Source organism: Larimichthys crocea, chromosome X, assembly GCF_000972845.2.
Source record: "Larimichthys crocea isolate SSNF chromosome X, L_crocea_2.0, whole genome shotgun sequence".
Taxonomy (NCBI): Eukaryota; Metazoa; Chordata; class Actinopteri; family Sciaenidae; genus Larimichthys; species Larimichthys crocea.
The window spans coordinates 33228578-33299965 of NC_040020.1; the positions used below are offsets into that span (position 1 = coordinate 33228578).

The following is a 71388-nucleotide window of genomic DNA, read 5'->3' on the forward strand; positions in this document are numbered from 1 at the left end:
TTTGCTCCTTTTCTGCTGCATGTGCAAGAAACTGTTTGCTAACACACATCTGCGTAATCTCAATGTTGGGAATGCATTATGGTTTCAGTGTTTTTAAAATCCTGGCTACTGCCCTGTTTGCTATAAAGTTCAGCACAATATGTCTTACAGTTAAACTTTCAGCATGAGTCATCTTAAAACATCTGTGCCTTTGTTTTTAAACGATAACCCGATAAGTTACAGATGGTTGAAATGTGCGTAGAGATATCTTGTCTTCACCACACAATGTAGAATGAATGAAACCACACGCACACACATAAACATACATTTGTAGCCCTCTTCATGCAAAGGCGAGAAGACACGAACGCAACACTTTAATTAATATGTCAGAGAGAAAATATTTTAATGGCTTACAAATGGGGGTGACTGCACACTGCCCTGTGCCATTTATTTACAGTGAGGCTGAGACTTACTGGCATGAGGCAGCACATACAGCAAATTCTTAGACATCTAAATTAGAGGGGGCCCGGAGTGTCGTGGCTTCAGATACATGTGTGTAACCCCTGTGGTCTCCAAGCCCCCTCCTTCAAATTTGCGTCTTCCCTAATCAGTGCCAAATGGAGATTTTTTTCCCCCTTATTTCCCAGCTTGGGCGATACAAGCAGTGAGAGAGAGAGAGGAAGGAAGTCATTGTATTCAATGAGAGCCTTCCATTTTTATTTTTTACAGCCGCTTCACATTCGCCCCCCCCCCCTTCCCGCACACACACACATACACACACACACATAAACGCAGCAACTCTTACAATTACCAACACTTTCATGTGCACCAGTCAGTGGTCGGTGGGGAAGGAGGGCCAATTGCTTATAATTAAGAGGTATTTGTTTTGGAGCTGTGGGGTGCTAAATTCTTCATACACATGGCACTTTTTTTTGCCATATTAGCAACACTGTAGGGCAAAATCTCCAACGGCTGAACCATAGCTAAACCAAAGTCATCTCTACGTTTGCTCAGAGAATGTGATCATGAGCTCTAAATGTAAATTTCAATAAAGATACATCGACATTTTCAGGATAAGCAGTCAGAGGCGCTGTTTAAAGTAAACATGTCTGAACAGCCATTACTGCACTTTTAATCTCATTTGCACCTAATGCCACAGTAAAAGATTTCCACGCTTCACCCAGCATATGCTAGTGATTATTAATTAGTGTTTTGCCTGCATTTTAGGTAATAAGAGAGAAAACTAGTAAAATTGTGAGTCCTCATACCCAAGGCAAATGCCTACAATTAAAGTTTACTATGTGTTTGTTTTTCAATAGCTTTTTAACATTTGGCTGATGCAAGAACTTGGCACACATAGACTCGGAGCAGCTATAGTTACTCCTGCAAGATAAACAAAAGTGCAGTGAGTCTGAATGAGGGAGAGTTGAAAGTTGAAGGACGATGTCACCGCAGATGTCCTCTTCACTGCGTCCCTGACCTTGTCAAGGTGGGCAGGAGGAGGGAACAACGGTGACAGAAATGTCAGTTTATTGGGGAAAATATCTCTTTCACTTCACTAAACTAAAAACAAATGTGTGCTCAATATGTGAAAAAACAAAATCTTGATTCAAATTACCACTCAAACAAACCAAAAATGAGTTGTCTGGAATTTTAAAAGGTTTCTGGTATTTTGTGTGTATGATGTTTTAATTATTGGACGTTTTTATCAATGTGTTGCACTATGTGAGATCACCAATTCCAGCTCTCTTTTTTCTATCGTTTTGTGATGCTGATAAAGTTACTGGAACTCAAATAAACTTGAATTTCAATCAAATATTGTATTGAATAAATTATCCTCAAGGTTCACTGAGGATGATTTCAGCGTATCTATATTTTGGATCATGTTTATATAATCTATATAATCAATAACTTTTGAGTATAAGCTTTAAAGTGGAAAATCTTTATATATTATATATTGTAAGGTTGTGTTATATAAGTTTGGTAATATTTTACCAAAAGCTAATAACATATTGTTGAACTTGAAAAACCCAAAACATTATAGTGAGCCATGCTGCTACACTGGCTGACATGTTTCATCATATCCATGAACACACACAGTTAGAGTTCATTTTGACTCCACAAGCACCATCCCACTGCTGTAAATACAGTGCTAGAGCACCCAATATTCATCAGCAGCTGCAATTGGTTCCCAACAAACCAACGCTTACTGAAAACTACAGTGAGTCTTACTACAGTAATTTTAACAAATAAACAAATAAAGTATATATTTATATCCCATTTTTAAAATTTTACATATTCAGTAGGGACAGACTGGGGCTGAGAGCTACAGACAGATTGGGGAAAGTTGATGGCAATAAGAAGAGAATAATGTCAGGTGTATCCTTTTACGATAAAACAATGAGACTTGATTGATTCTGCTTCAGTTTCTCATCAATCAAAACTTTCGCATTATCATCTCAGACATCTAAATCTGCATGTACTGCATGAACACTTCATCCTGGGACAAACACTGAAGTTATTGCTGCTGCTATCTTAGTCAGGTCGACGGCACAAACAGGGGGTCACTTTTTCTCTGGCCGTCTGGGGGCAACACAGTCATTCAGTTGATCGACAGAGAAGATGTCGGATTCTCCACAGCGGTACTCTGCTCTGTACTATTGTGTGTCTGTCTGTGTGTGTTCGTGTGTGTGTGGGTGTGTGTGTGTGGTGCTATTACTACCATAGCACTGTCATTTGGTCCTGCTGACATGGCAGAAAACCGTCTGGGTCACAGAGTCAGCTGGCACCAGAGCTAATGGGCCTGGCCCCTGTGTGTGTGGGTGTGTGTCCGTGTGTGAAATGGACACACTAATGTTTTTGTTGCATGCATGTCTATTCAAATTAATCGGTGTGTGTGTATGTACATAGACATTAAAGGTTGTGTGTGTGTGTGTGTGTGTGTGTGTGTGTGTGTGTGTAAGAGAGAGAGAGAGAGAGTCCCTACCCGCCCCCCTGCCCCCCACCCAGCTCTGCTCTCTGTCCACAATGAGCCGCACTCTGAAACATGGAGCCGCGTGATGACAGGCCGATCGGCAGGGGACAATGCGCTGTAATTTGTGAGGGGCCTTGCCGCGAGAGGAATGATGGGTAATTAAGAGGAAGACACTGAGAGACACCGCGGGGGCTCGGTGACAGGCGACAGGCCATTGGCTGTGTGTACCGACAAGCCAACAAACCCTTCTCTGGTTCTCCCATAACAGGCTGATCCCCTGCTCTGTTTCACACACACACACACACACACACACACACACACACACACACATGCATGCCAACACACAAACACTACACAGACTTTTGCCCTGCTGTCCCAACTACATACCACATACTGATACTAGCTTTGAGTAAGTCGTGTTTTCAGTAGTCTTTTTTTAAATACTTTTGGCCATCATCTCTATCATTTATGATTGGATCGGCACAAAACAACATGGTGATATTGCTTTATTTAGAGGGAAAAAAAATAATTACAGCAAGTGCACCCAAAGTACTGTTGTGTTTGTTGTGCCTGCTCAACTATGCCAAGTAGCTCCAAATGACCCTAACCCGACTGTAGAGCACTGTAAATAGTGTATATGACTGCATTAATATGTAATATTAAACTAGGACCTAGAGGCTGTCTCTCTGTCTCTCTGCCTGCGGTTGGGACAAACCCAAACCAAGGTCATTGTAGGGACCTGAATGAAGTACAGAGGAGCCACTGATGCATAACATATCAAATGATGAGGACACATGCTGCCTGTGCTGTTATACTAACATGAAATACACATCAGCTTTTTAACAGATCTCCTATCTTCAGGTACGACATCAACATGTGTGTACAAGCTCGCCCATCAGTGTTTAGGTAACACCCGCAAATGTGAAGAAATCTCAAACAAACAGACACTTTCTTCCAATTGTTTATTTACTGTCAGGTGGACATGAGCTTGTTGCTTCCAGCTTCCACCTTCAAGCATATTACCTTAAGCAAATTATTTATGACAGTAGAATAAAGCAGGGGGTCTGGGTTGTCCTGGGAAAAACACAACAGCTTTCTGATGACGTAATATCGTTTCTCCCTCTTCATAATAGTCATATAAAAGGAGGATAATTTAATATTAAAATACAATTAAATCATGGACTATTGCAGCTAAGTAAATAAGTTAATGTCTCCTCATCTTCAATTATGGATTGCTGCCTCTATAAAAAGAGTTCATCAAAAAGAGGAATGTTTTTGTTCTAGTCAAACAACATAAAAAAACATTATATCTCCATGTAACATCACTTCATCTAAATTTGGTCAGTTTGGGGAAAAGTCAGACAAGCGTAACCAAAAAATGCAAGGATATGTCATTCTTAACAGATTTGAACAGTGCCGTGGTGATTTAAGCTGCATTTTTCCTTTGAAAGTAAAATCCAAGATCAATACACAGTATTTATACCTTCTGTTTTTTATCTTAAAGCATTTCCATAGCATATCACAAGAATGTGGCTCTTGCACAAAACAGGCTGTGGTTGAAATATAATACATATGAAAAGAGGCATTTAGCCTTCCAGAAAATCTCCAACATTTTCTCTTAACTTTGCATTTCTTCTCTTCCTCTGCAAACCTTTTCATCTTATTGAGGTTTCACCGCATTACTACAGGGACCTTAAACCGCAGGACCAAATCCTCAAGGTACACGGTACATAGGCTCCGTTCCCACAGACTTGAAAAACCCATATCAGCCCATGTCTGCACATCTCTCCCTTACATCTCCCTCGCAGCCTGTAAATCACCAAAGCTCACTCCCGGCCCCATTGAATAAACGTGCTGGAGTCGCTGACTAATTGATAGCGTTACAATCTGAACTGGTTCATAGTGGTGCTAAATTGAAAACACCAGGAGAGGAAGACTGGGGGATGTTGGTAGTAAAAAGAGGGAGGAAAGCCTCGTGAAGAGAGAGACAGAGCTCAGGGGGATGTTGGGAGGAGACAGAGGGAGGGGGAGGTTTTGATGATATAGAAAGAGGAGTATGAAAGAGAGAGAGAGAGAGAGAGAGAGAGAGAGAGAGAGAGAGAAAATTAGTTAAATAGGTAGGAGATAGGAGAAAGGGAGGAACGGCTGAGGAAGAAGTTCAAGGAGAGACACAGAGATAGAGTAAAAGAGTGGAAGATGGCCAGACAGAGAGGAGAAGAGGGAGGACAGGATGAGCGGTATCAGCAAGATAGAACAGGAAAGGCATCTGAGTCATTTCCATAGATACATGTATCTCTATCCACGCTAAAATGCCAAAACAACAGGAAAAATAGAGAAATCTCCTCATTTTAAGTCAGCAAACAACATAATTGTTAATAATCTCAGCTGGTTAAACCTTCTTTGTGTTTCCTCCTGCTAATATTACCTGTATTGTGTTTTCATACAGCAGAACTAATGACTTAGTTCTTCTCGTTTAAATATTTTTAGTTTTTTTGTTACAGACAACTGAACAAGCAGTAAATAATGAATAATTTTGTGATTTTCTTCTACAAAAAAAGTGTTTAGATCCTAGCAGGCCACATCGTTTGTTTGTGACTTCTAAAACTGTCAAAAGTGAAACTGTTTTCTGATCTTCTACAGCAATGGTTTGGTAATGTTTATGCCCAAAAACAACAAAGGTTAAGATTAGGTAAAGATGGTGGTCATGGTTAAAAGAAACATCAACTTGACATCGACTGTTGGTAAGGAACAGGAAACAAACAGTGGTTTCCAGTGTCATTGTCCAATGTTTTGTTTACCCGTCAAAGCACCGCGATCTCGTACTCTGTGTTGACTTTTTTGCTCTTGAACGTCACACTACTTCCTTCTTTTGCCCCAGTGGACAAGAGTCATAATTATGACGCCCCTACATGTGTCACTTGAATGTAAACATGTCGTTTCTGGGCAACTGTTGCAGAGATTGATGCTGTTGTTTTTCTTAGAAGGACTCTTGTTTTTTGTCACGGTCTTCCAATCTGAGACATATGAGCATTTTCTGATCTGACACGCTTAATGACCAAACACTGTTATTTTTCAAAGCCTTCCAAAACCGTAACATATGACCATTCCGAAAATTATTGATTTAATGGTCTTCCACTGGTATAGTTAAGGTTTGGTGAGTTTGGCATTGGACCTACTTTGTTAAGGTTACAGAAGTTCAGGTTTAGAAGTTAAGGAATCGTTGTCATGGTTAAAAGAACAATGTTGAGTATGAGAAATGTTGAAATCATATGATCTTACCATCTTCTCTGAACTCTACAACAATGTCTCACTAGTTTTGCTTTTGTTTGTAACAGACAGGAATCATGATTTGTATGTTTTTAGCCATGTTAGTGCTGGTGGTGGTTTTATAAATGACAACGCCGGCCTGTCAGTCATACTATCACTTTGTTTGGGACTGAAATATCTCAATAATTACAGGATGGATTGTCATGACATTATAGTTGTACATGTCCCCAGAGAAGGAATAATAACTTTGGTGATCCATTAACTTCATCTAGGATCATCATCAGGTCAAGTCAGCCTCAGGTGTACTTTGTTTTTAGTGCACGTTAGCAAATGTTAGTGTGCTTACATGCTAAACTAACATTGTGATCATGGTAAAAATGACATCAGCATGTTACTATTCATGCTAATATTGCTTTTCTATCGAGAACAGACTTGACAAACAGTAATTCCTATCATAAAATGATGATCAAATCACTGTGTTTAATGATTGCAAAGTCATGTGACAAAATTAGCATAAAAACAGGTTAATGACACACACACGTTTGCAGAGACGACAACAATTTGTCCTGCTAACTTTACTATTGCACTATTGCTCTGTTCATGTCAGAAAGCTTTTCCCTTATGCATAGTAAAATGTAACATTTTAGCACTGATCCACTCTTGGGTGCACTAGTGACCTTTTTTGTCATTTCTCCTCATTTCCTGTTACCTCGCTACTGTCCACTGTCTCTCACAGACACATAATAACAAGATGGACGCACTCGAGAGGCTATTTCTAAAAGGATCAATTGTCTTGTGCAGAAAAAAAAGTAGTTGGCTTAGTGTGGACAGAGGGCAAAAACAGAGAGGAAAAGATGCACTTGCAAATTTAAAGTGTAGGCGGACTCCTAGAGGATACGGAGGGAGAGAAAGAGAGATAGAGAGACAGAGAGCTGGACGGGGAGGAGGGGAGGGAGGGAAGTTTGTCTTTGATCTCAGTGCATGTCTGCTATGCTGTTTTCCTTCAAGGCTTCCTGGTAAGTTTCAGTAGACACCAGCGGGTCCACTCTCAGAGATCGGACGCTAATGGATCAGTTAAAGGGGCCTATGCTTTATGGCCGGGCTAAGTGTTATCATCTGGGGTTAAAGACACTGACCATGGAGCAAACTTCTGCCAGATAGCTGCTCCTCTGGGGGATTACAGTAGGCCCTTTGCCAAAGTAAGGAGGCAATTGAGGGAAAGTGGTGCTCATTCTTTGTTTTGTTTTGGTTCATTTATCTCACTTAGATCTCTCTCTTCTATCTAATTTTTTTTTCTCTTTTGCCCTTCTTTCTCTCGCTGTGTCTTTCCACTTTTCTCTACAGGCACACATCAGGGAATACCTCTCTAAGGCTTCCTGATCGCTGTTTGAGACCATTTGTCAGTTGCGCAAGACAGAAAGCTGACGATGAATTCCAGAGATTGAGGTGACCCCTTTCATACAGCAGTTTATCCGTGGGACCTGTCAGGGCCGACTGCTTCAAATACGACACAGGGCCCGTCAGATAAGGATCACAAAGACAGAGACATGCCTCCTAAAGTGATCACTCTCCGTCTGTGTTTTTGTTAAACGAGCACGCAGAGGGCTGGATTGACGGCTCATAGACTCCCTCTAATTGAATGTGATAGATTCAGTCATTAAGTTAATTGGCACCTGGTTTTGATCAGGACCTGTCACAGTCACTCAGAGATTTTATGGCATAATTTTTGTAGTCAATTGGGAAAGTTGGTTTCAGTGAATACCAGGTCTGTGAGAACGCACCGGGGCTTTCACTTGTGACTTTTCATCACGTCATGTTGACAGCATGTGCCGTGCAAATGTGTTGCTACTGACACAAAGGTAACATGGATCAGTGGGCCAGGTGCTGCTATTTACAGTTGTCATGTAGATAATGTGAACTTAACTCAGTTCTAGTCCGTATCCGTGAAATGTCCTTAAACTTTTAGTCTTGTTTTAATTTTTCATACAAAACCCACCAAATTTCATGCAGGTCATTTGTTAACATTTCTCTAATTGTCAACAAAACCCACGAAAACAACAAAACTAGTAGTGAACTGATTTTACTCCATGGCACCTGTAGACAAACCCTGATGTACTGTATGTTATTCCTCAGTGCCATGAGCTATTAAAAACACATCAATGAGACACATTCATTTTGATTATGTTGCACATGGACACTGTAGTTTATTTTGACCCAATCACATTTTTCCGGCTGCTGGAAATACTCACTAAAGCACCAAATGTGTATCAATCCACAGCTGAAAATAGTCCCCAACAAATACGCTATTTACTCATTAACACATTGTTGATATTGATCTTTAATGAATGAATATTGTTGTTAAAAATGTGACAAGTTAAAAAAAAAAACGTGCTGCAACAACCAACAACCCTGCGTAGCTGCCGAAGCTATAATGCTGCAATATAAAAAACGGTACACAAACAAACGAAGGACATGCTTTAAAAAATAATAAGAGGTTACAATTCATGGGTTGGTTGAACCAAATTACAAAAAAAACATTTTCTGACTTACCAACACAGACATCATTATAATTAAAGCTGCGTATTACACACAAAAATGTAAATAAAAGCTGTTGACAGTGAATCCTATGAAAAGATATGTTGAATCTTTTCCTCTTTTCCTCTCCAGGCTCCAAAATTTCATCCGATCCCACTCTAATAGAGATTTTAAAAAAACTTGCAAAATGATTGCAAAAGGAAAAACTCTCAATTTGTGGGTTCAAAACTATTTAAGTACTTTAAAAAAAGTTTTTAAAAAAATACTTTTTAAGGAATCTTTCTCCAGCATTAGTCTCAGTTAAAATAGACTGTTAACTCAACGTCCTTTCATTGACTTCACTCTTACCACCATTTTTGTCAAACTGTCAATCAGAAAATGTTGATGTCTAAACCTGAAAATGTCCGTGTTTCACATCAAAACATCTCAGTCAAGTAGAAGAGGGGACTCGTCGTAAAATAGCCAATAACACGTGTTTCAAATTGGCCATTGGTTATAGATTGGTTTACAAGGCTGGCTGGTTATCGGCCCAGTGGCGTTTCCCTGTGTTGATAAAGCACCAGGGAGTTGTGGGTCAATTAGTTTGCCACAGCAGAAATTCCTGCAGACAGCCAATTAAAGCTCTTGCCCTGTAGTCATGAAGCACGCTCTTCCTGTTGACGGCTCACGCAGTTATTCTGAGCCCCCGGCTCTTCTCACCGGCTCTGCCAGTGTAAACTCTTATTGTACGTCCAGCGCTATTATAAGAGCACTTTAGGAGATCTCCATAGTTAGCTGAAATTACTTTGAAAAAAGCTAAACCATGTGTGTTTGTGAGTGGCTGATGGACGGGTTATTTGTTGCAATGCAGTGATTGAGTTAATCATTTTGTGCTTTTAAGTCACTGGAAAGCGTATGCAGAGAGATAAACACGACATATAAAGAAATAAACAAAATCAAAAAGGGTTAAAATGAGTTCATCTGTTCAAAGGAGCAGTTAGTGCGGGGTTGATTGGAGTGTGGGCCAAAGTGGTGCCGAGTGTAGACAAAAGACGACAGGAGATGATTGCAGGGAATCAATTTTCCATTCTGCTCGGTCTGTCTCTGTCACAATGGCCTCAGAGAGCAAACCTATTTTATGCAACAAGGAGGATAAACTTTTATCTTTTTCCCTTTTCTTCTGAGTCAACCCGTCCCCGCTTAACAAAAAAAGAAAAACCCTTGTTGTCACAAGCTTTTATTATGAAGTCTTTTGTTCATGTACGGACTGCAAATTGTTGTTTTTGTGACGTGACGCAAACGGAGCATAACAGTAAACACTGGTCCATTGTGGGATGTCGGCGGAGGTTTGGAGATCACCAGGTTCTTTGTGAAGGGCAGAAGCAGCTGAGTCATAAGCTGACGTGTGTGTGTGTGCGTGCGTGATGGAGAGAGTATTAAAATGTCCACTAAGTTCTTGTTCTATAATGATCATCATCGTAATAAAAAGCCTGCAGATAAAGACAGTGTGTGGGGGGTCAACAGTTTGATCAAAATGCAAACATCAGCATCAAAATCATTCATTTTTCAGAGAGTGTAAAACTTCAAAGATGAATCGTCTAATTTGATCAGATTCAGTTACACACCTGAGAGCAGCCTGATCTATCTGTCTGTCTGTCTGTCTGTCTGCATGCTAGGGGCCTCAAATCAAGAGAGTGGGTTCCTGGGATCGCTATCATCCTCGCGGCTACAACTACATGCATAACCACTTACGATCACTTATAACAAGTCTATAGACACAGTGGGTGTCAGCTGATCTACGCCGACAGGCACAAGGAGCGGCACCCTGGGAGAATCTCCCTTTAAAGCCCAATTATCCCGTGGAGCCGGTGTCGTTTCAAAGGCCAACAGTAGAAGATGTTGGCCCCTGATAAGGGACACATGTGTTCCATCACACTTAATTGAAGCAGGGTTTCCTGAAAAAGAAACAACCCTGGAGCAATATGACAAAACAAACAGATTTAAGGACATAACAACTGTATTTGTAATAGGAACATTTTTCATGGTGCATGGAAATTGCTTTTTGTGAGGCATATTTCTTTTTGCAAAAGTCATAGTTCAGCGCAGCGTGGTGAATGTGTGTGTGAGCATTTCTTCTTCTTTTTTATTTTTTTACTGGACATCATTCTGTCTTGGAGAGCACACCATGACGATAGGTTTCCAAACCTTCCCAAATTTGATTACAGGTCTGCAAAAACCTCAAACAATGCCGTGGCAAGCATGTCACATACGGTCACAAGCCAAAGTCTCTCTCTTTCTTTTTTTTCCCCCTTCTCTTCTCTTCCTTTTCATCCTTATGATCTGAAGTTAAGAATAAAGACATAAGTCATGTGTTTTAACAGGAAACACGCAGAACAAATTTACAGTAAAAAAAAAACAAAAAGAGCTGAGCTGAATGCAGGAACAAGATAAATCTTGATTTGTGTGTAACATAAACAAAAAAGCAGCTTATCGTGGCTTTAATTTTGGCAAGTGTTCAGCAATTACATTGTTCTTTGTGTTTGGAGGGAACGTTTAAAAGTTCACCTTATAAATAAATTTAAAGAAAGCGCAGAGAAGGCTGAGGGGCAAAGTTGAGGCAGTTTTTCTGTTTTATTTGTAGGAGCCTTCTGTATCTCTGCATAGCATTGCTTCCAGTCTTTTCCCATGATCTGTAGGATGTATTTAGCATTTACAATTTCTCATTTACGGGGATATTATTACCTCTCTGGCATCAAGCCCTGGAATCCCTCCCTTTAATGTTAAATCATGTGGACATTAAAGTCTTTCCTTGACTTACAAGACATGACATCTCTGGAAACATACAACCCAGGTCAAAGATGGAGCTCGTTAAAGGATTGCACACGACCACAAATTCACAGAGAGAAAAGGGGATAAAGAGAAAAAAATGTTTAGTTAACTGAGACTTCAGTCGTCGGGGGAAGCTCGGCTTTGTAACTGGCCCGCTGGAGATGAGAGACAAAGACAGTTTTGTGCAGACTTCTCAATAAGGCTCCCCTGTCGTACTCAGTTTATCACAGGAAAATTGTGTTTGTTATCGACAATGGCTTTTAACCAGCACCACAAGCAACGAGGGGATATGACTGCAAGGAGATAAAACCTCAAAATAATGCACACTGTACTTTTCTCCCTCTGATGTTAAATTAAGAACACGTTTTTAAAAAGGTCAGATATGATTAAAAGCTGGTGTGTGTTTTTATCGCTGTTTTCAGTGGCACCTGACTGATGCAATATTGGCTCTTTTCTCATTTCATATCAAGCCAATCATCTGTTCTTACTCATAAGTTAGGTATTCATACTGCACCTTTAATTATCGCTAAACAAACAAATCTAAAACACACTTAATACACATCACTGAGCCAATGACTCTCACCTACAGAGTACAAAGAAATCTCAAATTGACTTGTTTCGTCTCAACAGCGTCCACAGCCAAGAATCAGCCAGGCATAACTACAGCTAACTGTTTGTCTCATTAACTGCAGTTTGTATCCCATTAAACCAAGCCAGGGGGACACTTAATGACCCCACAGACGAGCAAATTACAGAGTTAATATTGTGATCTTTAATTAGACTTTACTAGCAGCTTAAGATTTGGAAAAGTTATTTCGAGATCTTATTTTTCCAGAGAAATCCAATAGACCAGGCTACAGTTCCACGAGACAAGTTTACACATCCCATATCTAGTCAATAATCCAATTCTCTTCATTGGGAGGCCCCCCTCCCTCCTTTTCGCTCTGCTAAAATGCCCCAGCATCATGATGCAATTTGGGGTTTTTAATCACCGTTTTAGCAGTTACAGCGCGGCTGTCCGATTTCCTGCAACAAAAGTGTGTAGTGCCATTAGCGCGAGTAATTCCACACAGCAGGCCTCCAGTTGTGCATGTGATCGGAGGAGAGGAAAACAACAGGCTTCACAATGGAAAACCTGAGCTAATGTCCTCGATTGTCCCACCTTGTTGTGGTTGTTTTCTGGGGCAATTACATTCTGTAGACATTATGGGCCAGAAATACCCACAGATGGGACATAATGCCCCGGCTCTGTTCTTCTGTGGTGTGTGTGTGTTTACGTGAGCTCACGCTGGATTTCAGGTGTGTTTAACGTTATACTGTCTCACATGGAGCACTGCAACGTGTGACAGTCCCACAAGATTTCCTAAATGGGTCTGGAGGAGTGCTGGAAAGTTATCACAAGGTCAGCAGTGAGTCATGTAGCTGATGGCAGACCACTGGGAAGTGTGGTGCAGTGCCGGGATAGTTTGCTACTGTGTCATCGTTACATTAAGAGATGTCAAGGTCGGGCTTTTTAAATGCTTCCACAAAGAATCCCCTCTTCTCCCAGCGTTGGCCTGCACAAGTCATTTTATGGACAACCACGCACGTATAGTAAAGTGTATTTTTTACACAAACCCTGTGCCATATGCCTGACAACACGGAGGCTAACCTCACCGTTTTGGCTCGCTCTGCATTTTTAGTCCAACGCAGAAGTCAAACAAGCAAAGCCACGCAGCGGGTCAGATATTGAAAATCGTGCACTTATAGAGTGAAAAGCAAAACAGAGAGAATTCTTGTCCTGTTTTAAACTTTGTCTTATATAAACGTAGCCAGGGCTGGGGTGATATCTGATAAAATAGATCAAAATTACATTATTGGCTTTTATAGCCCACTGAAAACATAGCCCAAAGGTATGCTATTTGGCAGAGAGCAGCTCGTAATATGTCTAAGAATTGTTACCATCTGGCTTGACTGCGGGGAATGCTTCTCTCTTAAAAACCTCAAAGTCAAAATGATACAAGTAAAACCCAGCATTCATAACCAGGTTGGCTTTTTATGGACGCCTGTCCACATTGATTTGGCTCCACAGTGTCTTGAAGATAACTTATGCTATTTAGAAGTAATCTTTTTTTTTTTCTTCTAAAAGTGGGGTTTCACCTTTTCTCTCTGATGCTATGGCGTCCGAATACACTATATATATACATGAAGTATGATGAGTCCTGCCTCAGAGGAGAGTTGTTCTTTGTGAAATTTGTTAGTTTTGTTTTGTGAAGTAACCCTTTTAGATGCAGCATGCCCGTAAAGATAAGGATGAAATCAGAGTAGCCTGTATCAATTTCAAGTTTGCCTGTTTGGTTTTATGAATACAACCTCCCCAAAAACACAAACACAATATGCAATCCCTCTGTCTGGACAAGAAACTATTATCCCCTGACATTTTAACCCCTTTTTCTCGGAGCTACGCCCTTCTAATCGCACTCCTGTACACAGTTTCAGCCCCCATTACCTTATTATGAGATTACAATGTCAATGTGCTCAGAATTGTGACAATTACAGTAAGTGGTGGAGTAATTTTCAGCATTAAATGGGGTCTTTGTGTGCTATGTTGCTGTATATTTCTGCGGCCTGTCATAGGTTGAAAGAGGGCATTCTGGCGTCGAGTCAAATGCGTTCTCATGCGTTCAATAAGGTGAGCAGGTATACAGATGCATGTGCGTGTATATAGGAGCATTATGCCTGTATAGATGCGTTACAAACTCATATTAGCAAACACACTCAGAGTCACACTGACAAGCTGCCATGGAGCAGGAATCCCAATGTGTGTGTGTGTGTGTGTGTGTGTGTGTTGAGGCCTGTGTCATATGAAACATGAGTCCCTGTTTAGCAGTGTGAACCGTGGGGGGGTGTGGGGAGGTGGGACTGTTTTCTCAATGCCTCCTTGACCTGTCACTATTGATGATGTGTGTATGTGCGTGGACGTGTGCATGTATGCATGAGCATGTGCGTGTGTGAGAATCCGGCAGACATCTACAGGGGGACAGCCCCCCCCCACCACCACCACCCCACCCTCCTCCCCCACTGCCGATATCCTCTCATGCCACCCCCCCTACCCCCTCTTCCCTCCCTCCCCACCTCTCGGCCTCCTCTCCTCCCCTCTCCTGGCGCCCCGGTATGAGAGAGAAAGCTGTTGTTAATAAAAAGTTTTCAAAGAATGGGATGAAAAGGGAGGTGAAATTGAGCGGCCCTGGCCGTATTATTTCTTCTCCGTATGGGAGCTGGCCTCTCGCGGTCTCTCCGACGCTCTCGGACCGGGAGGGGGTCGCTGGCTCGGTGACCATTACTGCCCCGGGGCCAAAGCAAATGATTTGCCTCTCTGAGGCTTCAAAGGGGAGCAATTACACTTAAGTAACCAAATGAAAAGATAGCCCAGCTTGGCAGCAGTTTGGGGGAAACAGTGGAGGCCTTTGAGGGAAGAGGCACCACACCTCAGGAGTAATATGTAACAGCTCGCATCACAGAGAAAAAAAAAAAAGAAGAAGAAGAAAATAAACAACTGAATATTCTGCCACTGAATTGAGAAGAAAAAGGTGCTGAAACCTGCCCAAACCTAAACAGCATCATTCAGAGTGGTTTATAGTTTTTTTTTCCAGCCGATAGCTTTTAAAGCAATTGTGGCCATATAGAAACACAGACCCAACCACCGGCCACATTGGCTAGCATATCACATAAACACATACTCTATGCAACATGGCAAATTTGGAAGAAATTAGATAGGAAAATTGTTGAAAATGTGCTGTACCCTATTTCCACTATGTTTTTGTTAGTTACTTGAGATAAATCTCAGCAAAGGTCCAGTCTCTTCACCGCAGAAACAGTTTGTTTCTATGATGCTCGTGTTTGTTTGTTTGTGCATATTGTAATTACTGTGGACAAAAACTTCAAAAACAATATGCAAACGTCTCGCATCCAATCGAGGTTTGAGACCATGATGCTAAAACAAGATATAAATCATCCCTGAGCTGAACTCAACTGCATGTGTAACACAATGAATAACATTAATTGCAATCTTGAAAACCGTGAATTGCGGATCTGTGAGTGGCACATATAAAGTCAGCCTCTCCCCACTGATAAAAGACTTGAAAAAGGCCCTATTGAGTGAAGTGGAGACTGGGAGTTTGGTAGGGGAGCTCACCTGTGGAGAGGAGTCTATAGCTGCATAGAAGGCCCAACAGCTGCCAGGGTTGTAAGTCTAGGCACCTAGCAGAGCCGCAGAATGGGAAATGCAAGGCACTCTTTCAATGCACTGCCACTTAGTAACAGAAGGCATGTGCCAAACTTGCAGAATGAGAATGAAAACTCCCCCTTCGGAGTTCACTAAATATCAGCAGCGACTCTCTTTTTTATCCCCTCCCCTCCTTACCCCCCCAACGCCCCCCTCCTCTCTTTCTCCTTTCTCCCTCTCCTTTAGTCTATTATAATTCCTCCATAAAAGAACAATGGTTGACTGAAAGACCCCCAAACCACAGAGATATACCAACAATCGGCAGGGAGAAGGAAAAAGGGGGGACTCAGCTGAAGTGTGGAAGCCATCAATTACTGAGGGCCTAAAGTTAACATCCCAGCAGGATATGAGCATTAGAATGCAGATATAGGCAGGCTATGGGCAGCAGATGCCTAGCGGAGCGGTCAAAAGAGCACCCCGAGCTCACGAGAGGACATATGCAATGTGGGAGACTCTCGCCTTGGAATCTACAGAAGAATAGAAAATTAAATTGAATGATGATTGTAGTAGCGGTTCAAAAGAGCCATTGTGTGGAACAAACTGAAATTATGGGTTTGAAATGTGACAAACAACTGACATCTCACATAATGGATGCCAATACACATGGCTGTGGCGCGGCCTCAATAAATCTCACACATCATCAGAGAGATTGCCATGGATCTGGGGCTCACCGCTGCAACAAGTGGCCCTGTCAGCTCCAGTCGGGTCGAAAACGCACCGTGATTCCTCCACATGCACTGCCCTAACAGGATTTTCCCCTCTCTCCACATCTCTCTATTCTGGCCGCTCAGCAAGACTCAGCCCTCTGGGCTTCCTCGCGCTGCTAATTTACACTAGCCTGCAGGCTACCTTCACAGTCAGAACAGTGCAATTGTATTTTCAGGCTCATTAAGCAATAGCACAGAAAAGGGTGGCTCTTACCCCCCATCTACTTTCCCGTCCACGCTCTGTTCAGCACGAGAGAAAAGAGGAGTATAGAGGAGATGAAAGCTGGGATAAAGAAATTGAGCAAAGTGCTGAATTATAGTTGTGAGGCTCTATCGGGTTGTTTGTGTTTACTACATCAGTTTGTTTGGGAGCTGAGGATGGGGAGGAGGAGAGCGTGCACAGTAGCTGTTCTCAATCTTCTGAGAACCAATCCGGCTGCTCGGTAGCAGCCCTATTCAGGATCAACCCATGCTTGTTTATTTGAAAGAGACCCCGCTTTTTTAACTTCCCACCCTCTCTATTGTTCCACTTCTCATGGGGAGGACTTTGAAATTGTAATCTCAGGATATTCAAACACACACATTTGTTCTGACCTTTGGTGCCTGCAATAACATTATTACTATCAGACAGGCATCGCCAATTTGGATCTCTACTGCATTGAACTGCTTTGATTTGACACTTTTGTTGACTTATAAAAGATTTATATGACAAGCTAGATTGAGAAATGAGGGCTGAAGCAAGTGACAAACTTTTTTGTCATTAAAAAAAAAAATGTCTGTGCTTAACAACATCTGTTCTTCAATGTGCAGGAGTCCTGCAACAAATGTGGAGAAACATCAGTTAAGAGTTCCTGTAAACAATCAATTTTGTTTGTTTTTCGGTATTTAATTTTATGAATGACATAAAATACCTGGTAAATAGAAACCATTATCAAAACCACTGTGAACTGTCATGCATTTAAACATGAGATCAGATCAGATCAGATAGCCTTGAGGAAAGACATTTTTAATTATAAAACTGATAAAAAGCTTTTTTGACATCCGTTTCCGTCATTATTGGTGAGATGAATCTTGTTTTCAGCAACAGATCTAATAAACTCAATCTAAATATTTTTAGTGGAATTTGACTGTAAATTAAGTTGTGCTTAATTATAATGACTGAATTATCATCTCAGTGTCCATCTTATTAAATCTAATGCTGTAATGAAACAACAACAAATTTCATTTTTTTTCCCCCACCTAGATTAAATGCCAGGTAATACATTTTTATGACCTCCAAAATAAAAGATTTCATATATCTCAATTGCTGTCATTTATACAATAGTTGCTGGTTTTGGCCTTGCTGGGATTTGAAGCCAACACTAAAAGAGAAAATTGATGCTGCTGCCTTGTTTTCTTTTTTTTTTTTTCAAATCTACTGCATCACAGGCTTTGGCTGCTAAGAGCGTATGAGATTGTGGTGGCATTCTTCGGTTTGTGAATGAGACCACAGAGTAGCCACACAAAGTTCCTCGTCCCCAGTCCTCAACCTTACTCGCCCACTCGCATTGTCTCTAGACTTTCCTCAAGAATGTGGATTTCTATGGCCGACGGCAAGCCAGACAAAATTGCCAATTGCATTGTCACCTCTTGTGGTTTTTCTCCTTAACAATCTCTATTGGCAGCAGAGTTCAGGAGGAATCCTCTCAACAAAAACATCTGTTTTTGAAGATGCTACAGTGGGGAAACAGTGTTAAAGATGTTATTGAGAAATGTAACCATCGGCATATGAGCAAACATTAATTTCAGCTTAAGGTCAAAATGCAAATTCCACCACCACAAGTCAAAAGAAATAAACCTTGTTGTGTTTACGTTTGGGTTCAAAACAGCAGCTATAACAGGACACTGATTGTTTCTTACAGTCCCAAAAAGAGGCCATGATGAAGGCAATTTGCTTCCTTCACTTCAGCACAGCAAGAATATTTCCCTCATTACCCTGCATTCAAACACAGGGCACTCTGATGCCACAAGAGGAAGTGGCTTTGGCAGAAAATGTCAAACCAGCGTTTAAGTGCAGGATTGAAGCTGGTCTGATGTGGATTGGATCAACTTGTTAAGTCAAATGAAAGGTCAAGATATTTTTCCACAGCATTGAGCAACCCTAAAAACCGCTATTTAAACTGCTGTTAAATGGAGAGTGCCATGCTGGTCACCTTATGTGAGGGGAGGCACATGAGTCGAGGTGTTGACAAAGGCAGAAAGCTAAAATTATACATGGAAAGATAGTTACAGTTACCTTTCGCTTTCATGCAGAAATGAAACTCCCCAACAGAAAAGTTCCTTACCTACACCTAACATCTGATCACTTGAGCCGAACGACTTTGTGCAACTTTAACGCAGCATCTCACCCTCCTCCTGAGAGAGTGACGTGTCAGGTCACACTCGCTTGTCCTCATCTACTCTGCATGTCTGTCATGTCAGCAAAGCGTCCATCTCATTTAGGCCTGTAGCTACAGGTCTTTGTGCCACTGTCGACACATCTCACAGGGATTGGGTTCCACGGCTCGCTCGCTCCTCTAAATGATCTGTTTGTTTGTCAGAGGGCCTCGCTACAGCAGGGAATTCACACATTGTTGATGGAGGACAGACACCAGTTTGCCTGGACTCCCACAAAGTCTGAGTTCATCACTTGGTGCACCTGAAGAGCCCAGTCTTGAGTGGATTGTCTTTTGATCGAGTAAAACAAATGTATGATATGAGAATCATGTTATAAAATGTGTTCTCTCGCTTGGCCTTTGCACTTTATGGACTGACTAAGTGGTTTCATCGAAGCATGAGAGTACTGGAAACGACCTCTGCACGTACATGTGAAAAGGTTTTCATTTGTGGTGCTGGCTGAGGGGGAAAGTGCTTCCCATCGAGCTCATACCGACCTTGAAGGACAGATCTGCTTTCAAACTCACTAACACCTTCTGACACAGTTCACTCGCCTGCATGCTGTTACAGAAATGTCTTTTGGGGTAGGGGAGAGGGGGCCCGAAGCTAAATACACTGGACCAAACACCAGGGGAGGAGAAGTAAGTGTACTTCTTGTGTAGATTTATCTCTGGGTGTACCTGTATCAGATGAATCTCTGTATGAGTCTGTGTGCTCCGTGGGCCGACTCTCATCCCCCTCTTGCACGACACAGCGGAGATGAGATAGAGGGAAGGGTACACGGTCGCTGGGATTTAAACCCAAACCAGCTGGGTGACCAGAGGCCCCCGGTGTGTGAGGAGACAGAGGACCAGCTTTGTCAGATAGAAAATGAAGGAGCAGACTCAACATCGGGATTTACTCAAGTTGAATCGTCAAACAAAGTTATGCCTCTCACCTGATGAAGGCTAAATTGTTTTTGCACCTGGGGTTTTTTATTAATGATCTCATTAAAGAATTTTGTCATTCAAACAGTCTTTTGTTTTCTGTTGTTTTTTTGGGGAAACAGCACCTAATTTCAAGATTCCAGTTGCGTGACAGTCATGTGCTGTAAAACACAATAAGGCGAGTCTAACGTGCTAATTACTCATTGTTTGATCCAATTAAGCACTTAACCATAAAGAGGAATTCGGTGGGGTAAAATAAGGTGAACAGATGAAGAACTTCGGAGACTGATATTCTCACTTAGTCACTTCTTTATCGAATATTTAATAGTGTCGATGAGTGTGCAGCAGTGTCTGTCTTGTGTTGGGTTGGACTGATGATGTCCAGCAGGCTGCTGACACTGACATGTTGAAGGGGAAGAGTTTAGATTGAGGACATCACAAAGTTTTAGGGAGTTTACGTATCCTGATGTAAAGCATTGAACTCTGTGGGGGGAAATAATTATCACGTGATAAAGAAGAAACAATAAGAAGTGATGGAAAGTAACCAAGTACATGTACTCTAGTACTGTTCATAATTGTGTGGCTTTATACTTCCGTTTCACTATGGCTTGTAAGCAAATATTGTACCTTTTAGTCCACTATGTGACATCTTAGTTAATTTGCAGATTAAGATTTGATGAAGAAAAATAAAGACATATGATCAGCCTCTTTGATTTATTTTAGATTGAACTGTATGATAGTATATAAAGTGTTGATAATTGGCTCCACCTCAACATATTAAACAAGTAAAATGCTGGATATTCATGAAACTGTATAATGGATATGATAATAAGAACGGGGCTATTCTATATAATGAGTATGTTTACTCTAAGGTCATTTTGATCTGATAGACTTTGGTACTTTTTATTCAAGTGAAATTTTAATTACTAGACTTTTGCTGCAATATTGATCCATTCACTTAATTAAACTGATCTGAATACACTCTACGTGCACTTTTATTCACCAGTATGTATGAAAGGTGATCTGCAGTCACCAAAGCACATCATATTCTGCACATACAGATTGCAGATCACATTAATGACATTTAAAACGAAATGGAATTTACCAATTAACTCGATCCAATTACTTTATAGTATTAACAAAACTATTCACCTGTTGTGACGTCCATGACGGTGCTGTGATGATTTTGATGATGACTTTTGTCATTACTGCTGCAAACCTTATCACTTCAATAAAACGTCCAAGTGAATTAAAGTCCACCGTCATCGATTTCAGGGTAGACGTGAAACAGTTAACTGTCAGCGCCTGCTTCCTCCCAGCTCCACGCAGTGGACTATGAAATATTTGGAGGACAATTGGTTAAGTGGAGTTAACCGTTGCCTTTTCTCCCTGAGGTATCTTCCTTTTTGATCCTGCCGAGCCTGGCGCCTTGCAAAACACAACTTGTCTGGCTTATTAAATAGTATGACCTGGAGAAAGAAAACGCCTGTTGCTTCTCAACTGAAGCCATTGTGAAGCGAGAAGAGCTCATGACAGGCCTTAAATTGCTGTAATGCTGTGTGACCAACAGTCATACCTAATCAATTTCTATCCTGGTAGCGCACCTTTTCTTATTTGATTTGATTCTTGCTTTCATTAGTCTGCTCGTTTTTATTCTCAGACTTTATTCTGCGTGTTTTATTAATTCTATTTTATTTTATTTTTTAAAAATCCGTATTATATATTTTTTGTCTGCGGATTTCAGATTTCTCCCTCTTTGATGAAACTATTTCTTTGATATTGACATGTGAGTCTTTAGTTCCTGCTCAGCTTTACAGTAGGAGAATAATTCAGTGAATAGTGGTCGGCTAATGGATGAAAATGGTCAAGAGAGTCCTCCCCACTGGTTAATTGCGCTAAAATTGGTCTAAGCTACTTTGTGAGGGCCATCAATAGCCTCGCACCGCATGGGGTCTGTATGATTAACTTCTCCTTCCTTTCAAAGGCCTCTTGATGTTCCTTTGGAAGAAAGTGAGCCAATCAAAACCGCACTCCGAGACGTCACGAAGCCAACTTGACGAGCTGATTGGTGGGAGCGGGGAGGGGGAACAACCCCTGTCCTTTTATAGACGACCCCGTACAGCGCGTAAAAGCTACTGGGCACCACTGACAGCGCGGAGACGCATATTGGACACTGTACACCTCAGCAACTCCATTCCTCTGAACGGGCCGCGCGGAGGTGCATGGCCCCATCCCCCTGTATCATGATGAATCCTGTGCAGGGGTCGCCGTCGCAAGACGCCAAACAGCTTCATCAAAAAGAGGAGACGGATACGGAGGGAGAGGAACTTCAGCCTAAAGACATGACCACTGACAAAGGATACAAACTCCAGCGGAGCAGCCTCCCGTTTAGCGTCGAGTCGTTGATTTCTAAGAAGACCACCTGTCGGACTTCTTATTCCCCCACAGATTTAGCTCTGGTCCTGCCGAAGCCCGTGGTTGGGCAAGTCGGTGCGCAGTTCTCTCCAAGGACTCTTTACGCGGAGAGAAAGGTTTCCGCGGAGAGCTCGCAGGGTGTTTCCAGTAGTTCCAGCGAGGACAGTCCGCAGTTTTGTGAGAAAGATCAGAGCACTTGGTTCCAGACGTCCTCCTTTTCCACTCCGCCTCGTAAGTCCATCCCTCTGCTGTACTCGGGGTTTTTACAAACTGTAAAACAAGGACAAGCTGCATGTATCCATCATTTACTGTCGAAAATCAAAGAATCAGTTATACAACATTAAACTTTCCTAGTTATGTTTCAGTGATATTAAACTTGCCCACAGCTCTACAGACTGTGCGTAATTTTCTTCCTTGCATTTTGCCTTTTGTTGTGTCTACCAAATAGCAAATAATATATGGTTATGTGTACCACTGAGTAACGAGAAACACACATTTGTTGTCAGATATTTTCAGCATTTACCTTCATGTGCAGGTGATATTAAAAATCAGAGAGTCACAGTGTGAATAAACCTGACAGTCTTTGAACGGCTGAATATGATCAGTTTGTGATGCAGTTTGACAACAAAAATACAGTAAAACCTTCTTATTAGTGCGGGTTTACTTCCTGTATGTGTTCACGTTTAATATCGATGTTCACCTGCTGTGGTGATTCCCTTCATCTTCAGCTTCAAATTAATCTAATCCCCGCTATTTTCCTTTGTATTTTTTCCTCTAACAGGGAGTTCAAGTCCAACTCAGTGTACTTTAAGGAAACACAAAAACAACAGGAAACCTCGCACGCCCTTCACTACCTCCCAGCTGCTGGCGCTGGAGCGCAAATTCCGCCAGAAGCAGTACCTCTCCATCGCCGAGAGAGCCGAGTTCTCCAACTCTCTCAACCTGACGGAGACTCAGGTCAAAATTTGGTTTCAGAACAGGAGGGCCAAAGCCAAGAGACTGCAGGAGGCCGAGCTGGAAAAGTTTAAACTGGCCTCTAAGCCCGTCCTGCCCGCCTTCGCGCTGCCGTTCCCCCTCGGAGCGCACATGGGGTCTCCGGCGTGGGGCCCGTCAAGCGCCTTCCCGAGGCCAAGTCTGCCGGTCCCAGGACTGTTCAGTGGACCCGTCACTTATGGGATGTACTATTTGTCTTAGTATTACTGTGTGCATGGGTGCGTGTGTGTATGTGTGCGTGGTTTTATGGGGACAAAAACTCTTATGTCATGGTTGCAATACACTTATGAACGGAGACGATGCGTTTTTCTACATTTCTACGGAAAAATATTTTTACATGTTTAATTTGGAGAGACATTTTCTTACCTCCAGAATAAAAACAATTCAAATTTGGGGCACATTTTTGATACATAATTGTGTGCGTATTTGGGCTGAGTGAGTTTACTTGCTCTCCTCACTTTGAGACAGCGTCCAGCTCTGTGGATTCACGGGCCTAAATGACCTTCGGCAAACTTCCAAAAGTAAATGTCAGGTTTTTTAAACGACATGCCTTAAATATCTCATTCCAGGCCGCCCGCCGAGCTCCGCAGTAGTTTGTGAAAATGGACATTTTAAAGTGTGTCAAGACATGAAGGCAAGGATCTAATGATGCGGAAGGAAAAATGTTTCGAAGCAACAGAAAAGTACTTAAACGGTGTCAGTGCCTTAAGACCAGTGTATCACTTGAAGTATTTCTCCTCATTGACTGTTTCTGGTAAAACTGTTTCCCAGAGTTGCTGTTTGGATATTTGTATTTCCCAACAGCGGTTCCTGTCACGATTTCTATATTTTTTGGAGCAAAATTATATTTTAGAAAAACTCATGTATTAGATGTCTTTTTTTTACTCTCACAACGTGGCCTTTATGGGAGTGATAATAGGTTTTCTCTGAGGAATTTTGCTGTAAATGTAAATAAAATGTAGTGTTCATAAATCCCTGCGGCCTCGCTTGAAGAGCAGCAGGGAAAGTGGTATTTATTGAATATCTTTGTATCTGTACTGTGTACATACATCACTCTATCTAAATGTTCAGTTACTTGTAAAAACTGATTTTAGTAAATAAACATTATACAAGACCTGAAAGTGGCTGATTCATTCTCCAACCTTTCCCCACTGTTCTTTATTTTTCTTTTTATGCTGTATATGAACAATTTACTTATAACCTAATTGAGTTTAAATCTATTGAGTCAGCGGAGCAGAAGTCTGAAGCTTTGCTGTGGATTTATATAAAGTGATCCTCCAAGAAATATGACTTTATCAAAACGAGCACAGACTTGTGCATTAATGTAACTTTTAATGAAAGCTGCTTCTTGCCAAATGTCAACACTGCCAAAAACTCATCGCATGACCAACATAATTGTTGTTGTTATCTAATTTGATAATGGTCCATTAATTATGGAGTTTTTCCAGAGCCGTGCCATTTACTTTGCACAACTTGAATTCAAAATAGCGCACAGACCATAATTGACTCATTAAACACTTTGGGAATAAAAAAGAGATTCATTATAAAACTTTAAGACAATATTCAGACAAATTAAAAATATTTTACAATATTTTAGCACAACTGTACGTCTTCTTTGTCGACCTTTGAAGGCTTTTAATCCAACATATTCAGAAAATCAATGCAAATGTGTATTGTCTCAAATAATACATAAATGTGTTTAACCGGCACTTGGAAAATTCCACAAACATACATGTGCAGAAGAAAATATTTCCAATTATTATTATTTCCAATATGTCGTTTCTGCCCACCTCAGAGGCCGACATTCACCTGCGTGTGTCGTTATCGTGCATACAGAAATCTTGTGAAAACACAAATTATCGTACAACTGGGAGCAAATTAAATTTTGTTAATGGCCCAGTGGATGTTAGACGTGGTGTATTCTTCTGATTTATCTAATTTACTTATTGTTTGTTTACTATAACATGATGGTATAACCTATAACACTGCAATATATATGTATGTATGTATATATCGTAAATATATCGTATATACACACACATATATATCGTATACATCATATATCGTATACATCGTATTTTTAGTTATTTACATAGGAGTTTTTTCATTTTCCCGTTTTCCTGCATTTGTTCTCTCGTTGCCTGACCTCTCCAACAAAAAGTGATCCCGTGTTGCCTTTATATGTTCAATTAAATCACACAAACACGGTTTATTTTGGAGTGTATTTATCATTTTTACTTTTTTTTAAAATTCATATATCCAGTAAATCACATAGCTGCAGTTGGAGCCTTGTATATGTGCTTTCGACGAATACACGGAGGCGGTGTGAGTCGCAGTACTCTGTCCGTCCAGCAGAGGGCGGCGGCGGCTCCCTGCCGCTGCTGCTCCCGGTCCTCGTGAAGAAGAGGAGACGCACTTCCGTTCTGTCAGACTACGCTTAGCACAGCGAGGTGAGTACGCTAGCTGCTGAATGAAAGGACATCTCATCAAAGCTGCTTAAATAACCACTGGTGCTGCTTGCGTTTTTATCGTCGTGCACGGGATTTAAAAGCATACCTGACGTCCAGTCGATGTTTTCTTTTTAAAACCCTGCCGTGACAGAGAGACGTCTCTGACCTTGGCTAGCAGGCTAACGGAGCTTAGCTCGTCTTGCAGGAAAGGGCCCGGTGTCATTGACTGTGAGAAATGTGTTTTCATCACATTATCGTCTCTGTTAGGGATTAAAACATGCTGGATCATCTGGCACATGCAGTCGACAACGTTACCTCGCTTTAAACTGTATGAATGTCTTCACGTCTGTCTGCTTTAACGCTGTTAGTCAGCAGAAACCTTTGCTCTGTCTCACAACTATCACATTTATTATACATGCATGTTATAATGCCGCAGTTTAATTAAGTGAACTCGATGTATTGAACTGCATTATGAAGCGTGAGCGCAGTGTTCATTAGACTTGTTTTAGTCAAGGCTGCAGCTTTGCTTCGTGTATCAATTAAAGAGGTTATGAACAATTTTGTCACCAGCATGCATAAATAATATAAATAACCTGCCACACGTGTGCACATGGTCCTATATAATACACGTGGACTTCCAGGTAATTAGATTCAGAATGTTAGATGATTGAGGACGGAGCTGTTGAATTGTATGACATTATATTGATCTAGTGTGTCCTCATTGATCTAAACTGAAAAGGCAAAATATTAGAAACACAACTGCAGCACTACATTTTGTGTAAAACAGAGTGTACGTTCAGTCTTGACCTTGGTAACAGAAGGGTGGCAAAGGAACCTGAAAAAGACTAATAAGTGGACCTTGAGCTATTTTTGTAGTCTCAACAAAAAGCAGAATGTTAACTTTTACAAAGGCAGCACGCATTGTAGGGCTGTTGGTCTAGACTTTTAAGCTTTTCTTTATTCTATTTTTTGTTTATTTAATGTTTTCTTTAAAACCCTGGTTTTACAGAAAGACTTCTATGTTTGAATGTTCTTCTGCACTAAATTTCTTTCCACATATCAGACGTCAAGATGGCAGGCCGTCGTGTAGCCCTGAAGGCCATTGACTGGGTGGCGTTTGCTGAGCGGGTTCCACCCAACCAGAAGAGCATGTTCAACGCGCTGAAGACTCGCACTGATGGCATCGCTGCCAAGTTAGTTTGACACTTACAACAGACTTACAGAAAGTAAACTTACGGTACAGAGCGTCGAGTGTTTATTGAAATCATCACTGCTTAGAGGTGGACAAGTTTTCTTGCTGATGAGCAAAACATCAATGAGAAGTTTCATAGGCGTCCTCTGAAGTTTTCTTCCATGCAATCACAGACTGGCAAAACAGCCACAGAGCTGTCCACTGCTCCTGGCTTAGCAAGGTGCTGGAAAGACAGTCACATGTAAATTCATAAAAGACCATGTGTACGATAGGATGTTTTTTTTTGTTTGTTTTTTTTCCAGGGCACAGCTCCTTGTGTCAAAGGTGTTCTTTTTTTGTATTCACACATCAGGGATCAGAGAGTATTTCTTGGCAGTTTTTATTCTTTCCATCTGATTTGTTATTATTATTAACTGGGCTATAAATTGGTCTCATATGAAATTACTTCCTATAATCTGTTATTTGACATTTTAATCAAGTCATGAACACACATTTTTTTTGTTTAATTATTTGTACTGATTTGATTCTTTGCTTGCTGCACCTTCATTGTCATTTGTTAAACTTCATCTCCTCTCTTTATACCAGACTCACCTCCCTGCCAGAGACTGCTGCAGCCATTGACTGGAGTTACTACAAGACTGCAGTGGCCAAAGCCGGGATGGTTGATGAGTTTGAGAAGAAGGTGAGCTTTCCTCGACTGAGTTATTTAGCTACATAACAGCTTTCACTTGAATTGTAGGATTTCTATGGCTTCATCCAGCTGTGCTGAGACTTCAGTTGAGCATAAATACACTGACGTCATTTGTAGAGGCCTCAGAATCTAACTGACAAATCTTAGCGTGTCACTTTTATGATCTTTTCTAAAATGACTTCTTGTCTGAACAGCTTTGAGGATGGCAATGTGAGGGAATAACATATGTTTAGCTGGTGGCTGTAAAACAAAGTCATCATTTCATTAGTTTGTTTAGCTGTTTTTTTCCCCCAGTGATAAACCATAAATGTTATTCCTACACACAGTTCAAAGGCCTGCAGATCCCTGAGCCTGTTGACACACAGACGAACGCCATCAACGCACAGGAGGTGGAAGCTGTAAGTGATCGCATCAAACAAATCCATGTATTGCCTGAATTTCAGATTTATTACTAATCTAGAAACTTAAATATACAACTGAGAATATTTTTGTAACTGCTGTGGGAACTTTTAATGTGCCCAAATTGAAATCCACACAGGACTGAAGCAGACATTGTAAATCATTTCAATTTTCTTTGACAGAACAAAAGTGCAACAGCCTACATTGAAGCATCTAAGGCCCGCGTTGCTGAGTATGAGAAAAGGGTGAGACAGTAGTTGCATAATTTGCTAAAACACCTTGTGGATGACTTCAGGAAGTCTGTGTATATATAACCTTACTGATTTATTTTCTGTCCCGACCTTTCTGTTCTCTTTGGTCTCAGTTGGCTAAGTTCCAGAACATGATCCCCTTTGACCAGATGACCATCGAGGATCTCAACGACGCCTTCCCCGAGACCAAGTTGGACAAGGTCAAACACCCTTACTGGCCCCACAAGCCCATTGCAGATCTGTAATCCTATTACTGGACATTCAACCCACAATAAAGACTATGTATTTTAAAAGAGTACTGTTGGATGATTTCACTGTTTGTTAAACATCTGAAAATAAAATGTGTATCTGTCTGAGTTGTTTTGAAATATGGGGTATGTGAGGCAGCTTGTGATAATGTAGGTAGTGCCCAGGAGGGGGCAGTGTTGCTTTTACTTTGAAAGGTAAACTTGGTGGTTAAACTGGTTATTTTGCTTACCACCTTTTGACACTAATGTCATAATTAAACTGCTTTCCGCTTGGATTGATGCCTGCAACCACTATATGGTGAAAGATATGTTGCTAAGTTTAATGTGGTACTACTTTCCTGGTTATCTAATCAATAGAGACGGTTTCCTGATTTAATTACCAGCAGATTATAGCGGTTATAAATACTACCGTTGACGCAATCACTTTAGTCAGTGATAAATCTGCATGTTAGCATATAATATGTTGTACGTCATATTTACAAACGTCATCTAAAACGCGTCCAAAGTCCAATTGAAACGCTCTTCAAATTCATGTGCGTTTAATTTAGCGCAATGGCCATCATTCATGATTTTATCCAATCACGGATCGGCTGGGTTGTGTCTCTCAGCGATGATTGGCCAGCGACCATTTATTTACATATGAATGGGCGGGACATCGCTTCCTTCGCCGAAGCTTTGCTTTTTGATTGGTCTATCGTTACAGCATCGCTGTTGCTGATTGGCCAGCGTTCGGTGGGAAGCAAAATCTGGTTGGGAGCGAGTGGAGGTGGGGGGGTTTGCTGAAAGCTGCTATCCCCGTTGTATGTTATTTGACAGTCAGTGACGACTGACGGCAGTCCATCAGCTCAGGTAAACACCTTGTTAACAACCTATTTATAATGTAATGACGTGTTTTCGGTGTGATAGGTGTCATGAGGGGTCGTGTGATTGAGTCCTCCTGTGGTAACCGTTGGTGAAATCAGGATCCATTCGAGTGTGTCACTAACGGTTCAACGTTCAGTCAGATCGCTGAGATTGGAGGCACAAAAAGAGAAACGAGTAACGTCAGAAAGCGCTTTTATTCAACCATTAATGACAGTTTGGAGCATATCCAAAACCCTGATGATGATGATGATGATGATGATGAACCGCGCTGATAGCATCGACTGCTAGGCTAGCGTTTAGCCGCAGGAGATTACGTTATGGTCGGGGACAGTCAGCCAGGTGCCCTCTGCCCTGGATGCTGGAAACATGTTTCACCGTTTACCGTTTCCCACCGTACAAATACGACCAAAGGCTAAACCCTAAACGCGTATTGTTTCTCCAAATGGAAAACACTCATTTGCCACTCGTCTGAATATAAACAATAAGGCCTAACTGTATGTTTCAGGCTTCATGTGACTGTGACTGTTAGCTGGCTAAAGGTACACCACTGCGTCAAAACACCCTCTGCCGGCGTGAGTTCAACAGCCCGAGCAAAAACTCCACTTTTTAGTATTCACTGAAGAGGTTTCCCACCGGCTTTAGTGTGTTTACAACACAACCAAACAATCCTAGCCGAGGGATTTACGAGAGGTCAGTAAGGCAACACCTCTGTGGGTGCAAATGATGCGTAACTATTTTGGCTGGAGGGGAAACATGAGCTGATGTCGTCCTCTGACTTCACCTTGGTTAGTACTTTGCTAGCGGCTTATTCATTTAACTATAAGCACCCATTTGCTTGGACGTTCAGACATGTTTGTGTAAAGGTGTATGTGTAGTCAAAGTGACATTTCACAGCTTGATATAACTTCTGTGGCTGTTTGAGAAATGTTAAGTCAAATCCTTCAAATATCATTGTAGTGCATTTTGTATGCATAATCTAAACGATGGGTTCAAACACATCATTAGGCCTGGTAGCCCTACAGACTTGTTATTGTGAATCTCATGGCCCAAAGTGTGTATTGTGTTAGGTCAATACAGACGTGGTTGTGTTAGTAGTCGGCCCAGGTCTGCCCCAGGACAGTGGAGTCAACACTAGCCTCATTGTTGATGGAGAACAATGGGAGTAGGCTTGCATGGAGGGAGGCACTGCTAGGAGGCTAGAGGTTGGCTACTGTCTCATCCCCAGGGCATAACAGGCCTGTGCTCTTCTTGCAGTGTTATTACCACACACGAGGCTGAGCAGAGACAAAGAGAGATCATCTGAAGCAAAGTGTCGTGTAGCAACACACTTTGGTCAACTTTCTTAACGTAGTGTGAGGAAAGTTTTGTTACAAAAGCTGCTGGGTGAGGAGTGTTTTACAGCAACAGTAACTGTCACATCCTAAAATCCATGATTTAGACTTAGTTTGTGAACAGGACTTGCAAATGATGATGGTGGCTGTCAATACCAGCCCATCAGGGACATGTATCTGTTTCCAAACCCAGATAACTCACTTGTATTTCAACTTTCATTCACAATTACTATTAACAATAATCACCCTCTGATCACATGTGTGTAAATAGAAATATTGGAGTATTAAATGTAGTTTTAATATCCCTTTGCAAATGTTATAAATTGGTGCTGAACACAGACTAGTCAACATTATTGCTCCAGATGATCATTTGGCAGATGATAGCCTTGAAACCCAGGATGCTGGCGTGTCCCTCACACCAGCATCCTGCTCTGTGGTTTGTTTGCAACTCACTTGCTTCATGTAACATGACACCCTGTCCTCGGCCTTTCACTGATTGAATTTTATCTATACAGCAGTTTAGCCACCCTCTGATGTTAACCCATTAAGACCGGATGCAGCATTAGCAGCAACACAAACACAGACGAAAGATGCAGCTGATTGCAGCCTCTGTTGTAACTTCGTATATAGATGAGGCAATATTGGGGCATCACTGGTGTCACTGGCAGATATGTTCTGCAAATTGTTAGCAGCTATTATTCCAAAACATAGTAAAAGTTATGAGTAACCAAACCTCAGATTAGAGCTGAAACAATCATTCAGTTAATTAAGAAAAATAATAAACAACTATTTTGATAATTGATCATTTCAGCCATTTCTCAAGCAAAACAAGTCAAACATCCTCTGCTCTGTTTCTCAAATAAAATGATTTTGCTTGCTTCTGGTTTTATAATATTGTTAAGTAACTATATTTGAAGACACCACTCTTGTAAATTAGTAATTGTATTTAGTATTCAAACTAACTATTATTTTCATGATCAATAAAACTAGAACTAGACATACATGATATGTTTTTTCTTATCAAAAACAGTCAAAATGTCGATTGAATTGATCCATTCTCAGCTTGTAATTTAAAAAAAAATCTATGTTTTTCTGTGTTTTTATTAATTTTTCATTTGCAGTGTTCAACTAGAGCAGAGTAATCTGAGTACTTAGGACACAGAAAAGGAGGCCTATTTGGAGTCTATTCTATGGCTATGGTAATGTCTTTTCTCCAATAGTCTTGAAGTTTTGGCTATTACCCATGAGACGCTTGTTTGATTGTAGACTTCTTCAGGCAAATGCTGTAGCCTACTTTGTATGCTCTCAGCAAACCTGGAGTCCGTGTTGTCGGGCAGCTTGTTTTTCCCTTCTGCCTCACTTTCTGCTGTGGTCGTTGGAGTAGGAGTGGGAAATCAGCGAGCCTCGACAGGCTAAGATAGCATAGCTGTTTATTTGTTCACAGACAGTGAATGGAGCTTGTTGTCCCAGCTACTGCACATATGCCTGTGTCAGCTGAATCACTCTATACTGGCAGATGTGGGCAGGGAGGTGGTATTTAGCCGGCCTGGATGAACTTTAGGAATGATTGCTTCAGTGCAGTACCTCGATGAACAGCATCAAAGGATTCTGGTTATACTGGGCTACTTCCAGTTAAACATGTCTATAAAAAGGGGCAAGCTGGGTAGGTAAAATATTACAGTATGTAGAAGCATCTGTTTCTTCGCAGCGGCAGTGTTTATGTGAGTAAGCAAGCAAAAGTACTAAATGCAGGCAGTGCAGATACTTTTCTCTACAGCTGGTGTATGCTGGTGAATACATCTCCATTGCGACTGCAATCGGTGAAAGAAATTGTATAGAAAACTACCTCATACCCACAAACTTTTATTTTTTATTGTGCTGCCTTAAATGTTCTCCATCTAATAGAAGCGGTGTCAAGTAGACGAATTCGGACAGAAAGAAGATCATTTCATGGTGACGTGAATGGGGAGGGCTGGATGAATAAAAAGAGCGGATATCACCTGGATAGATTTTTATCTGTTATCTAGTGTGTTTGACAGAGACAAAGCCTGGCCCTGTGTCTTCAGCAGTGTGCTGCTGTCAGATGCAATAATTTGATTTGATTGTGTACTCATTTAAAGTTACTTTAATGAGGGATTTAGTATGCTTGTTACAACCAGACCGTTAAGAGTACAAACAGAGACTCGCAAGCCTTTAGCCCCAGGGCAAGGCTGTACCAACAGCTTCATATTCTGACTCTCGTTTTACAGTAGCTTGGAGCGATTTACAGTTTGTTTGTGTGCATGTGTGTCCATAGTAGCAATAAGATATTTTCTTCATAGGAGGAAAAGCTCTGTGAAGGTGATTTTGTTGGTCACAAATGGAAATGAGAAAAACTTTGATAGTCAGACATGATTTGATGATGTCAAGTTCCTACAAGTAAGGAGGCATCTCTCCATGGCTGCAGCTGAGAAGTCAGGAAGAAGATTTTCATTTCTGTACGTGTTTTTTGCATGAGTGAACAACATAGGCATGTTTTCTTAGTTTTGTAGGCTTTTTTCTCAGTAGACAGGTCGTAATAATAACATTGAACATCGGCTCTGTTTTATTCAAATGTCCATGTAAGCTTTGTTATTGTGACAGTGACCCAGCATGCCAAGAGCAGCTATCGGTGATTTTCATATTCACGCCTGTGCATGTTTTCCTACTGTGACATGTAAAAAAAGGCCTTTTGCCTATGCTTGTCTTTCTTTGTTTGCAGTGGCCGTTGATGGACCTTCCCTATGAAGAAACAGGGTTACAATGGGACAGAGTACCTCGGATCAAGAGGTCCAAGAAAACAACCCAGAGGTTGGTTTGTTTACTGTATTTGTTTGTATAATGGTGTATGCACAAGTACAATAAGTCCTACAGTCCTTTAACAGTGGTGTGCTTTTAGACGTTGGCAAAGGCAGTAACAAAAATTAATGTTAGAGAAATGGTTAAGCCTAATTTGTGCTTCCGGTTGACTTGCTTTAGACACACAAAAATACTGTAACAAATAGAACATACAATAATCTCTGAGCAGTTATAGTGTCTTGTATTAGCTAATGAGAAAAAAATACGGTTAGGTTACATGTTTAGTCACAGTTACACAACATATATTGCAGCCAGCTAGCAGACAGAACACAATAGGAGCTCATAATAACAAACCATCTGCCTTACTAACCTCAAACTCAGCATGACCCTTTCCCAACATTGGTCAGATGAATGTGGCTGGTCTTTCCCTGAACTGAACGTGACATTGGGGATTTTTCGAGCTTCCCTTTGAAATTAAGGTTTTGTGCATTATTTGTCTCTATTGCAGATTGTTAGCTTGACAGCCTAATTCAGCACACAGGCAATGCTCTCTCTCTCTTTTTCTCTTTTTCTTTGTCGAGCCAAATATTGCTTCCTTTTACTTAGAAAATCACTTAACTAAACCCAGACCATAGCCCAAAGCTGTACACAACAAAATGTCTTGAACTTGACCCAAAACCCCAATACATTGTCCAGACCTGTCAGGCTCAGTTTGGGTAATTGAACATGAGAGAGTTTCTCTGAATAGATAAAAGATTTCTAAGGGGACGCAAAAAGAAATATGATAGCTTAGTTAGAAATGTTTTTTCTGATATGTCTCAACCCATCACTTCCTCTGTCATGTGAGGACACATGAGCATCCTGTCCTCACATGTATAGCATCAAGATCATTCCTTAGTTAACACTTTCAGTTTGTCAATTTGTGGCAGCCATTGCCAGAACGCTGTAAATCGTACACTTGTATTCTTTTTCCACACTTATACTATGATTTCCAAACTGCATCGTGTTTGGTTGAAGCCTCCAGCTAAAGCACATTTCCCTGTCCACATGCTGCCTATACACTCGCCCATCTGTCAGCCCATTCAACCCGTCAATATCTCCGGTGTCCAGCTTATAGGCCTTTTACTGCCAAATAACCCTTAGCTCCTCACACACTAATCAATAACCACTGATAACAGACGTGCAATTTCATTGGCTCAGCCAGAACACACTGCAAACATGTTACTCACACACACACACACACACACACACACACACACACACACACACACACACACACCCACCCACATCTAAACACACTTACACAAGATTTCCTGGGGACTTACCCTAACCATAACCACTACTTGCCTAGAACTAACCATAACCGCTTCCTCAAGAATCTGCCTTTGTCCCCAATTTGACAAGCCGTCACCAATTAACTGGTCTTTAGTCCGAAATGTGTCCCTGGAAGGTAGCCTAAGTCAGAAATACACACACACATGGTAAAACAAACAAGCTTATCTTAGCTACAGGATCTTTCCACTCCCTCTATGACAGTCTTGCTTTGATGAGGAAATAAGAGCTCAGTTTGATGTTACTGAACTTAAGTGATAGAAGTCTCTTTAATCAAGCCAAACGGAAAAACTGCTCTGCTTTCTATGAGTAGACTTTTAGCTGTGTGTTCTTGTTCTTTCCTCAGATCCTTTCTTTCTCTGGGTTAGTTGCTTTCTGTCTCCTTCTGCTTCACTCAAAGTCCAACTATATCTCTCTGACTCACCCAAAGTCCAGCTCAATCAGTTTTCATTACATTTTGTTGTGAGCCTATGGCCCTTGTCTGTCTGTCGAGAAGCTACATCCCCTCACGGCAACAGGAGACCATATTATTGCCTATTCAAAGCCAGACTGGACTGCCCACTAGAGTAAATTAAGTGTTAGGAGGACTTCAGGCTCAGGTTATCTTGTACACTGATCTGCAGACTTTGGCCTTTTCTGATGGACTCCAGACCAAACAGAGCCTGATAGGATTTTTTTTTATCTGCTCTTGTTATTTTCAGCCTCAGATGTTCCTGCTAACATTAAGAATTAAAGGTTCATTTTGTAGGATTTAGTGGCAATGAGCTTGCAACTCCCCTTTCAAGCATATATAGGAGAAATTATGGTGGCTGGGAAAATGCAAAAGGCCCTATGTAGAGCCAATGTTTGGTTTGTCTGCTCTGGGCTACTGTAGAAACATGGTGGTTCAACAAGGTAGAAGAGGACCTCCTCTCTCTGTAGATATAAAGTTCTCCTTCTAAAGTAACAAAAACACAACAATTTTAATTTCAGATTATTATACACTAATGAAAACATATTTTATTATATTCCATGTTTGCAAGTAGATCTTCCTAAAGCTTACATAGTGGACCTTTTAATTAAATTTAGTGTTATGACCTGCATTCTCTCGAGCTATTATAGCAAAACAAAGTTTATCTTGGCCACACAGTCTGTACACTCCCTGCAGTCACAGTTTTTCTAATTCAAACTTCATTCATCACCTGAGCTGTGCTGCATTGTCCAGATCTGCTTTACAGTGTGCAGTTTGTAGCCTGCGAATCAACCACTGTACATAGGAAGCAGAGCAAGGAAGCGCTGACTGGTGCACACTGTTATTAATAGAGTAAAAATTAGAAGTTACAGCACATTGTTACACATTAAGGCACAAGCATGAAGAAGGGCAGATGTTACATCTTCATTCCCTTTCACTCTCCCTTCCTTGGCACTGATAGCCAGACATTCCTGTCTCTGGGGCAAATCCCTTATTCCCACATTCCATTACACTTCACTAAAACTGAACCCTTCAGGCCCGGGTTCACACACTGTTTGACTTTCTATATACTGTAGAAGATAGCAGCCACCAGGTACAGTACAAAGCAGCAAGCATGCTGCCTGTAGAGGTTTCAGTTGTTTCTTTGTATTAATTATTTATCTGTATTTATCTGTTACTTTAGGACGGGTTTAACAACTTTAAGTCATTTGTGGAGGAGGAACTACAGACACGCATGGTGAGTTTCATTGAGATACAGTGTTGTTTTCCTATTGCATTCATTTGCTGTTGGATCACCCCTTGCAGGAAGCTGTATTACTACCATACTTGTTTCAATATGGGAAGAGTAAGACAGAAAATGAGAAAATAAAGCTTTTACATGAAAAGCTGAAGTACTTTTAAGCAAACATCCAAGTTCTGCAGCCATTACAAACCATTACATTTTGTCAATATGCAACCTTTAATCCTGTACAAACCCTATCTTGTTCTTTCCTCTTCAGATGGTGGGGATGGTGATTGGTGCGGGCTTCTCCATAGTCCTCATCGCCATCCTCATCTTCTTCATCTTGCGGAGGATTAAGCTTCGAAGTCAGTAATTTCTGAGATCTCACCAGTGCACTGAGAACATGTAATGATATGCATGCTTCGTGAGATCTTGTATGTATTTGTACGGTAATTTGTCTTTCGTTATGTTTCGCAGACATAGAAGCTCAAGAGGCGCCCAAGTACCGCTTTCGCAAGAGAGACAAAGTCATGTTCTATGGGCGAAAGATCATGCGCAAAGTGAGTGTGTGTGTGTGGCTGACAGAAAATGAATCAACAGCCAGTATGCAAATCAGTCTTCTAGTTATCATGTGCTGGCTCTGACTTACAGTGAGTCACATGGCATTCCTATACCACAACAGCAATATCATGAGAGTACTAACATGTTTCCAAACAGGTCTCCCAGTCTACCTCTTCTCTGGTGGGAACATCATCCTCCTCTCGGCCACGTCTAAAGAAGAAGCAGAAGATGCTCAACATTGCCAAAAAGTACATCAGAATTTCACTCTTACTAACACAAAGGCTTCTAACACTGTGATGACCTGCTCATTGTTTCTGGTTCACACTCTTTACGTCTCTTCATCTTATCCCACTGTCCTTTCTGCTGTGCAGGATCCTGCGCTTTAAAAAGGAGGTGCCCACCCTGCAGGCCAAGGAGCCCCCTCCATCAGTGCTAGAGGCTGACCTCACCGAGTTTGATGTGGCCAACTCCCACCTCCCCTCTGAGGTGCTCTATATGCTCAAAAACGTCCGGTAGGTTGATCTACTTTGTCACATCTGTCTAATGGTGTCTGTTGTAAAAAAAAAAACAGTCCTCTAAAGGTCTAAACATGTTGGTACATTTGATTTGCATTAGCACCTACTGTGACACACAGACATGCCTTTGAGATGACATGATTCTGTTGCCTAGCAATCTGTGCTCATAAAGCTCAGTTAATACTTTTCCATGTGACTAACACAGATTTTTCTTTGAATGTATAAACCCGGAAATATTCACACCTGTACACACCCGTTTTGCATGTATGTACACAAACCTCCTAATGTCTCTGATCTTCACTGCAGAGTGCTGGGTCACTTTGAGAAGCCCCTCTTCCTAGAGCTGTGCAAACACATGGTGTTTGTGCAGTTCCAACAAGGGGAGTACGTCTTCAGGCCAGGCCAGCCTGACAGCAGCATCTACGTGGTTCAGGATGGAAAACTAGAATTGTGCCTTACTGGAGCGGTATGTATGCCCACTTATCCTAATGACCTGTGAATTTCAGGCATATAACAGTTGTGTTTGTGTGAGAATTATATGGTCTTAAGTCTGCAGCAGCAAAATCATATAGTAGCAAACCGACTAAGGGGCTTAACCATGGTTTTGCTCTGGCTTTAACAACGTATTATCATATATTAGCATTTGACTTGGATAATCTCATGATGGATCTGGGGGAACGTTAGCAAAAGTTGTTCTCCTCATGTCTATAATTTTAAGTATCATACACCTAGCTAGTCTTAAATGGGACATTTGCCCTGATAGAGATTTCAATCTAGACATTAGAATAGAATGAACACAAGTTGCTTGATGTGTACACATATTCATCTGTTATTCCTGTCTTTTAGGATGGCAAAGAAAGTGTGGTGAAGGAGGTTTACCCAGGAGACAGTGTCCACAGCCTCCTCAGCATCCTGGATGTCATCACAGTAGGTCACACCCACTTCTTTTACACACAAACAAGGGTGTGTCACACCTGTCACACCTGTGTGTACACACACACACACACACACACACACTTTGTTACTCCTCATGTCATTCACAAGCTGACTTACCTAACATTTGCCACTGACAGACAAGTGACTCATACATTGATTTTTTAGTTGTAATTCAGTAAACATCATGTATTAAACTGGATTAAACTATGATGTCATTGTCTATCTTAAATGAAGACAGAACGATAATTCTAATTTTCTTTTGGATTACAAAAAACCTCACTATAAGAATTGTCCTGAAAAAGCAACCTCTCACATTAGAGCTTCTCAAGATATAAAAAAAATGTTTGAAGTATTCTGTGTCTCTATATCTATACCTCTATATTTTTGTGTTCAGGGCCACCAGAAGCCTTACAGAACGGTGTCAGCACGGGCTGCAGAGGTTTCCACTGTTCTCCGTTTACCTGTAGAAGCCTTCCTCTCTATATTTGAGAAGTACCCTGAGAGTCTTGTGCGGGTAGTACAGGTATATATACATGTACATACATGTTTTGCTCTCATTAAATTTAAATGGTTTTGATAGTCATCAGTTTGCACATGTTATGTTGAATGACTAATTTCCTGCTGTATCTGTTCAGATTATCATGGTTCGTCTCCAGAGAGTAACAGTCCTCGCCCTGCACAACTATCTGGGGCTCACAAATGAGCTTTTCAGCCATGTAAGTTTCTCACACACACACACACACAGACACACACACACACACACACACACAGTACACCAGACAGTCCCATGCAAACATCTGTGGGTTATGTGGTTTGGCATTAATCAGGAATTCTGCATCATTAGCTCAGTACACATGCTGCTTTTATTATGATATGAGTCTCTAAAGGTTGATGTTGTGTCTCTATTTCCACTCTTCCGCCTCACACAAACACACACACACACACAAATGAACACATACTTCGTGCAACATACCAATTGCGCTTGTCCTATAGGAAATGCAGCCATCGCGTCTGCCACCACCGTCTCCCCATCCGACCCGCACTAGTCCCATCCGTCATGGCAAGCGCTTCGGCAGCCTGACAGTGCCCGAGGAGCACCGGGAAGCTGCCATTAAGGGTGAAGCTATAGGTAAGGAGAAATAAACTCAAAAGACTGTGATAATTGAATGTTGTTTGTACATGATTAACTCTGTGTTGGTGTTAGTTTTGTGTTTGGTTGCTTGTTAAATTCTTCTTCTGTGTTTACTCTGTGTACAGGAGGGGAACAAGGCAAAGATGGAGCGACAGTGCCAACTCTTAGCAGGACCATCTCTATGCCTGTAGACATCGCTGGTAAGGGACTTCTCTCCTGTTGACAGAGATAATGTTTTCTTAATGTTTGTTACTCTTAACAATGAACAGGCTGTGGTTTAACTGTGCAGTGTGCGTTTTAGAGAAAACACTGCTTCGGAAAAGAGTCAGAGTGGAAAGATTATTTGTTGAATTATCTGATGATGACACCACAACAGGGTTTGGGACACATACTTTAAAATTACCTCACTCAGCTCTTTTGATGTCATGTCATGCCAGTCACCGTGAAAACATTTTATTCCAGTTATGCAGCTATTATCTTTACTTTCTTTTGGGCATGTATGAACAGTTATTACCCTCACTCTAGCTGCTTGGTCTCTGTCCTCTTTCAAATGAAACATAGTTTAGTTAGAAAAGTGAATCTATCTCAACCATCTGCAGGTAATGGCACATTAACAGCAAGAGATTTATAGCTATGAAGACACAGATGTTGACACCCGGTAGCCAGCTGTGAAGTCATGCTTTGAATGCCTGGCTTGATAGAATGAAGTGAGGTCAAACTGCTGCTTTGCTGCTTACTTATACTCACTAACATCTTTATTACAATAAAATACAGACAGGGTCATCATGCTAAACATAGCTGAAGTTACAGAGATTTGAGCTAGTTGCTTTTAGGTGGAAAATTGATACACTTTTAGCCTCTTGCCTCCTTTGGGCTATTGAGCTTTTCATTTGTTCTCTTCAAACATAATGCATGTTTTTCACGTTACAAAATTTGAATGCTGATTAAACTATCTACATTTTGTCTGTGCAGGTATACAGAAAAGTCTGAGATCAGACTTTGACATGGCGTACGAAAGGGGACGGATCTCAGTCTCTGCAGAGGATGGAAACACTCCTCCTACTTTTACTCGGGTCAGTACAGCGCACACTTCTGAGACACACATGAGATGGGGTTTACTTAATTGACAGAAAACAGGGGAGCTGCATCAGCAGTCACTGTGGTGGAGTTGTGAGAACAAAGACGTTCACAATGGGGCATGAATACACAACAACAGTTATAAAGTAATCCAAGTGCACAGTGCAATAGTTATTGGAAATCTGTCTATAGTAACTCTTTGTTCTTTACTCTCTGTTGTGATATTAAATTCATATTTTTCCATAATGGGATGTTTGTTGTTCAGTAGCTACGTACTGTATGTGATTTTATTTGACACACTCTGGCACTAGTATTAATTCATCTTTTTGTTAATGTCATATTTTTGGGAGCCTCGTCAAGCATTTTCTTGTATGTGGATATTACAGTCTGTGTCCCAGGACCAGCGGGAGAGGAGGGTGACAGTAGATGAAGTTCCCTCAGGGATTTATCTGTATCCAGAGGAAGAGTCAGGAGTGGACAATATTTTCACACCTGTATCCAACCGATCCAGTGCAGCTCTGTTTGAGGAAGCTCAAAAAGAGATCCTCAAACTCATGAAGATTGAGGTTTGTTTCATTTTTTTATGATTGCTGATACTATATATACACAACCACAGACACTACCTTAAAACAACCTGAAGTGGATTAATTTTTAGCTTTGTAACTAAATCCATCGGGTTTCTATTTGGGCACTTCCCAAAATCAAACACAGATGCTCAATACAGTTTCCTGGTGTTTAGATCAAGAAAAATGTTTCTTTCAAATCTGTGATCAGTGGCATCTGTGTATAAAGAACAAAACGCATTTGTTACACTGGTTACAAAACCTAGAATTATAATACCAAATGGCGACAAAATAATAAGTCATAATTTTAAGTATTTTACGTTGACTCATTCAGCTTTGAAATTACAAAACAAGTAATGTGTCAGCCTAAAATCACTGATCTTGTTTGCTGCAACGATAGTACTAATATGTTTTTTCATACAATCATATACATGTTTTGCTCTGTTTACAGCTGAAGCAGTCAATCTAAACATTAGGCTCTAAACATGCAGTGCTCTACCAATAATGCTATATACTGTAGGACCAAATTAAGAAATGAGAAAAGGCTCATTACATTGTTCTTTTCTACATGAATAAGCACATTGTCGCAAATGACCCCAGAGCATCTGCTGACCGATTATGATGCCAAAAGAGGGTCAGTTAGCAAAGAAGCTGCATCCAGTCTATAAATGAAGGGAGGGAGGGCTGCAGTGTCAAGCCAATCACTTAAATGCTGAGACATGAGTGATTATACACACACACAGCAAGAATATGCAGACTAAATAAGTTAAACTGAACTGGACACTAGTAACTGTAACACATTGCTCTGATCATTTTGAAATAGTGAATGCTTTTGTCCTACATCTATGCAGATCAAACGCTAATGCACATTTCAGCCCGAGACTACATCTGGTAGGAAGTTGTATACATGTGTTTGATGGTGGTGAGTCCTCTCTGTGTGCCTCAGAGTAACACCTAATATTTCAAAACATCATGTTGGCGTAACTAGAACAAAGGACAAATGTTGAAAAAAATGTTGCAGAATCATCTGCAGCTTGAACAAAGTAGGATGAAGACCTTTCATCCACATTGTTCCTTCACTTAGACTCACTCTTTCATCACTGCTTGACTTGACCTTTTTCCTTTTTTTTGTCTTTCTTCTTAAATCCAGGACCCATCCTTGTTAAATGGGAGAGTGACTCTGCACCATGCAAAAGCTGGAGCTGTCTTAGCCAGACAGGGAGACCAGGTACTTAACACAAGACATACCGGGTCCCTTCTTTTCTTAAAGCCTATAATAGATTTATCTGCCTTCCTTTAGCTGTATACTGCCCTACAAAGGCAAAGTGCTGTAACTACAGGAAGCAGTGAAAAGTGAAGGAAGTTTTCAGACAGCCTGGGAAACTAAGAGACAAAAAAATGATCATTTTCAGGATGATTATTTTACCCCCAAAAACCATTGCTATAAAACCTACATAGTACCTCATAATCCTTATCCTTACAAATCTTATCTACAAATTCAACAGTTCATCAACAACAGCTGGGGAAAATAAGTAAATTTAGTTTTAGCTACATTTAACCATGGCTACCCCAGAAGCTAGCTTTCACTTGTTGTACTGTAGTACTCTTTGCTTTAGCCGATAGCTGGTAAACTACCTGCAGCCCAGACTGCACTTTCTTCTTTTTCTTTTTTTTTGTAGTTAGTGAAAGCTTGAAAAGCTGTTTTCATGGAAAATAATGTTAATGTATACATTTTCTATTTTATCTTATGTTAGTTTTATATGTAGTTACTGTCTTTGTAGGGAAGTAGTAGTAGTAGTAGTAGTAGTAGTAGTAGTAGTAAATTAAAAGTAATGAGATATAGTAACTGAGTCGGTGCAACAAAATTTTCAGATTATACACATAATAAATATAATTAAAACATTTTTTTCTCCTTCCCTGATTCTGTTTTCTCGATCTCTTCCTCTTTTCCCTCGGTTAGGATGTGAGTCTGCACTTTGTCCTGTCTGGTTGTCTGCATGTCTACCAACGGATGATTAACAAGCAAGAGGCCGTCTGCTTGTTTGTGACCCACCCTGGGGAGATGGTGGGCCAGCTCGCTGTGCTCACTGGAGAGCCCCTCATCTTCACCATCAAGGCCATCCGGGACTGTACTTACCTCAAGATCTCAAAGTCGGATTTCTACGAGTGAGTCGTTCATCTTTTTTTTTTTACAGTCCACTTTCAGCAGGCATACTACAAGTCTAATATCATTTATGTGCTGTCATTAATAAAGCAACAATGTCTCATCATATTACAGCTACAGATTACTGCAAGTTTGAATTACAAATGAAAGCTTTTTATACAGACTTTTTGATCTTCCATAATTGCTTGAACCATTAAGTTTTACCTTAAAACATCTGCTTACTAGCAGCTTGCTCAAATCTGTGTTTGTGCTGTGTAATGCCCCCTGCAGGATCATGAGGGAGCAGCCCAGCGTGGTTCTCAGTGCTGCACACACAGTGGCAATCCGCATGTCCCCTTTTGTCAGACAGATGGACTTTGCTATCGACTGGATGGCTGTGGAGGCTGGCAGAGCCCTTTACAGGTATTCTACTTTAGCCTTTTCTTGGATAAACAGACACATATTTTGCTTCTTTGTGTAAATTGTACTCGGGTCATAGCCCTGTTTTGATGCCACATCTTTGTAAATTTACTCTGTATATTAATTTACAGTTTATTTGTAATGGCTACTGTAATATTTCTATTTTTACCTCTTCACATATACAGACAGGATGACCAATCAGACTGCACCTACATTGTTCTAAATGGACGCCTGCGTTCAGTCATCCGCAAGACAAATGGCAAGAAAGAACTAGTTGGGGAATATGGCAGAGGAGACCTCATTGGAGTGGTGAGACCAAAACTCTTTACCCTCAGTCAGAGTTTCATTATGTCTGTGTGTAAAAGCTATCTAAATATAATATGAAGGTAAATAATGAAGCTAAAAGTGGCATTATGTCGATGTCTTGATGAGCTGCAACACATGCAATGTGAAACATTTTAAGTGAAATGACATCCAGTCATCATGAAATAAAATCTTGATCATAATTTACATGGTTTTTAGACCTCTTGGAGTCTCATCTAATGTTCTTGTCTTATACTTTAGGTGGAGGCCTTAACCAGACAGCCAAGGGCCACCACCGTCCACGCTGTGAGAGACACAGAGCTGGTCAAACTGCCTGAGGGAACGCTCAACAACATCAAAAGACGATATCCCCAGGTCAGTTACTTCATCTTGATCTGACTGTGCTTGAGCTAACAGCTGAAATGGTGCTGACGCTTGATGTCTGTTTAGGTGGTGACGCGGTTGATCCACTTGTTAGGACAGAAGATTCTGGGGAACCTCCAGCAGGGTCGTGGGCCTTTCTCAGGTAATGTGATGACAATGAGCCTTTCATAGACATAGACATATACTCCCTTTCTGTGTCTTTGTCAAACCCGATGCATTTAACCTACAGTATGCTCCATTTCCACACTGTGATCCTGTCCTCCAGGTTCAGCCCTGAGTCTGCCCACCATGACAACCAGTGCTGATGTCACCAACCCCGCCAGCAACCTCTCCACTGTGGCTGTCCTGCCTGTATGTGATGAGGTGCCAATCAACGCGTTCAACCTGGAGCTCAGCCATGCCCTCAGTGCCATCGGTAGACCCGCACATTTTTCATTTGTCCACAACAGCCATTTTTGGGATTGTTGGATTTCTGTTTAGTTCCTGGTTGTACCAGACGTAATGTATACATTACAGTATGTCAAAATGAATCAGATTAGAATACTATTTTTTGTATTCAGACATTTTACACTGCCTCTGTTTGACACTTGCAGGGCCCACTCTGCTATTAACTAGTGAGATAATCAGAGAGCGACTGGGTGCGTCTGCTTTGGACAGGTCAGTCTGACAATCACAAAAACATCGCGTCATCCTCTTCATTGTTCAACATTGCTGTCATTTCTACACACTGTATCTCCCGGTTTATTCTTCCTGTCATCATAGCCTTTTTTCTGTTACATATTTGTGTGTATCTTACATTAACACTGTCTCTTTTCTTTCCTCTAAACCCATGTTAGTGTTTTGGTAACTTAAAACTCTGTTCCATATCCTCATCCCTGTTTTTTATCCCCTTTATCCACCAGTATCCACGAGTATCGTCTGTCTGGCTGGCTGGCCCAGCAGGAGGACATCAATCGAATTGTCCTGTACCAAACTGACAACAGCATGACCCCGTGGACTCAGCGCTGCATCCGCCAGGCTGACTGCATCCTCATCGTTGGCCTGGGGGACCAGGAGCCCAGCCTGGGGGAGGTATGTGTGTGTGAGATTAAAAAGGGAGGGGGAGAAAATCTACGGTAACACTTTCAAAATATAAATAATTATGTGAACTATTTTTGTCTCTTTTCTAACTGTTGTTTCCCAACTTCTCTTCCCTCCAGTTGGAGCAGATGCTGGAGAACACAGCAGTTCGGGCTTTGAAGCAGCTGGTCCTCCTGCACAAAGAGGACGGGCCAGGCCCCTCCAGGACAGTCGAGTGGCTCAATATGCGCAGCTGGTGCTCCGGGCATCTGCACCTCAAGTGTCCCCGCAGGGTCTTCTCCAGACGCAGCCCGAGCAAATTAGTACGGAGCCAACTTTACTGTCATTTCCAGCTGTTTTTATGAAATTATTCTTATGTATACTCCATATTTCATGGTATGCTATACTATCTAGAATCGGGTGACCTGCTAATGATGTGTATCTTCCATGTTTGTGCAGAGGGAGGTATACGAGAAGGTGTTTGAGAAAACAGCAGACAGACACAGTGATTTCTCTCGGCTGGCCCGAGTCTTGACTGGAAACAGCATCGCCCTGGTGTTGGGAGGAGGTGGAGCCAGGTGAGCAAGGCTGAGCCGCAATATCAGTACAGACATGCAGAGAAGTGTTTTGTAATATTAACAATAGAGTCTACCCATCTGACAGATCTATTATGTGTCATCAGATCTTTTGTATTATCAAAATATAGTTATCACCCGAAAATGTGTTACTGTAACACTTGTACCTTTTTCCTAAACCTAAATCCTGTCAAACATGTTCACTTTCCCTCGTGCAGAGGCTGCTCTCATGTTGGTGTGATTAAAGCTATGGAGGAAGCAGGGATTCCTATTGACATAGTGGGTGGGACCTCAATCGGCTCATTTATCGGTGCACTGTACGCTGAGGAGAGGAGTGCTGTCAGGACCAAACAGAGAGCCAGAGAGTGGTCCAAGGTGCAGCAACACATCTCATATATTCAGTCATTTCTGTCTTATGTCTAAGGAGACATACACGCTCAGGGTTAACTTACCCAGCAGCCTTTAATTCAACTTATTCGCACTTACTTTTCTGTATTAAAAGGTGAATGCCTAGTACCTGACGAAATAGACTTACATCTGATTTCTCTGTATTTTGTCGTTCAACAGGCAATGAACTCAGTATTTAAAACAGTCCTGGACCTGACCTATCCCATCACCTCTATGTTCTCTGGTTCTGCCTTCAACACCAGCATCTATAAAGTTTTCCAGGACAGACAAGCTGAGGTGAGGGATTGTAGGGTGCAAAATCTTGCATTTTCCACTGCAGCAAGGGGGTCATCTTTTTTTAATCACTGAGAAAACAACAATACGATCTTTGACACTAAAATACTGTGTGTGTGTGTGTGTGTGTGTGTGTTTGTGTGTGTTTGTGTGTGTTTGTGTGTCCGTGTGTGTCCGTGTGTGTCCGTGTGTGTCCGTGTGTGTGTGTGTCCGTCCTCAGGACCTGTGGCTGCCATACTTCAACGTCACCACTGACATCACAGCCTCAGCCATGCGTGTTCACCAAGATGGTAAGTGACAGCTGAGCTGACTGCAGAGATGGCCATCCATCATATTATTACTGTGATTGGCTAAATGTATTTTAAAGCCTTAGACAAGCTTGAGACAGTATTTTTTACACATTGCAGTACTTTTAAAGTAGTTTTTAATAGATTTTAGATTAGCACAGAAAAACGCAAACACACACATATACATTCATAACCATGCACATCGAAGGGCATGATTAATTGCTTAAGTCTTTCTCAACATTTAACACAAGTTAATCAATAACACTGCTCTGAGTGACAGAGAACTAATTTGTGAAATTGGCATTGTCATCAATTCGTGTTTCAAAAGCAATTAAAACAGTGAGGAATGCTTGCAGCAGTCTGTCAGAAATCAAACGGCACAGTCACTAAAGCTATTATTTTTTTAAATGAATACATTCACTAGTTGCACTCACTCAATTTCAGAAGTGACTTCAGGCACTGTAGCATTGTTTTTAATCCTTTGTACAACAAATATTATATTACTAGTATACTATAATACTTGGGCGACTTTAGGTTGAACCGTTTTATAAGTCAGGTAGGAGACATTGCAAGTCTCCTTTAGGAGTATGCCAGTTCCTCACAACAAGAAGTAAACGTGTTAAAACTAATACAATTGAATGGATATAATCCGATAACATGAGACTCAGAGAACACTGTTTGTAAGCTGAAACCATTTACATCACATTATAGACAAAATGTAAGCAAGACTATGTTAGGCTGTGGCCAGTCTGCATACATAACAGCCATCAGAGTAGTCATCAAATGCATTGCCTCATTTTTTTAGTCCTACTGTTTTGCTTCTATGAACATGCCAGTTTCAGTCTGGTTTTGGAGTAAGCCGCATGTCCGAGGAGTTGGAAAGCAATTTGACTCGAGATATACAGGAAAACACTAGATGTTTTTGTGCTTGTGTCTGTGTTAGCTGATATTAAGGTAAATGTGATCTGTTTGACTTGAAAAATGCACCATCACTAACATTAGCTCAGTAGATGTAGTCTGAAAGAACGCCCAACCAACCCCACAAATCCAGTGTGTCGTCCAGCCATTTTCTATGTCATGTAGCTTTTCAGCTTTCACTGTAACATAGTACAGTGTTGTGTGTCGATCAAAGAATTGCTAGTTTCATTGCAAAATAAATGTTTAAATGTTTACATTATAATTCAGGCTGATTACTGGATTTGAGGGTTTGCAGGGAAACACTGAATGTTTGCATCTTGGCATGTGTATGAACTAACAGCTGGAGCAAAGCCTCTCTCTCTTTCATTGTTCCATCATCTGTCTCTCTTACTTTACTGCACTAGTTTTCTTTCTTTCTTTCTTTCTTTCTTTCTTTCTTTCTTTCTTTCTTTCTTTCGTCTTTTCCTTTTTCTTTCTTTCTTTTTTCTTTCTTTTGTAATTTCTTTCTTTCGTCCTTCTTTTCTTTCATCCTTTTTCTTTCTTTCTTTCTTTCTTTCTTTCTTTCTTTCTTTCTTTCTTTCTTTCTTTTTTCTTTCTTTCTTTCTTTCTTTTGTAACACCCATCCTCATCCTTCTTAACTTCCTTCTTGTCATACGCTACATTTATAAAGCTGTAGCTTTTTCATCATTTTTTGTCCATCACATTTGTATCTAAAACTTCCAGACTATGCCCTATGTATATATTATACATATATGTGTGTGTGTGTGTATCTCCCTTAGGCCTTTTTGTACATAGAAAGACATCACAGAGCTGCCCATATGTAGGTTTCGCCATAGGCACAATAACCTGTGTAGTTGCTGACCCCAAATTACTGATTCCCCTCCCATGTCCATGTCAACATGTAGGATCCAGAACACTCCACCTTGCTTTTCGCCCCTTGCTCTTTAATGACGACCCATGTTGCTTCTCTCACTACTTTAACTCCATTCTGTACTTTCTGTAGTTTTTATTATTTTATCTGTAGTTTTAGTTATTGTGCTTTTGTCAAACATTGCGAGGGTAGCATCTTTCTGAATATGTCACTTTTCCAGCCATTGAAAAAAAGTGATTGTAGTATCAAGGGTTTGCATTACATCCTTTGATTTTATCCAGTGAGACAAACTATTAAGGCTGAAACACAATCACAGATTTTTCATTCTACAGTTTGGAAAATTTATTTTAAGGCTCAGCAGCATTTCTCTCTCTCTTACTCTCACTTTCTGTCTGTCTCTTTCTCTGCTTGTCCTCCGCCCACCTTGCTTATGGGTTCAGACATCTAACAACGCTAATACTTTTTTTTTTTTATATGCTCAACAAACACATCAAACAAACCTTGCATCATCTGTTTTTAGGTTTTAAATCTAATTACACACATCTGCTGTCCTTCATCCAACACATTCATTGTCAGTTATATCACATACTGGTTTTAATGGCCTCACTTGTGCTTATATTTTGGTTTCTTGTAATAATGTGAACAAAGTCTATTAAACTTACTTAATTAGCCATTGTTTGATTTAATTGGCCGTAGAGTAGTTCTTTAGTATGCTTTTATTTGAAATTGGACGGATTTGCATTTGGTTAGAAACTCTAGGCATGAGTAAATAATTTTGATGACATTGTATTCCCCTTCCTCTCTGTCTTGCTCCTAGCAGCTTCTTGCACTCTCCTTTTCCATGTTGCGGACATTTCTTTCCCTTCATTTCTTTTCAGCTCTCTATCTCTCTCTCTCTCTCTCTCTCTCTCTCTCTCTCTCTCTTTATCCATCTTTGATGTGGAGTCCGGCCCATATTTGATCTGTTCCTCCTTCTCCATCTCCATTTCCCGACAGGTTGTGTCTGGCGCTATGTTAGAGCCAGCGCCTCCTACACTCCCTATTTACCTCCCCTGTGCGACCCCAAGGATGGCCACTTGCTTGTGGATGGTTGCTATGTTAACAATGTCCCAGGTCAGATTTTAAACACCCGCTCACCAAAACCTCCTCCCCCATCCCTAAATCATCAGTCAACCCACTCGGCTACCGTCCTGTCCCGTCCCTCCCAAGTTCTCACTTTGTAACTAACCCCACATGGACCAGGTGGGCACTGGGAGCCCATGGTTTGGAAGGAAAGATTAAATCCACTATTAGAATTGATCCAATTAGTGCCTCATCTTTCACTGAATAACGGCTAGTAGGATATATCTGGGGTCATTCTCTCTAATTGGCTTTTTGTTTCATGTACACAACACACATTCTCCATTTGGCTTGACATCAATCGCTGACCTCAACATTTTTGGGATATGAGAGTTTTGCCCACGCATGTCTGGATATCTATGGGTCATTGAGAGATGCATGATTCCTTTTTTTTTATATATCTTTAAACTTCTGGATATGGCTTTATGCACCACTGTACTTGCTTTATATCTATTTAAAAAAAGCTTGGCCAACATAAATCAAACTTTGGATTTAGCTGGATTTTCAGTGTGAGATCTGGTAGAGGCATTACTGCGTGTTTTGATGAAAGGGAAGCTGATAGTGGTAAAGGTGACACTTCTGCCTGACCGGAGATTGTAAAGGGCTGCACCATGTCAACATCACATCTGTCTGTTGTTGTGGATCATTGTGTGTTTCGGTGGCTCTAAGTGTGTCTGTTGTTTTGGACTGAACTGCAGCTTGTTTCCCGTGAGGAGGTCCATGTGAGACTGCTTCTGTTTCATTTCAATCACGTCTATCTACAGGAATACGTTCAGTCTCTTCCACACAGCACCTGTCCTCTCCCCCTGGCTTTGCTTGCTTCTATGTGCATGCCAGTCTTAAACATTGTAAGCCAATCTATATATTTCTTATGAAAAAATATATATAGATGGCATGTATTACCTTTTTTATTTATCTATTTATTTTGAATTATTCAAGAGTATGTGTTCTGGATCCTGCTGTTGCCCATTTTAGCTCCTGTACAAACGGAATAAAGCCATTAGGTTACAATAAATCTAGAGTGAACAAATGGAAAGCTGTATGTGGTAGTAATTCCTCTAAAATCATATTTCAGTGAGATAATACTGCCTCAGTATTCACATATACCCCACGCACAGTGGCACCCCTCGCTTTTCTCTGTGGTGCTCCTTATCCTTCCAACCCATGCAGCACCCGGCCTGCTCCTGCCTCCTGCTGGCACTGAGCTGAACTGGGCAGGCTGGGTGCTTCCCTGCCATGTTCACGGTGAAGAATCTCCAAACGTTGCCACAACATCAGCCGCAGCTCCTTTTCTAACATGAAGACATTTAAAGTAGGTCCAATTTTTCAATATTCTCAACTACTTCTCCTCAGATTATGATTGGTTTCAGCTTGAATAGAAATACAAAGCATCACATTCACAAGGCCGTATGCTAAAAGGCTGTTGTTGGGACACCGTTTGGAGATCCAAAAAGCCTTGGTGCTCTGTGATGGTTGCCATTTACTTTTTTACCTTACGCACAAGTCACACAGGGTCTCTGTGCAAGGTAATGAGGTTTGCAGTGGTGTACAACAGAGTCTAAAGGTGGGCAGAACCACAGTCCTAGCCTTTGTTGGGGTCGGTTACCTTCCTTTTTCCGACCCCCCCTCTGGTGTTTGGACTGTGGTCTGTGTCGACACTAACCTGAAACGTATAGCAAAAATTATTGAGATGTTATCCCCCCTTCCTCCTCCCTCCTTCCCTCCCTGGTGTGTCAGGCTCTCTGTGGCGCTATGTGCGAGCGAGCATGACCCTCTCTGGGTATCTGCCGCCTCTCTGCGACCCCAAAGATGGCAACTTGCTAATGGACGGTGGCTACATCAACAACCTGCCAGGCAAGTAGAGGTGGTACTCTTCCCCTACCCAATCCCACCTCCACCCCCATCAACACACTCAATGTCCACCAAACTCCTGTTCCGCAAAGGAGGAGGGAGATGGAGTGAGGCATGGGGATGATTATTATCAGGGGTTTTAATCAAGTTGTTTATGCAGCTGGGTAAGTATAAACATGAGTTTGTCCTAATGTTGATGGAGGGAAGTCCAGTTGTAGTGGAAGAGTGTGCTGAGTTTTCCCCATCTGAATATTGAGCTGGTACAAACTATTAAATCTGCTTTGAGTCTTAATCAACCACATTTCTAAACATTTACAAGTTCATTGAGCAAACAATCTTTATCAGACCCTGAAATATTTTCTATGTTACTAGATGGGGAAAAGTCAACATTGGTTGTTGTGGATTGAACTGTATATAATGTAAAGGTTTCACAAACTAAAAGTACCACATTGAATGGAGGGGTTGTGGTATTTGTCTGTCAAACAGCCTGGTGCCAGAAAAGGCGTAGAATAAAAATGGGGTAGGGATTACCACCAGTATGAAATTTGGGATTTTCAAGTTTGTTAAAACACATTGCATGATTTTGCAATTTCTTTAACGCCATACGACACCAGTCTGCTTTGAGATTCAAGTCTGGTTCCCCTCAATGTCAAAATGAACACGTTTCTGCAGGGCTGGGCGATAATTTTAAGCTTACAGAGTTTCATACTGTGGTGATATGATCATATCTTATCATTCTGTTTAAAACAAAATTAGTCATTGAAGCTTTTGTTTTGGCCGCATACTTAATACAGGAAAATATCTTTCTTCATATTGTGATAATAATCTCAACCATATTGCCCAGCCTTTCATTCTTTGTTCATTATACTGAAGTTTAAAATCGGTATTCACTTCTATTTCAGCTTATGGAAAAACAAGTGGAATAGAGCTGTTTTTTTGTCTGCGAACCGTTAAATACATCCTCATTACCTGAAACCATTTTAAAGGACCAGTGTGTAGGATTTAGTGGCAACAAAGTAGTGTGGTAGCTGCTTGCAACCCCCTTGCCTCATTCTTACCTATAGTAGGTGCAAAACGTGAAAAACACAACGCCAGTGTTTTGTTTGTCCGTTCTGAGCTACTGTAGGAACGTGGTGGTTCAACGTTGTGAACATTTTTTTTATTTTGAGGTGACATTTCTGCCATAATCATTAAAATTAGAGCCCACTAAATTTTACACCCTGGTCCCTTTAAAATGCACCAGACAAAATGTACACATTGCTGTAACGTTTACTGGGTAAGACATGAACTGTTTATTTTTTATTTCATTATGGTGCGCAGATAAAAACTGCCCTGAGTCCGTCTCTGTGTAGTTCTAAAGAAAGAAATGCATTGTGCTGATGAAAATAGCCATATTTCACAAAGCTCTGCAGTGAGTTATTGTACTTTGCATGGGAATCATGTTCCATTATCTCCCAAGTGGTGCTCATTCCCAAGTGATGAGGTTTGTGAAATATAGTTCTTTCTGGGCTCAAAGATTGATCCAACTTGTAAAATCAACATCCCTTATTTCTGACTGTTGTTTCTCTGCTTTCTCCCTGAAGAGTTTGTGCTCCATCAGCTGCATTTATAGTTGTTCTTGGCACACTGGATCAGTGCTTTGGGCTCGTGGGATGTCGTCCTGTTTCTGTCTTTGAATAGGCTCATACCACAAAAATGCTCACTTCCCCAACGCTCCTTTTTAACAAAAGCAATTTAATGAGATAGGTCATGACCTCAGGCCCTGTGCTCGCTGGCCATGAAATTATACATTTTCCTCTTTTATTTTAAACTTGCAGTGTTTTCTGTTACTAATTGGCCATAAATGCTCTAGATCGTGTCCAACAACTTAAAAACTGATGTTTTTGTGGTGTAAGTCTATTTTCAAATTGTGGCTCCTGAAGTGAAGGACTGACTGACAGACTGATGTGATCCTGATACAACCTTAATAACTAAATTAATTGTCTTACAATCTCTGCTGCTGGATTTTGTCGTGCTGTGTTTGTACGTCTCTGCGTGAATGCTGGTGTACACGTTACACGTCCAACAGCGGACATTGCAAGAAACATGGGCGCCAGAACAGTCATTGCCATCGACGTGGGTAGCCAAGATGAGACCGACCTCTGTAACTATGGCGACTGCCTGTCTGGCTGGTGGTTGCTGTGGAAACGGATAAATCCCTGGGCAGAGAAAGTAAAGGTACAGTACAGGTTGGCAGCACAAAACACTGGTAGCTATTGGTGACTCATCTTAAAACTTTGACTTCCAGTCAATATGAAGCAGAGAAGATTTTTCTCAAAATATTGAATTGTGGCAGTGTTCTTACACCAGTCTCTCTCTCTCCCACAGGTGCCAGACATGGCAGAGATCCAGTCTCGCTTGGCCTATGTGTCATGTGTGCGGCAGTTAGAGGTGGTGAAGAAGAGTGCCTATTGTGAATACATCAGACCACCCATCGACCGCTTCAAGACCATGGACTTTGGCAAGTTTGACGAGATCTATGTAAGTATTGTCTGTTTTTATTTATTTGTGGATATCAGGCATTTGTTAACTTTACAAAATAATTGACACCTTGATTAGACACAGATCAATCATTCATTTCAGTCAGGCCACAACTAGATGAAGCATGGCAAATATTCCTTCTTATTCCTGATAGATTTCATTGTAACACATACTTCTACTGTTAACATTGTGATTACCCAGACAGAGACCAAACAATTGCCCACTTAGGTATTTTGTATTCTAATACAAACTGCTGCCGTGCCTTCAATTTGAGCTGCAAGCTTTGGCTCTGCTCCTGTTGTTTCTGTCCTATTTAGCTGAATAATCCACCTGATATTCACCAAATACAAACCAGCGGCACAAGTCTCTGAAATACAGTCTTGTGCCCGTCGGTCCTTTGGACATTTTGTTTATCTGTATGAATTTATGCTTGTCAGTAAACACTCAAATCAATCTTCTCAGTTAAGCCAGTGTTGATCTGTGTAGACAATATTTTTATTCTATTTTCTTTATTTAACGTTGTATTTGTATTTAAATTATTTCAGGATGTGGGCTTCCAGCATGGCAAGTTGGTGTTTACAGGCTGGGCCCGAGGTGACATTATCGAGAACATGCTGAAGGACCACCGTTCAGCCGATTACAACGACAGCAAGATAACTGATGTGAGCACACACCATAAATGATATTTAATATGGTTTATGTATAACTACATATGCTGTATGTTCACCATTAAAGTCATTCTATCAATAAATAATGATTTCTTGTCTCGCAGTCCTGCACGTGTACAGGAGCTGACTTCACTGACCTTGCAGAGATTGTATCGAGGATAGAGCCAGTCCAAAGCTACGTAGCTGCAGAAGGTGAAGGTTCACTTGCAAATTCTCTTTTAATCTTGAAATAATTCCTTTTACCGTGCTTAAAATATTTTTTACACAGTTTGCACAGTCTTTGTTGTAGCGGTCTGCTCCTTTTGAGATGTACTACAGTTGTCCTTCAAGATCATGTCAGATTGAATCAGTGTAATAAATTAGCGGGTCATAGCTTTCACCTGACCTGTTTTATTTAAATACAGTAGATGTCCCTGATATTTTATGGGTGCTAGCTAAGCCTGGTGGGTCACTCATGCAATAATTTATCTTCCATTCAGCAGAGGAGTCAGACTGTCTGACAGAGTACGAGGAAGATGGGATGGACACTGTGAGAGAGGAGGAGGGGGAGGAAGAGGAAGAGGAAGCAGAGGACCCTGAGGACCACTCCCCTGGAGAGTGGGGCCAGAATGGAGTCTTTCAGACTGTAAGCATAAACAGTAACACAAATTATGTGTGGGGCGGGGGGTCTTACGAAAGGAAAAAGGGCCATGATAATCAAAACGTTTTATCCAAGTCTGTTTCATATCTTGTAGACAGAGATGACATTTTGGCACTTATTTGGGAATCCTTAGATTTCAGCTGTAGTGAACAGGTAAAAAACAACACTCTCTCTTGTGCTCTGCAGGATGAGGAGAAATCTGTGAGACAACGCAGGAAACTCACCAGTGACACCTCCGAAGTCTCTGACTGCTGACAGAGGGCCACAGAGGAGTAGAAGGAGTTTAAATAAGAACAAGGGCCAAATTATGGTTCCATAAACTGTCGAGACTAAAGACTTGGCCGCCACACTCAGCTCCTGCAACTTCTGAAACACTGAAATACTGTTTTTGTTTTTTCCGGGTGAAATCACCGTTCATCCTCTACAGTATGTTGTTGAACCTTCTTTGCATCAAGTGGCTTCCTCCTTGCTCTCACACTGGCTACATCGTCAAAAATGAATATGTGTGGCCTAAAATAAGAACGGTCTTTCAAGATTCTACCCTGCCCAGCTGTTGTCTCGTCATTTTCACACCAAACTGACCCGTTGCCAGAATCCCTGCCTGCCAACTCCCAAACCTGCCAAAACCGGGGCTCACCCAGTAAGATACACAAGAAAACAGGAAGACTTTAAACTTCAAAATCATTCTCCTGTTTTTTTTTTTTTTTTAGTTTCAAGTTGCCAGAAGGACCCTGCCTACATGTCCCATCTATGTCTCTAAAATCTTTGTGTATGTCTCTAATGTCTTATGCATCTTTATTGTACTCCATTATTGATGTTTTGACGTATTTCATGGCCCACTCATTTCTTGCATGCACTCGTTCGAATGAGTGCGTATGTGTTGCCTGTGTTAGGGTGACTGTTTGGAACCGACGTGCAAAGTTGTGATTTGTGAAATTGTAGCAGGACATGGAGGAGAAAAGAAAGAAATACATACAATAGAGCTGTAACTATAGGTGTCAAGCCGGGAGTCACATAGGGGAAGCCGTAGGAGGAATACATGTTCATGTAGACACCAAAGTAGATTTTATGTTTTAATGAAGACAGCTGGACCAGTGTTAAGAAGCAGAATGAGAATGGATTAAAATTAGGAGTCATTTAAAGACAAAGACACATTAATTATGTTGTAGAAAGTTTTGAAAAGTGCATTTAAGAAAATAAAATTAATAGATCAAAGTGTGTAGACAAAAAAAAGAAAAAGAAATGGACCAGTGAGTTAAGTGTTATTTTAATTTAATTTATTTAAAATTCATCCACAATAGAGTGAGCTTGATGCGCTGTAGGTAGACTAAACCAAGGATGACGAAAATGTGTAATGAAAATTTGGGATGAATGAGAAGATTTCAGTGAGTGGATGACATTGTCTCTGCGTGTTTGAAATGTTGTTTTCCAGCTGTTTTGTTTGAGACAAAGACGATGCCTTTTCAACCGGTGTTCGATCCATTCACAGTGAACAGCGACTGTGGAGAAGAGAGCGATCATTTGAGTGATACTGCACAACAAACCGGTGTGAGCCCGCCCTCTGCTTGCACGAGGTCACCCATACGATGCTCAAGGTTCCTGCGTATAGTGAACATTAAGGTGTGTGTCTGAGACTGTACAGTAATGCAATTCTTTAAAAACTAGCCAATAAATTATTGTCAGCGTCATTTTGACGTGGATAATACACAGAAACCTTGAGTTATCCTTGATTTCAAATGGGCAGAAATTCACCTCATGTAACTATTAACACTTAATTAATATGGACCTCTTGTAAAAACTGTAACAAGATAATATTATAATATACACATTGTTGATATTCATATATGTATATGAGGTGGAAATTTGTAAGTTGATGCTTTGCTGCAAAACAAGGGAACCTAAACCTAAACATTTTTTTTTCTCTCTTAAAATCCATTGTTTTATTTATACGTGTTAACTACTGGCTTTTTAAAATTAACTTGGCTTTAGCTGTTTTGCACTGAAATATATGAAGTATTCCTTGCTCAAAAGATGTTTTGGTTTAATAATTACCATCCACCTTAAGATGCCAAGAGAATCTAAAGAATAAAATCGGAGATGATAATTTAATATGCATATTGCAAAATAAATATAATATGCATCATGTCATGTGGAGTTTTTTTTTGCTTCTCTTTCTTATACTTGCTTTGCCTTTTCTTCTTGCCAATGTTGTTTTTGATGGTAAGTCAGCAGGGCAGCGTTGCTTCGATGGTTTATGAATGGTGCACAGACTATTACCATGCTCCAGGCCTATGTGACCCTCTATGCATGATATCTGTGCTGCAGTTCATCACCTCTCACATTTGCAAGGTTTGATACAGTGTGTCGGACATCACATGGGCTCTCGGTGGTCCTGCCTCATCTGCACACATCTGCATCTTCACAGATCTAGATTTAACCCTTCTTAAATAAATGTAATTAATATAATTTCTATCATTGCTGTAATGACCTTGACTGAGGTAGAGGTTGATTGTATCTGAGTGACTTATTGCATCTGCAGATAAGGATGGTGCACCTGACTATGACTCCAGTTTCTTTCACATGACCAGGGCTGTTCATGAAATCTGCATGTACGCTGTTGATTTTAATCAGTAAGCCTAGTCTCAGATTTAGAGGCGATTTAGTGTATAAGGAATATATACTGATAATATATACATTAGGTCTATCTCTAAATATTTTTTCACTAATTTACGTATTCTCCAGACTGAAAACCTTATTAGCTCTATAACTGAGGCTTTTTTGGAAAACCAAGACTGAAAGAAGTATTTTAGGCCGAGATGACATAAGCCACGCGCTGTAGCATTTACTCGTACTTCAGATAAGGGTTTAAATCCATGAACTGTTCTACAGTTAAATGTACTGACAGACCTTGAGCACATACATTTTAGGAGAAGCTTCAGGAGACAAACATGAGTGTTTATGTGTCTAATCAACTGAACTTCTCCTTTAGGGCTAAAACATGGCTAACAGATGTACAAAACACGGTGTCATTTGTTGTCTAATTATTGTGGTATCACTGATCACAGGTATGTTTCATGTCTTAGTGAAAAAAAATGTTTGTTATGGATAAAACATTTACATTTGTTAACCTTTTCTGTCTTCAAAATGTTGTCCACATATTTGTTTTTCCTGTTATTTCCCTTTTATTCACTCCTTTCAAGCATCCAACTCCAAAATAACTGAACAGACTGACACAGGTAGAACATATAGCAGAGATGCAACTACGTGAGTGCTATTTTCAATCTTAGAGTTTAGATTTGCCCGTATTATCTTATCATCTTATGATTTCCTGTAACCTGCAATACCAAGGAATGGGATTTGTTGGTTTTACCCCTTTATGACAATGCAAACAGGGTCGAGTGATGTATTAAAATGGCTTTGACATTTCACTCACACATTCATGTTCATCAAAATAGCATTACATTCTGTGATTATTCCTGGATCATTTGGATCAATATCAGTGATTATCTCCAGATGTTTTACTCCTCTTTCTTGGTCTTCATGGCCAGAGACTCCAAAGCAGTAAACATAGTGTCTGGTGTCTCCGTCTCCTCCAGTTTAGACTTGGCACAGAAGAAAGGAGGGATGTAGTCCATGGGGTTTGTGTTGCCTAATACCCAGTTGTAGGTGCTGAAATATAAACAGAAAAAAATGTTTAATTATATTTGTATTGTGACTAAGACAAAGTTAAAGTATTATAGTTCAAATGGACAGATGGAGCATCATCAGGACATAGACAGCAGACTGCATCAAGCACATTGTGTACCGAGTTGCCACATTCAAACCCATGAATACTGTGATCTTAAAAATCAGTTCAATTAATTCCAAATTGTGGATCATGCTCAGACTGAACTCTCCTGTATTAAAAAAGTGTTGATATTTGAGAATAGATTGGGGAACTGTCTCTTCTTGTATAATAGGGCTGTTGTACTTAAAAAATCTTGAATCACCTTTTCTGATCGTGTGCCATTGCAAACTGATGCTGTGCGGCCAAACCGGTTTTTATAGTTGAGATCCAAAAGTTTCAAAATATACCAAATGTAGCATTGTTTGCATTGAAGGCTGATGTTGATCAGTTCTCACCTGACAGTGATCCATCCAGATGTTGGATTGTAGGCAGTGAAGGTGAGAGGGATGCAGCCAACCTCAGTGAAGACAGTTGAATATTGCCCTAAACACATAAAGCACAAGTCACATGAGGCTGTAACAATGTACAGGGATTCAGCTGGTCTGAGCAAGTAAGTAAGAACTTCCTATGTCTTTTATGTTTGCATATGTTGTTTTCTTAAAGTAACATTGTGTAACTTTTCTACCATAAAATAACAGATTTTAAATAATTTAGACATGTCACAAAGTTATTGGTGTCAGGTTTGATTTCTATCGAGAAGGATGCTTTACATCACTAAGTCACACACCACCAACTATTTGACTGATTTTGTTGAAATTGGATCATATGTTATTGAGAAAATGTTGTCTGGTTCCCTCTGATGTCCTCTGGCTGCTGCACATCAACTCTCTGTGATTTAGAGTTTCCTGATGGACAGTAAAGTAAACTGCTGTTAGCTAATGTTAGCACAGTTTGTTAGCCTGAGCACCAGGTGAGTGTTAATGTCTGTACCACAGGTGTTTTGAACCTCTGGAAAGAGGAGGTTTTCAGGCACAGTGCGTGGATGAATGATGATTGGGGGCAGAGCCAGTGTCGTGCCAGAACCGGAGCTGGGCTAGCAGGCAATGTATTGTAGTGTCCTTATAATATATAGTCAGTAATTTCTATAGATCTCTATAGATAGAAATTTGAAGTTGAAGTTGTTGACTACAGTTGAAATCTGTAATTTTGGCCTTTCGTCACAGCTCTGGTATTAATCAGTGACATGGTAAACTGTATCAAGAGCCATCATCTCTTCAAGTATTGTTAAAATAAATTGCCGGATCTTTGTTTACGATAATGTTTCTTCTTACCATTCTGTGGCAGGGCTCCATGCCAGGTGTTGACTAGCACACCCATTCCCCAGGAGGAAGAGGAGCCCAGAAATGCCTGACCCATCAGTTGAGCATCCTCTGGAACATGCATGGGGGTGAAGGTGGTATCCAGTGCCTTCTTCTTGCAGGAGAATTTGCTCCAGTCAACCTCATAATAAACTTTCTGAAAGGACAAAGAAAGACAATAAATGTCGTCCTTTGACTGCTTATATCTTTATTTGTGTCCTCGCCTGCTGTCTTTTAAGTGGTGAGAGAATAGTGAAAGTGTACAAAATCGAGGGCCACAGTACTTGTTAGGTCATAGTAGCAGATAAGCTGTCATGTACAGGACAGTCACACAGGTGAAAAATGTGTCCCACTCACAAAATATATAGATTAAAACAAATCTTGAAAAGTATTTGCAAAAACAATTTAATCAGAGTTTTGTACCTCGCTGAAAATCATCAGTTGGTCCAGAGCAAAGGTCTCATTGCCGACAGCACTATAGCTTCTAACCCGCATCTTTTGACCAAAAGCATCAAAAGATATAGTTCCAAGGGACATGATGAGTCCGTTACCAACCATCTGAAAAAGAGACAGATATCAGAAAGTGAAGAGGAAGACAGTTGATGAGTTGACATGGGTTGATCCAGGAGAGAGGAATATGTGTGAGGAAACGTATGTGTAAGAGCAGACTCACCACACTAAAGCTTCCACTCATCAGCGGTGGAGCAACTGTGGAAGAAGAAGAGGAAATCAAAAAGTTTAAGAATTATTTGATAGTCGGTCTATAATTAGAGATCTGTCTGTATAACTGATTATGAAATTTAATGTAATAATAAGATGGATACAAGCTACAATTATATTTGCCTAATGTTTTTGCTAGTAAATACAAACTAGCTTCACATGCAATACACCAACATAAAAAATAGTATTTTGCTGTGGTCATCGGGTGTCCATACTCACCGCAGGGTTTTGGGTCCTGGCTAGCAGCAGCAGCCAGCAGCAGGCTGAGGCAGGACAGCACACTATTGAAGTTCATGTCAAGGAGCTTTAGGAGAAGCTTAAGGAGCTGGACAAGGTGAACCTGTGAGTGTTCTGGTCTCAGGGAAAGACACACACCTCTATATATATACCTGGTCACAGACGGCCAAGTTCACACCATGTGGTCCAACCCCTTTGCTTTTTTTCCCCTGACTGCCTCAATGAAGGAAAATATTATCAAATAATTAACAGTAACCCCGTGTTAATGTTGGTGTGACATATGACCATTGATCACTGATGAGGTTACGCAATGCATCACATGCTTGTTTTTATGTTCAAGCACCAAGCTCATCAGATATCATGGAGATATTATATTTGCCCTTTAGCCTTTTGAGTAGTTTTTTTAGATGTTGTACCTGTTGTACCTTATTTTGGTCAAATGCTGTATAATATTTCACAGAATGTGTAGTGTTTACAATGACATTTAAATGTACTAAAAATGACACGTTAATGTCCTGTTGGAAATGAATATGCCTATTCCTTTAACCTGGAAGGGAAAGGGAAATAAAGTAGGATTTACTGTCACCAACTACAGAAGACACATCATCATCTCTGTTTCTATGTACACTTTACTGTGCTGTGTCAGGGCTGTATCACTGTTTTTACTGCAGGTGTAAATATTCTCATGTTGTAGAGAATGAATCCACCTGCCCTTTTACTTTTTTTTCCATCCATTCCATACCTTTCAGTCATGGTTTTCTTGGTGTTGTAACATGTCTTTTCACAACAACTTGAAAAAATCTTCAGCTATAGAAATAATAAAGTATTCAGTCTGGAGAAAAGTGCATTATTTGGACAGTCTTTATACAGAGATTATATAGATTATATAAATGACACGATCAACAGTAAATAACAATACAAACAATTGCTTCATGTATAGCTCTATGAAAAACTCATGGAATCTGTTTTGTTCACTTTAACATAAAATGTAATCAGACTGAGATGACGTAGCTTTCATTCAGCTTACTCTCTGTATGAAATCAATTAAAAAACATTCACAGAATTTGAAAAGTTGAATATTTCCAGCATCTTTTTGATGTTTTAGTTTAGTATTTTTTAAATCTTAAAGATAAGCTAAATGGAGCTGACGTCTGGTGACTGTCAAGATGCCTTAAACCTTGACAGGTTAATGTCCTGTTGGAAATGAATATGCCTATTCCTTTAACCTGGAAGGGAAAGGGAAATAAAGTAGGATTTACTGTCACCAACTACAGAAGACACATCATCATCTCTGTTTCTATGTACACTTTACTGTGCTGTGTCAGGGCTGTATCAGTGTTTTTACTGCAGGTGTAAATATTCTCATGTTGTAGAGAATGAATCCACCTGCCCTTTTACTCAGCCTGCATCTATATAGATTATATAAATGACACGATCAACAGTAAATAACAATACAAACAATTGCTTCATATAGCTCTATGAAAAACTCATGGAATCTGTTTTGTTCACTTTAACATAAAATGTAATCAGACTGAGATGACGTAGCTTTCATTCAGCTTACTCTCTGTATGAAATCAATTAAAAAACATTCACAGAATTTGAAAAGTTGAATATTTCCAGCATCTTTTTGATGTTTTAGTTTAGTATTTTTTAAATCTTAAAGATAAGCTAAATGGAGCTGACGTCTGGTGACTGTCAAGATGCCTTAAACCTTGACAGGTTAATGTCCTGTTGGAAATGAATATGCCTATTCCTTTAACCTGGAAGGGAAAGGGAAATAAAGTAGGATTTACTGTCACCAACTACAGAAGACACATCATCATCTCTGTTTCTATGTACACTTTACTGTGCTGTGTCAGGGCTGTATCACTGTTTTTACTGCAGGTGTAAATATTCTCATGTTGTAGAGAATGAATCCACCTGCCCTTTTACTCAGCCTGCATTTATCTGAAGTATGTAGCTTCCATCCATTCCATACCTTTCAGTCATGGTTTTCTTGGTGTTGTAACATGTCTTTTCACAACAACTTGAAAAAAGCTTCAGCTATAGAAATAATTCAGTCTGGAGAAAAGTGCATTATTTAGGCAGTTTTTATACAGAGATACATCTAAAGTGTATATTATTAGTATATATCTTCTACCCTTAAGCTCCTCTAATTCTGAGACTATGTGTTGATTAAACTCAACAGTGTACGTGCAGATTTCATGAACAGCCCTGATCATGTGAAAGTTGTTAATATCTAGTGAAAACTATAACTGAGTCATAGTCAGGCGCACCATCCTTATCTACAGGTTCAAGAAGTCACTCAGATACAATCAACCTCCACCTCAGTTAAGGTCATTACCGTGAATACTGTTAAAAGTAATAATAGAAATTATATAAATGACACGATCAACAGTAAATAACAATACAAACAATTGCTTCATATAGCTCTATGAAAAACTCATGGAATCTGTTTTGTTCACTTTAACATAAAATGTAATCAGACTGAGATGACGTAGCTTTCATTCAGCTTACTCTCTGTATGAAATCAATTAAAAAACATTCACAGAATTTGTTGAATATAAGTTGAATATTTCCAGCATCTTTTTGATGTTTTAGTTTAGTATTTTTTAAATCTTAAAGATAAGCTAAATGGAGCTGACGTCTGGTGACTGTCAAGATGCCTCTAACCTTGACACGTTAATGTCCTGTTGGAAATGAATATGACTATTCCTTAAGCCTGGAACGATTAAAACGTTATTAAAACTCTTGTATTTGTATTACATACAGATAGAATATACAGATTAAACCCATTTACACAATCATCTTAAATGTACTCTTTGGATATCCAATTTTCAGTTAAATTAAATTGAATTAGCACAAAATCATAATAAATGTTATTTCATGATACTTTCCATATAGACCATCTTGATATTCTTATAGTATTAAAGTTTCCAAATTCCAATACCATAAAGTACGCCTGTGGATTTCAAACTTTCCATTTATCTTGATTTACAGTAAATTTCCTGTCAGATCACAATTACAACTCTGTATTAGGTAAAAGGAAAATGTGGCTTTGCCATACAGATAAACCTGCATCACATGAATGTTCAGAGGTTAGGTCTTTTCTAATGGAAAAAAAATGCCATAAACACTGATAATGATCATAAAAGCTGTCAGGTGCTTTGTCTTTATCTAAAGACTGACAGCAGTTTATCAGCAACACCCATAATCTACAGTCGGAGCGCTGAACACATTTGAAGATCCTACACTCAGAGAGAGAGCTTCATCACTTTCTCATCCGCTCAGTCCATATACAAAACGTGGGACCTGAAACTGAAGCTAATTACCTTCAACTACTTTGACAAAATCTGGACAGAGAGTCTGAAAGAGAGAGACACTTTGACACTTTTGCACTTCTTCATGGTATGATTTTTTGTTTCTGTATTGAATGTCCTGTTCGTAATGAGAGACCGTGTCTCAATGAGATTACCAGTGAAACACTATGATGTTAGCATCGGGGCTCTATGGCAATGTCGGTCTGTTTGTTGTTTCAGACTGAAATATGTCAACAACTAGAACATACAGCAAAAAAGAAACATAAATAGATAATAGAATAAATAAAAGCCCATAATGTGTTGCTTGGAGTCAGTAATGTTTCTTGAAAAGTTAATATTTGGTTGTATTTTTTTCAGAACTTTAAACTGGAAATTGGGCCCCACAGACCGCGCTGAACTTCATTCTTCCTCCCCTCTGCAAAACAGTTCGACTGAAGACACAAGAGGCCTTTGGGTCTCGGATAAAAAAGACCAATCTAGCGGACTAAACATCTGGCTAACCGACCACATTAAACACTAATACTTTTCTCTTTTGTGCAGTAGAACTACACTTTAATACAATAAATCATGGATACCACTAAGACTGAAACATACCACCTTATACATTGTCATGCACCTTAAAAGAAATACAATAAATACTGACTACAAGACAGAAAAAATTGACATACCCAGTGGAAAGAAGTGTGGCAGGCCATTTAATAACACCTCATGGAGCTGCATGCATAAAGCCAAGGCACTGAATAATACTTATTTGGAGTTTGATGCTTTGCTGGATTAAAACATAATAAATAATAATATACAATAAATCACAGTACAAAGTGTGAAAGATCATAATTGTCCTTACCAAACATGTCTTCCATACTGAAAGATCATAATTGTCCTTACCAAACATGTCTTCCATACTAAGAAATGAAGCAAATGGTGGCAAATGAACAAAGACTGGACGTATTATTTTAAATTGAAGTGTTCATAAGAGTAAATAAATAAATAGATGGCTGTTTTCTGTTCCCCTGCAGAACACTGCAGTACATACTGACCTACAGCAGATGGAGGCAGCATTGCTCTTATCTCAGCAGAACCTGCTTTGATTTATGCATTTGTCACTAAATCTCAGGATTTATTGAAAATGATTAACTTAATGAACCTGGATCAGTTACTCAAACACCCAAGGTTGTAACACTTGTTTTAAACCGCCCTATTTAGCATTTTTAAGGAGGATTTAAAAAATATATAGTTACAACACTGTCCAATAATGTGATTGTATAATGTAGCTAACGTTACAGCTAGAATTCCTCCTGCCAGGAAGAAGCTTGTTCTACCTGTTCACAGCTATATTACAGCATGTCATAAACAATTTATTAAGTGTGCTCAAAAGTACTAGATCTATTGGATCAAAGTGTTACCCACAAGACTACATGTGACTTGTGTTCAGGGTAAAGTGATTGAACTCATACCAACATGATAACAGCCTGTGTGTTGCCTGTGTTGTGTGCTGTGTGTGTGCCAAGTGAAACACCTACGGAGTTCTCTGTTACCATATTTTACATAAATAAAATGTGTCATGTTGTAACAGTATTTGAAACCTTGCTGTGTCCCCAGCTGACTAACCCATTGAACGCCGATAATAAAAGCATCTCTTTTTATCATTAGAGGTTCTTCACACTTGTTTCTCCTTCAGGGATTTGTGAGTCATATTCCAGTAATGAATGGCAAGGTGTTCGCAGGTGGCTACCTAACCCCACTGTCAAAAATTACTCATCTGTCCTGTGTGATTAAAAAGATGAGAGCCTGCTCTGGAAGCATCAGCAGCAATAATAACCTTGCTAGTCCGTCTAATTATCAGTCTAATGATTATCTAAGCATGCTGGGACTTTGGCATCGGTCTGCACAGGAAGAGAAGAGGCTAAGTGTAAGGTCCCTGTTTGGATAAGGAAATTACATTATTAAAGTCAGTTCTACCTTACAATTTTACCAGATTTAACCGAACCTAAATGTTGAGGAGGACGACCCGGTATGCAGATTTGTTAATTTTTTGCCTGACTGCCAGTCAATGACAAGTGTCAGAAAAAAAGTTGAGGCAATTTCAAACCCTGTTGCTTAAAAAAAATCTCAGCAGCGTCAAACAAACAGGTCTAAAATAAAACTCATGTAACAGCTGAACACTAGAACTAAAAGGGCAAGGAAATTAAACGCAAAGGTAAACATTGCATGTTGAACATATGTCTTTATTGCGCTCAAGTGATTTTGTTATCAGTGAATCAGACCTAACACATGCAAGGTACTGACAACAACAGAGAGAGAGAACGTTTTAATCCCACATTTAACCTTAATGATATTTTAGTCAGTTGACTTAGGAGCAATTTGGACCCAAACAAATGACCAGATTGAAATTTGCAGCTATTCATGGTACCAGATGGTTAATAATCCTCCCCTAATTTCCTGCAGCGCCACAAATATTTACATGTCCTCTTGTACCAGAAATAACATGATATTTCTTTGAGCTCCTAAGTTTCTAATTTTATTTGATTCACTCAACATAACTAATTCAGACATCAAGAGCAAAAACAAACAAAGGCCTCTTTTTAGATGTTTTATGTTATTTAGATGCTGCAGGATGTGAGCTTGGTTCTGCTCGAGGTATCTGCCTTTAAAAGGAGGTTTTTCCCTGCTCATGGTGGGAATTGTTGCATCTCTGTAAACAACATCATAAAGAGTACAGCCTAGACCTGCTTTATATGGAAAGTGTCAGATAACAAATAACTTCTGTTGTGATTTGGCACTATATAAATACATTCTGATGGTGTCATATATTATATTAGTCAAAGGCAGAATTTTAATATATACTTTTATTTTAAATTATTATTTCTGCTCCCAGGACTTTTTATACATTTTATTTATTGCACTGTATGAGTCAATTTATTTTTCCTTTTGTATTTACTTTACTGAACAAGATAAAGATAAAGAATCTACAGCTACACTAGCAGCTACACTTAGATGACAATGACAGTGTTAATGTGCTTATGTTTCGCAGGTAATCTTTACCATTGCCACAAATCCTGTGTGTTGGCATACTAAACATAAAGTACAGCTGAGGCTGGTGGGAATCAAAGTTGTATTTGGTCATAAACCAATACTACTGGACACATTAAAAATTAACATGACAATGACAGGAAATGTTGAGTATCACCAAATACTGATAGGCTTCACTGACTGCCTGACTAACCCGACCAACATCGCCACAGCACTAGCTTGGCAAAGAAATGTAATAGAACAGAGGACCCATGCAAAAGAGAGTCATTGTTGACTGCATGATTAAATGACACTTAATCTTATATAGAGTTTATAATGCACAGGTAAGACTGGTGATTCTTCTAATGCTGAAATGAAAGAGAAAATGATTACTACAGTACATAACAGATGTTGCATTCTTACATTGTTTTGCTTTAAATCTTTCGAGAGTTAATGAGTTGACTCCCAAAGCATCTGGTGCAAATCAGAACGACTTATGCCACTGCACTTGGTGCAGTCAATCCAAGCAATTCCAGTGATTACAGGCTTTTCACAACTGATGCTTCATCAGATATATGTCACATGCAAATTAGTGGATGCCGTCATCTTGTGAATTTTATTGATTCATTGAGCAGCCAGGGCTTCTCCTCGATTAGAGTCAGCCACACTGTTTCATGGAAATGGGAATAACACAGAGATGAGTCAGCTGAGGCGGCTGGCGTTGAGTTTATGTGATAACAGAAGTTTTTTCCATTTAAGAGTGTCATGTCCATTACAAAATAAATCTCATCTTTGTCATTTGGCCACATTTGATGATAAATGATTGTCAAACATTGGTGCAAAATGTGTACAGAGAAGCTCTAACTGTTGAGCACTTATTATCCAGGTGGAACCAAGCAGCAACCTCTGTGCCTGGGAAATTATGTCAATCAAAAGTACCAAAAACTGCAGTTCCTCAAACAGCCACCTGAGGCTGGCTATAGAACGAGTCAATCCCCATAAGCCCCCATATTAAAATGTCCAACTTCAAAGTAGAAATAAACATGTTTACAGCCTGGTACAAAAAATGTTTTTTTGTCTCTATAACTAATTTCCCTGTTCAACTGTAATGAGGTTAAATTCAAATTCAAATAATACTTGATTTTATTACATTTGCTGCTTTGATTGACAAGTGGGTGCCATTGCAGGTGGCTTGTTTAAGAACCCAGGCTTCATTCATTCACCCTCAGGTCCACCGTTGATGCACGCCTTTGCCCATTTTTGGATTAATGGGGAGCCAGTGGAGCTGACTGGGATGTGTTCAGGACTGCTACCAACAGTCTGGATGAGTACACAGAGGCTGTGACGTCATACATCAGCTTCTGTGAGGACTGCTGTGTTCCATCATGCACCAGGGTGAGTTACGACAATGACAAACGCTGGTTCACAGACAAACTCAGACAGCTAAGGTTGGCCAAGGAAGAGGCCTTCAGCAGTGGGGACAAAGACAGATTCAAAGAGGCAAAGTACAAGTTTAGCAGGTCGATGAAAGAGGATAAACGACTGCAGAGGCGGTCCTGGCTACATTTACGCCCTGGGCCAAGTTGTTTAAGTTAGCATAAGTGTACAGTAATAAAAAATTCCACAGTCTGTGTGAATTTGCACTTGTTGTGTCGCAAACACAAACCAGACTAGGTTGCCTATGGGTGAAATTATTTGCATGACATGAAGTTAATTCTAATAGTTGCTAACTCAGCAAAACTAAATACGACCAAATACAGTCATCTTCTGTGGCTAACCTTTATCTTTGACCCGTTTCTCCTCATCTTCTTTTCTTCGTTTTCTAAACTGGGCACCTGATGCTTCTTTGATTTTTTACTTTGGTCCATGATGAAGACTCCCCTCGCCCCCCTCCACGACTGTACTCTGAGAAGCTCCAACACCAGTTCTCGACTGCGTCTGTTTGAAAAGGGCTCAGGCAGATCACCAACTACAAGCCTAAAGCCCCCAACTCAATCAACAACCAACACCTAGCCAACGACCTGAATGAGTTTTCCTGTCGCTTTGAAAGACAAAGGGGCAGTCCTGCAACCAAAGACAATGATGGTGCACTTCTAGATAACCATCATTGAGTTCATCCTCATCCATCTGGTACGCTGCTGCCACTGCCAAGGACACGGGCAGACTGCAGCGTGTCATTTGGTCTGCAGAGAAGGTGATTGGCAGCAATCTTCCGTCTCTCCAGGACCTGTACACCTCCAAAGATTGTGGCTGATCCCTCCCACCCCGGACACAAACTCTTTGAGACACTCCCTTCTGGCAGGAGGCTGCCATCAGGACCAAAACCTCATGCCAAGAACAGTTTTTTCCTGTCTTCTGGCACTTGCATATTTAAAATAAAAACCCTACTACTGTGAACATTTGACTGGTACTTATTATTACTGCAAGCTGTACTGCTCTTTTTTATTCTTAAAAACATACTGTGTGTATATATTTATACTGTTATATTTTAACATTTTTTAATAGTTTATATTTAGAGAATGTTTGTCATGCACCAACAACACCAAAACAAATTCCACCTATGTGTAAAATCGTACTTGGCAATAAAGCCTTTTCTGATTCTGAACATGTCTTTGTCGCACTGTATCTTGATTGTTTCTCTTTTTTGCAAGTTGCTTTGGATAAAAGCGTCAGCTAAATGACTAAATGCAAATGTAATCAGGCCCAGAACATTGCTGATACACTGTTTATGGCTGTTTTCTGTGTTCCGAACTTAAATGTGTCCATGTCAAATTTGCCTTTAAAGCAGCTACATATTTTAGTGTTTCATCCACAAACATATTGTTATTTGGCGTTAAATTTTCACGTCTCTCCAAAACACTGTCACACAAAACACTGTGTATTAAAGTTGTTTTAAGAGAAACCCGTTATTTTATTTGTTCTGACAGCTTAACTTTCTGCTCTGTGCAGCATACTGTTCAGTAAATGCATGCATGTACCCACTTATTCACCCACCATGCACACAAAAAATGCCTCAAACTCTTCTTTTATTACTACTCAGTGTACTTATTGCGTACTCATCCAGCCTGATCAAAGAGTTTTAATTACACACATTAGTGAGTGACAACTCCACTGAGTGGGTACTACACATACAAATAAGACTGCACGCAAGGTTACAGGTTTTAATGTGTGCGTGTATGAGAATTTCTGTGTGTGTTGTGTGTGGGTGTGTGTTTGAATTGTGAACCGCAGTGTGCACTGGAGCATGTGTGTGCACGTGATGCAGCTGCTCATTGAACAGTGTTAGTCACTGTCACCCCGCTATTCAACAGAGGATGATGGAC

General features: G+C 40.4%; 4 protein-coding genes across 7 annotated transcripts; 3 read left to right on the forward strand and 1 right to left on the reverse strand.

Moving 5' to 3' along the window:
• The first annotated feature begins 22016 nt into the window (after positions 1-22016).
• LOC104922226 (homeobox protein MSH-C-like) lies at positions 22017-24396 on the forward strand. The gene is made up of 2 exons (XM_010734997.3): positions 22017-22521; positions 23072-24396. Exons 1-2 carry the CDS (start codon positions 22098-22100, stop codon positions 23482-23484), a joined length of 837 nt encoding a protein of 278 aa, XP_010733299.1. The 5' UTR covers positions 22017-22097; the 3' UTR covers positions 23485-24396.
• A 1211-nt stretch (positions 24397-25607) lies between these two features.
• Positions 25608-28622, forward strand: atp5pd (ATP synthase peripheral stalk subunit d). Its single transcript, XM_019259409.2, has 6 exons — positions 25608-25733; positions 26797-26926; positions 27511-27607; positions 27943-28014; positions 28198-28260; positions 28380-28622. Exons 2-6 carry the CDS (start codon positions 26805-26807, stop codon positions 28509-28511), a joined length of 486 nt encoding a protein of 161 aa, XP_019114954.2. The 5' UTR covers positions 25608-25733; positions 26797-26804; the 3' UTR covers positions 28512-28622.
• Positions 28623-29228: 606 nt separating this feature from the next.
• pnpla6 (patatin-like phospholipase domain containing 6) lies at positions 29229-57109 on the forward strand. 4 transcript variants are annotated; one of them, XM_027282772.1, is made up of 36 exons: positions 29229-29363; positions 33450-33538; positions 36493-36546; positions 36809-36896; positions 37009-37091; positions 37249-37340; positions 37464-37604; positions 37914-38073; positions 38454-38534; positions 38938-39066; positions 39179-39259; positions 39537-39672; positions 39801-39875; positions 40648-40748; positions 41139-41318; positions 42466-42543; positions 43276-43481; positions 43750-43881; positions 44064-44187; positions 44443-44556; positions 44632-44707; positions 44831-44980; positions 45159-45222; positions 45468-45636; positions 45765-45947; positions 46084-46202; positions 46418-46574; positions 46767-46883; positions 47101-47170; positions 49953-50069; positions 53995-54143; positions 54294-54446; positions 54992-55108; positions 55219-55306; positions 55594-55739; positions 55941-57109. In XM_027282772.1, exons 2-36 carry the CDS (start codon positions 33491-33493, stop codon positions 56007-56009), a joined length of 4047 nt encoding a protein of 1348 aa, XP_027138573.1. In that variant the 5' UTR covers positions 29229-29363; positions 33450-33490; the 3' UTR covers positions 56010-57109. The 4 variants fall into 4 exon arrangements, with proteins under 4 accessions (XP_027138573.1, XP_027138572.1, XP_027138574.1 ...); XM_027282771.1 differs by lacking the exon at positions 49953-50069 and adding an exon at positions 51813-51929; XM_027282773.1 differs by lacking the exon at positions 49953-50069 and adding an exon at positions 51813-51929 and having other exon boundaries at positions 55597-55739.
• A 1864-nt stretch (positions 57110-58973) lies between these two features.
• Positions 58974-61861, reverse strand: LOC113746674 (ependymin-like). The gene is made up of 6 exons (XM_027283396.1): positions 61719-61861; positions 61453-61487; positions 61203-61337; positions 60753-60936; positions 59877-59964; positions 58974-59423 (listed from the first exon to the last, which is right to left on the reverse strand). The coding sequence occupies exons 1-6, from the start codon at positions 61792-61794 to the stop codon at positions 59273-59275; spliced, it is 669 nt and encodes a 222-aa protein (XP_027139197.1). The 5' UTR covers positions 61795-61861; the 3' UTR covers positions 58974-59272.
• Positions 61862-71388: the final 9527 nt, after the last annotated feature.

Coding starts and splice junctions, on each gene's coding strand:
- atp5pd (XM_019259409.2), top strand. CDS start 26,805: ATGGCAGGCCGTCGTGTAGCCCTGAAGGCCATTGACTGGGTGGCGTTT. Junction 26,927..27,510: donor ACTGATGGCATCGCTGCCAA/GTTAGTTTGACA, acceptor TCTTTATACCAG/ACTCACCTCCCTGCCAGAGA. Junction 27,608..27,942: donor TTGATGAGTTTGAGAAGAAG/GTGAGCTTTCCT, acceptor TCCTACACACAG/TTCAAAGGCCTGCAGATCCC.
- pnpla6 (XM_027282772.1), top strand. CDS start 33,491: ATGGGACAGAGTACCTCGGATCAAGAGGTCCAAGAAAACAACCCAGAG. Junction 46,884..47,100: donor TCCAGGACAGACAAGCTGAG/GTGAGGGATTGT, acceptor GTCCGTCCTCAG/GACCTGTGGCTGCCATACTT. Junction 55,307..55,593: donor AAGCTACGTAGCTGCAGAAG/GTGAAGGTTCAC, acceptor TCTTCCATTCAG/CAGAGGAGTCAGACTGTCTG.
- LOC104922226 (XM_010734997.3), top strand. CDS start 22,098: ATGGCCCCATCCCCCTGTATCATGATGAATCCTGTGCAGGGGTCGCCG. Junction 22,522..23,071: donor CTCCTTTTCCACTCCGCCTC/GTAAGTCCATCC, acceptor TTCCTCTAACAG/GGAGTTCAAGTCCAACTCAG.
- LOC113746674 (XM_027283396.1), bottom strand. CDS start 61,794: ATGAACTTCAATAGTGTGCTGTCCTGCCTCAGCCTGCTGCTGGCTGCT. Junction 61,338..61,452: donor TGAGTGGAAGCTTTAGTGTG/GTGAGTCTGCTC, acceptor TCTCTTTTTCAG/ATGGTTGGTAACGGACTCAT. Junction 59,424..59,876: donor TCTGGATGGATCACTGTCAG/GTGAGAACTGAT, acceptor TTTATATTTCAG/CACCTACAACTGGGTATTAG.